Raw genomic sequence first — 72,089 nt, forward strand, 5'->3', positions numbered from 1 at the left:
GAAGCAACTATGCCCAATACTAGGCAAATAAAATCAATATCTATAAGGGTGAAATTCAGGTGTCAGTATTAAAAAATATACCTAAGTCATTCCAATGAACTGGTAGGTTTGATCATCATTGGTCTATCTAAAGAGTGGATTATAGCTCAAATGACATGGTTTTAAGCATTGGTTCTCAAATTTTAGTTGATATAGGTATTGCATGGACAGTTCTACTTCCCTGATATTTGGATTTAGTAACTGTAGGACTGGACTTCGCATTACAACAAATTTCTAGGTGATTCTGATGAAGGTGGTTCATAGGCCCTTCTTTAACAAAAACTGATTTAGGATTTTCCAGGAAGACTATCACAGTCTCTTCAGATATCTCTTTATCCTGATATTCAGATTCTTGAACTTTCATATTTAGAAATTTATTTTATGAATTTGATTCTGTTGGACTATAGATATTTTCCCAAGAGTAGATGCTTATTCTACTCATACTCATCCATCATCCCTAAAGAGAAGCTTGTTCCCCATGATTAGGTTATATAGTTTCCTACATGCTCTCTCTTACGTTTTTGTTTTGTTTTATTTCTAAAAGTGTAGCATTTTTACTCTCCGAGAACACTGTGAACTTACTAAGTGTAGGAACTGTAACTTCTTTATAAGCCATTATGCTACCTGATACATAGTAGGTGCTTAGTGAATATTTGTTTATATCTGTCATTCACTGTTTAGTAAGAACTTGGATTTATCAGTGCCCTTCTAAAAGTAAAATTTGCTAAAACGAAACTTAGGGAGTAAAATGGCAATGCCGTGTAACTTGAGGAGGGAGACAGGAGGGCTCACTAGAAAGAAAGACACAGAAAAGGGATGCTAGAGAGAGTGGGTGAGCCTTTCTACTTTATAATTTTTCCTCCAATCTGACCATGTAAGAAAGTCAGGGTTGTCTTACTCTGAGGAGAGGAAGAAGCAGCATGCTAGTAGTCAGCTAAAGCATAATTAGTCTTAGCTCAAAATGTATCAGCCTCTCTTGGTAACTCACTTGGATGGATTCCAAGTAGCATCTCCCTGCAAATACCATAGCCCACTATCCACCTTCAGGCAAGGATAAGGCAAAGCAGCCATATCTTTGTTTCACAAAGGTGATTGCTGCCCAGTGGCATTGAGATCACAGCTGGTTTGTTGTGTGGTAGGTATAGTGGACTAGACCCCAAGACTCCTTATCGGAGCAGTCCTTTACTAACAACTTGTTTCTTCTGCAGTTCTGTTGAATATTGATTAATCAGGCCACATACACAAGTTTTAAATCAATCACTCATGGGGTTAGACTTTACTACATGTAAAGCTTATCCAGATCTTAGATCTTTTTTTCTCAGAGAAGTCCCTCCCAAGGAACAGAAGCTTGAGGCAATGTGAGAGAGCAATGCATTTGAAGATTACAGATAACATCATTTTGTCTTCACAAATCTCTACATGTTAGTTATGAGATAACAGGAGTGTTCTTTCAGTTTACTTCTATTTGATTAATCTCTCCGTCCTCAGGACCAGGGACATAAAAGACACTCAATCAATGTTTAGTGAATTAATGTGTACTTTTTAAACATAAGATATGTTCTGGAAAGGTAAATAAATCAAACTTTGTAAATGGAATATCATTTAATAAGAAGCTCATGTTGCAATTTCATTCTGATTTTCTCTTTATCTCTGATTGCTGATTGGAGACAGTTAATGCTTCCCACATATTCCTTGTATATTAGTCTGTTCTCACACTGCTAAGAAAGACATACCCAGACTGGGTAATTTATAAAGGAAAGAGGTTTAATTGACTCACAGTTCCACATGGCTGAGGAAGCCTCACAATCATGGCAGAAGGTGAATGAGGAGCAACATCCTGTCTTACTTGTCAGCAGCCAAGACAGCTAATGCAGGGGAACTCCCATTTATAAAACCATCAGATCTTGTGAGAATTATTCACTACTACAAGAATAGTATGGGGGAACCACTCCCATGATTCACTTATCTCCATCTAGCTCCGCTCTTGACATGTGGGGATTATTACAACTCAAGGTGAGATTTGGGTGGGGACACAGCCAAACCATATCACCTTGTATTCTCCTATATGTCTCAGCCCCCCTAGCTTTAATATGAGGCCAGATAAACAGTCCTAGCCAGTGGGATGTCAGCAGAAGTGATAGATGCCACTTCTTGTCTGAGACAATTATGAGCTGGTGTTAATTCTCCATGTTCTCTCCCAATTTGGGTAGAGGGTTGAGAAACATCAGCTGAGAAGAACCCTGAGATGGTAGAGTTTCACAGTGAAATATAATGAAAATAGCTTGGTTCTCTGAGTCACTGTTGGAAGAGAAGTAGCAAGGAGAGCTGCCTCACTTGCCTCAAATTGTGATATGAGCAAGAAATAAATCAGCAGTGTGTTAAACAATGGAGATTTTAGGAACTATTTGTTATTATAGCAGAACCTAGCTTATACTGACTAATAAATACTTCGTTTATGGTGGGTTTATTCTTATGAACATGTCTAAAAGAGAATATAACTAACACCTGTGTTTCTCAAACTTGAGAAAGTATGAAACCCTTTCAAGAGAAATAAAATGTCTCTTGGGACACTTAATTTAGTATATTTTTAAGGTAAGTATATATTTGAAACTTGGTAAAAACTGTATGTTTATAGGTTTTATGTAACTATGATTTCTATATGATTTTTAAAAAATCATATAGAAAAACAAAATTAATGCAATTTGTGATTGATAATATTTTGTTGAAATAAAATCATGTGCATTTTGTTTAGTAGTTGAAAAATACAATGTCAAATTCAATTCTATGTTCAGTTTATTTCTCTATTTTGACTTCAGTGACTGTAAGCAGAAAAAGCCTGGTTGCATAAGGATGCTGTAGATAGAAAATGGCTTAGAAAACTTCAGGCCCTTGTTTGTTAGTTCAAGATAATAGGACCTTTCTTTTAGCCCAAACCCTGCCTTAGAGCAGTCCTCAAGTGTGCATTTCAATGAGGTGTCTCCTAATCACGCTGTCAGCTATCTCATTCATTGGAGAGAAAAGTTAGCACTGAATTATTAGTTAAACCTGCATGAAGTGTGTCTCTAATCCAATTATTGCTTGAATTAGGGGAGAAAAAGTGTTTCTTGTTCATTTGTTACCATGCCTAGTACTGATGAGCATTTCTCAGTGATTCACAGGAAGGTCAAGATCCACCTAGTGAATCTGCTTGCAATGGATTCCAGAATAAGGCTTTTCCAAATTGGGCATGCTCAACAACCCATCACCTTCCTGGTAAAACAGAACAAAATGTCAAAATTCTCATAAATAACTCTTTTGGACCCTTGAGAACATGGTCACAGAACTAAGAGTTTATGGACTTCTCATTGACATAACTTGAGTTTGGGCTTTTGGAGTTCAAAAAGTTTGGGCTTTCGAAGTCAGACAAACCTGAATTCAAATTTAAGTGAGCCATGTAACCTTGGGCAAGTTACTTCTCCTGACTGAGTCCCTCTTTATTTGCTATAATGTAGACATACTAATACATATTATGCAGTATCATGATGATTAAATGAGATACACACGTTCAGCACATGGCATATGGAGTCATTCAATAAATGGAAGCTGTAATGACTACCCTTGCTAGTTAATTAGTTTGGTTAATTTTCTCCTGAGTATATCTGGGTGGATCAATCTGCTCTTCTTCATTTTGTTTTCATCCTCTTACATCCCGAGGTGGTTCTTGAGGCTTGAAGGAAAAATGATATCCATCTGCATGCACAGTGTTGCCCTTAAAGATGATCCTGCTTATGTCTCAGTGGTATAATCTCCTGACCAGATGCTTTACCAAATAGTGGACTGGTGAAATGGAAATTACATGGAAGGATAAGATTGAAAAATATAGATGGTTGTTAAGAAAAATGAATTATTTAACATTTGAAGGTATTGTTAGAAACTGTTTCAGGAGTCTATTTTCTTGTTATTGAAGAACCGAAGTGTATATACAGTATTTTTTTCTCTCTCCATTTTTTGAGGAGTACTTAGCTATCACTGTGGTAATCAACACTCGATATTTTCCTATTTTGTCATAGCTACCTTCATCCCAGGGAGTTCTAAAGAGTAGTCTTTGGTTTACAAACTCTGATTTTAGAGTCAGTATGAACAAGGAAGCTTTGTGGTTCTATCCCCCACTAGTGCTATGATTCTACTTCTATGAGAGTTTCAATTTGGAGTTTTTAATACACCTAAATCTGCAAACGGGTAAGAGAAAGGAAGAAATCATGAGAAGCTCATATATTCTACCATCAGTTCCTTGTTTAGACTCCCAGAAAGGTTACTCTGCATACTGGTAGCTACTCTCCCTAAGAATACAAGCTTATGACCTGAATTTCTTTATTTTACTTCAAGGAATTTCATTTAGTTGAACAAATAGAGATTTGTGAGGGCTATTCAATTTTATCTTCTAAACAATGCCGCAAGGCTTTTGAGAATGTTGGAAGCATTAACATTTTACCATGAACTAATTCTTTTTGGTTACTTTACTCTGAACACCTAGCTTGGTTCCCTTGTCTCCGAAGGGCTTATTATTTGGAGTGATGGCAAGATATCTAAAGGGGTTTGGATCATGAAGCACAATGAGAGTTGAACAGACCTGGGCAGATTCCTATATGGGAAGCTTAGGGCAGCTTGAGGGTCAGGGGCCCCAGAGGAGAGGGACACCAGTAAGGAATGGCATACAGGTAAGTGAAAGATGTCAGAGATACACCTTTGATCAATAACAAACTGTCTCTTCTAACATTTGCTTAAAGTTATCCCTCATACCAAGACAGGGAGGATGGGAAAAGGTAGGAAAGATAAAACTCTTTAGCTTTTATTCTTCAGGAATTTTTTATACCTTGTCACACTCTTCTCTGAGAGGTGACCTTCAGCCAATCAACATCTTGACTTTTCATTCTCTCACCTGTAAAATGGGTTGAAAGTTTCTGCTGTGCAATGAATAGGAAGGCTGCAAAGATGAAATGTGAAACAGATCCAAGGAGCTGTCACCATCAACAACACCAAGGAGTTGTCTGGTGGTAGACAATGGACCACATAGAAAACTAGCTTTTTCTTGCCGCTAGCAAGGAATGCTGAGAAATGCATATTTAATTGGCATGGCTGTAGGAGAAAACAGCGTCCTTCCTGTTCAGTCCAATCCTCATTTGTAAGGTAAAACCCTTTTATGGACAAGCATTTTTATGGTTTCCCTTCGAGGAACAGAGAGAGAGCTGAGTCTTTACTAACATTTTTGCTTTGTTTTCTTTTCTTTGGAAAACGGGTAAATTCCCCCAGTCGCTTTCAAGTTTTTTTTAGTTCCTGCTGAGCACCTGGGTGTAGCTGTTGAGCAAATCAAGCTTGATGTGTTGAGACTTGAAAGCCTGCTTACACTGAGCTGAGGATTATCTTGGGCATAGCAGCATGCCTCACCTGCAGGTGTTTACGGAGACAGGGTTGTGTACTGCTTTAGATTGAGTATGGGTCTTGAGAGGGTCTGAATTCTATTCCTGCCTCTACTCTTGCTTCCTATGTGATCTTAGGCAGGCATCTTATCCTCTATTTGCCTCTATTTTTTCATCTGCAAAATGGGAATATTTTTACTTTCTTCATGAGACAGTTATGGTAATTAAATGAGATGACTGATGAAAGAATGTAACAAAACGACTCAAACACGATGAGTACTCAATAATGTTAGCTGTTTTGAGTGTCTAAGCATTTTCTAACTTCTTAGTTGAAAGAGGCTGTGGCAGAGGAACTTGAAGCTAAAGATTTAGGATCCTTCGTCCACTGCAAAAATGGTGACAGATCTACATTAAGATGCTAAGCCCTTGCTTCTCTTGGCAACTATGTACCTGCTTGACTTTCTAGGAGAATTTGGGATGGATTTTCTGCTACTATGTTGAAATATAAGAGAAAGAGAGCAAATCCTATTAAATATAGATACTCCCCATTTTATGGGTTAAAGACAAAAGAGTGGATGGAATGTCAATATCAGAATATCCCAAGGGAGTTGGCTGAGGCTGTAAAGAATTTAGGACTTTCAAAAGGTCTTTATGTCCAGTGATACCTGAAATGTTTTTAACACAGTCCCATGCTATCTCTGCAGAAAGAAGCCACTTCTAAATGGGGATTTTGAAAATGTATTTGTAAAAATCCAAGTAACTAGAGCAACCACCTTTCTGTACTTGACATTGGTTTGACTAATTTTCATGAATCTGTACAGATGATAAAGTCAGTTTTAATCTAATGTACTATACAAACTCAAAAGAATACATATTAACCACTTATCCCACAGCTCATTATCTGATTTCAGTGTAAAAGGATGGAGTTTATTCCATTTGGTTGGGAGCTATCTTTATCATCTGAACCCCCTTAAATGAGGTTGGATGTAGGTTTTCACCATATTTCTCAGATATGGTCACCACTTTATTAATGGAAAGAAAGGGTTCCAACGATCCTCTCCTTTGCCTGGTGCTTTCTTCCTAGTATCGAAAGGAAGCTTGGAGATCCATTTCAGGATGTGGCTTCCTCTTCCTCTTTCTTTCCTAGGTAAGGTGGATTATAGCTCCAGAACTTTTTTAGACTCTACAGAAATCACTTCCTTCTCTCTTGAGATTGTTCCCCAGTCTAATGTCACACAAAGGTTTAGATATAGCCTTTCCCCTTATAAAAAATCCTCATATAACTCTAGGAACTTGGAGTCCTGACTTTGTGTAGTCACATGGTAGTAGGAGCTCTTATCTTCCTCCTCATATTTCCCATAGAGAAAAGTACTTCTCCATTCCCTAGCATTGGGAAAATGGGAATGAACACTTGGATATTTTTCACTCACTTGCTCCTTTGCAAGTGTTTAGTTATTTATCTGGGTTGTTGGGAGGCTGACATCCACAGAACCATATCCAAGGTAGCAGCTCAGCATGGCAGAGTGCCTCTTTCTACCTGCCCGGCTGGGGACATGTACTTCCTGTCTCCATGTAGTCATCAGATCAAATAAGTTCACTCTCTCCCTTGATTTTCTAGGAGAATTTGGGATGGATTTGTTTTCATTTCACTGAGGTATATAGGAGAGAGCAAAATCTTCTTAAATGTGGATAATTCCCATTTTATGAATTAAGTATGCATCTCCACCTACTATTGGGCCATTTGTTAGGATGGACTCTCTGACTTGATTCTCCTTATAGGCAAGTTCTAGGGGCTAGATTGGAGTCTCTGACATGGTTCTCCTTACAGACAAGTTCTAAGGGCTAGACTGGCAGGTGGAGAAGGAAGCTGCCACTTTGCTCCCTGGTTCAACCTGTGCTCTCCTATCCAGCTTCATCAGAGAGCATGGTCTTTGGGGATGATTGAGTATTTGCTTAGATATTAATAAATCAAATGCCTTGACACTGCTTTCACTCATGATCCTTGGGTAGATTGGCTCAATTGTTTGGACCCTGGAGGGAAGAGGGTGAGACTTATGTCACTACCCAACTTATCCGACAAAATCTGAATCCAGGGTAGTGTCATTCCTATCTCCTCAGCTTTACTAGCCTCCAACCAGGTGTGGACATCACCCCTCCTTCTCTCTCTTCAGGTAGGCTTTGTATACAAGAAGCTTTGCTGTTGTCCCAAGAGAATGGGTGGCCTTGGTGATTCCCACCCCACCCTCCCAAACTTGAGTTGAATCTATGGCTTAGATGGACTGGAAAGTGAGGGATAAAACTGCTTTTTGGAAAAGTGGCTTCTCCAGAGGCCTGTTGGGAAAAGGGAAGGGTATTGCACTCACTCTGGGAAGTGGAGCATTTCATCAGGAAATCCTGGGGCTGCCATGAGTAGCATGGGACTGGCCCTGAGGTTACCCAGTGACATGAATTCCAAGTAAGAAAGAAGGGGAAAGGTGATAGCATGTTGAAGGAGAGGGGTATGCATCCTCCCTGGGGGTTTTTCTCAGGGCTTTCACTTGAGGGACAATAGGTAATGAAGGAAAATGGCAATGGGGCTTTCCAACAAGAGCAGAGGCACAATGGTGGTAAGTATGGACACACTGGGAACATTTGGGGACCACCTCATTGGCCTGGATATAAAAGGAAATGGCAGCTTATGAGACACTCTGCTAAGCCCAACCTTTCCTAGGGAGAGACAACTGAGCACTAGAAACCACAAGAAGAAGGAGCAGCTGGTGGTGCCAAGCTCTGGAATATGGGGCTCACTGTCCCTGTGCATGATGTGTCTCCATTTAGATTAGTGTGGCCTACGGTCAGTCCCATGACAGCTGCCTTCACTGAGCAGAAACTAGAGGGAATCATGGGACGACTGGAAGGTGTGTGGTCCTGTGAGAATGAAAGCAAAGCTTCCTCCAATGCTAAGGAGGAGGGTGGCTCAGGGGAGAAACCTATGTATTTACGTTTCGTAAGGTTATAAGATCCGAAGTGAATGTCCTGGGAGCACAGGGTGAAATGGCCATTGAGTCCATACCCGGGCTATTTTTTATTAAATATTAATGTTACACATTTCTGCAGGGTTCATAGAGCAGATGTTAGGCCTGACATCATGGTGATTTAATTGACTAAGAATATTTCCTGTCATTTTTATCAATGTCTGGCTTTCCAATGTCTGTTAAATCAGAAAATATAAAACACAGGAAGGGATAATTAATACTCAGTTTCCATCCATGGTTACCTACAGATATTACCCCCTAGAGAAGTTGTAGCTTTCTCCAGAGTATTTTTTTTTTAGCAGCAGAGACAGGCTGAGCTGACCTAGTCCCCCTGCAAATTGTCCCACTGGACCTCTCGCTGGAGAACAGCCCACTCTGCAAGCGCAATTCTTTCTTTCCTGTTGGTTTTAAGAAAACAAGCATATTCTAAATAAGCTTTGCTTTCATGGTGAAAACACCCAGGGATTCTAATTTTTCTCTTTCTTTCTAAATCCTACCATACCTCCCTAAGTCATTTCCCTCAACATCCCCCTAGATTTAAAAAAAAGGAAAGAAAGAAAAAAAAAAGAAGAAAAAAGAGCTCTTCAACAGCCAAATCTTTGCTGAGGGACCTTTCTGAGTAGAATCTAAGGAAGTGGATAGAACTTATTTTGAGCAAATTCACAGTGACATAAAATGTGGCTTATGGTGATTTAGTATCAGGAAATATTTGCTAAGTAGAAAGCTCAGGAAAGAACAATTCGAAAATGATTGTTGGTCAGGTGCAACTTATAATGGGCCTATTCATTGTGAAAAAAAAAGTCCATGGTCCCTTCCACACAAAAATTACATTATTTATGTAGAAAAAATGTTGGCTTTACGTTTATTAAATGGTTCTGACCTGCCATGCTGAGGTCTCAGTTACATCCTCAAGGGAGGGTGGCTCGTGGAGAGAGAGAGAGAGAAGGGAGAAGATATGTTGTTCCCAGCCCTGAACATTAAATCATTGCAGTAACGATTTTAGAGGAAATGAGGCAAAATTGGGCCAAATGAAAACCTGCTGGTGTGGCTTGGGAATTACCCCTGCCCACTTTGGAAAGGGCTGAACACTGTACCACAGGTGCCTGTGGGGCTGAGTTTTTTCCCTCTGCCAGAGGAATTTGCTTTCTGTTCAAAGGAGCAAGTGGGGCTCCCTTGTCTTCTCTTCATCAAGGCAAGTTGGCGCCCATCACAGGTGAAGGGTAATTAAGTCCCAGGCTGTAGAAGAGTGAGGCACTTTTTGAAAGTGATTTTTATGATGCAGACAGAAATGACACTGGTGTGGCAGAGGAGCGAGAGCCCACTGTGTTGGCTGATGTGACAGGGGAGGATATGGTGTTGGGGTCCTTGGTTGAGACTCACTGCAGCATTGTATAGGGTCTGCTTCGTGGAAGCAGGCTCAGGCCCCCTGATATGGTACAGTTAAAGGGGCGCAAAGGCTCTACCATGTGGCTGAAAGTCACACCAGTCTTTGAAGGTAGGCATGGCCTCTAAAGGGCCCTTGATAAAATACATATGTGCTTCCTTGGGTGTCACACCAATGCGCTGATGAACACTAGGATGGACTAGTTGGGAACTGTCAGTTTGGGATGTCAAGGGCAGGCCCCTGCAGTGACAGGACACAAAATTGGTAAGTTTTGATGGGTGTGAGAGGATGGAAAAAGGCCTAGACATAGATCTTTTTATGGGGTGTCCCAGAGTCAAGTCCAGGTTGAAGGTGCAGTAGAAGGGCACTGGTCACCTAGAATCTCAATGAAGAAAGCTATACAAGGGCTGCCTGGATGGGGGTGTGTTGTTTCTCACCCAGACCATAACAGCATGCACAGTCCTTTATTAAGTTATCCCAAGCTCCAACTTTCTTACACCTGTTCTATAGTTAACAGAAATGGGGGACCCAAATCCAGGCCTCAAAGTTGTCCTAAGAGACATTTGTGACACAAGAAGACTCAGCTCTTTTCAACTCCCCGCCCAACATGCTAAGCACGAGGCTGTCTTTGCATTGCTGCTGAGTTTCCAGCAACAGACTGAAGAGACATAAACACAAGGCCTGGGTGGAAAGTTAGGGGATGTTTATAGCCATGGAACCAAAATACAGGAGGAGGCAGGTGGGTGAAATTTGCCTAGGTTGCCTCCATGCAAATAAATCATGAGCTTTAGTTCGTTTAAGCTTTCCTGAAACAGACCCATTTCCCCCCAGCTTTTTAAATGTGCCTTTTCATGGATTTTGCTTTCAAATCTGCATGAATTATTTTTCTTCTATTAAATATTAATGTGCCTTTCTAAGTAGAAAAAGGGGGCAAATTAGGTCTGGTACACATCTTCCCTGTCACTGTTTACTGCTGCTGCGGGACTGCAGCAAATGCCAGCTCCCAACATATTATTAAATCAGGCCTGCACTGAGCCCAGATGTTACACTGAAGCTGGGCGCACTGAATACAGGCTAAAAAGCAAACAGCAGTGGGCACGTGGTTCTCTCTGGTAGGGACTCGTCCTCCCATATCTTCTCCCCTCCTTTTCCGTCCTCCATGTCCACCTTGCCCTTTGACAAATTTGCCATCAGCTGGGCACAGCTTGCTTTCCTGGAGAAGTAATCGTGTGAGAGGGATTTATTTTTTTAAGCCCGTTATTTTTTCCCCAATGACTCTTTCTACTTGATTAGTTCAGGATCAATATGTCTGGTGGGCAGAATGTGATGGGGAGAGTGATTTATCAGTGTCAGGTAGCTCTGGGCTTTGTTCATGTGGTTCTCCTCCCTCAGCAACTTCCCCCTCATTGCCCCAACACACACGCACATACACATGTGTGCACATGCGCACACAGACTTCTCCCCGCTCTGCAGTCCTCTCTCTGCTCTTTTCCTTACCTGAATTCTACTCACTTTCACAGCCAAGATGAATTTGGTCTCCTCTCTGAAGCCTATCCTGTGATCCCTAAATTGTGACCTCTAATGAAACCATGATGTTTCAGATAATTGTTACATGGTTGGGGGTTCTGGTTCCCCAATAGGCTGTAAGGAATTATGTCTCACAAACATGGAGAGGTGGAGGGGGCACTGGATTTGTAGTCAGAATCCCCGCATCCTGACTGTGTGGCTGTAAGTAAATTATTTAACCTCTAGGAGACCGTTGGATCCTCCTCCTCCTCCTCATCCCTTCATCCTCATCATTCCTGGCACTCAGATCAGTGCCTCTCAAATTTTAATGTGCATATGGCTTACCTGGGACCTGGGGTGGCCTAGGATTCTGTATTTCTAATAGGCTTCCAGGTAATGTTGGTGATGCTTGTCTGCTTGTCACACTTTGAGATGCAAGGTTCTGCCGGTTGTGGTGGCTCATGTCTGTAATCCCACAACTTTGGGAAGCTGAGATGGGTGGATCACTTGAGGCCAGGAGTTTGAGACCAGCCTGGACAACATGGTGAAACCCTGTCTCTACTGAAAATACAAAAATTAGCTGGGCATGGTGGCTTGTGCCTGTAATCCCAGCTACTGAGGAGGCTGAGGCAGGAGAATGGCTTGAACCCGGGAGGCAGAGGTTGCAGTGAACCGAGATCATGCCTCTGAACTCTAGCCTGGGTGACAGTGAGACTCTGTTTCAAAAAGAAAGAAAGAAAAAAAGAAGCAAGGTCTTATGAATCTTAAATTAGATAATATATGTGAAAATGTCTTGCAAACTAAAAAACTGTATCATGGCTAAACCTTGGATCATTCTTGTTTCTTCTCTTTATCCTCATTTCTCATCCATCAACAAATCCAATTGGTGCTACCATGGGAAGGTATAGTAAATCCAGCCATTTATGACTCCCTCTATCACAACAAACCTAGGCTAAGACACTGTCTTTGTTTGTTCTGGCTGCTATAACAAAATACCTTAGACTGGGTGCCTTACAAACAACAGAAACTTATTTCTCACAGTTCTGGAGGCTGGAAAGTCAAAGATCAAAGTACTACTGACAGGTTTGGTGTCTGGTGAGGGTCCACTTCCTAGATGGCCAACTTTTTGCTGTAACCTCACATAGTGGAAGGGGTGACTGAGCTCCCTAGTGCCTTATTTGTTTATTTATTTATTTATTTAGAGACGGAGTCTTACACTGTTGCCCAGGCTGGAGTGCAGTGGCACAATCTCGGCTCACTGCAACCTCCGCCTCCCAGGTTCAAGCAGTTCTCTGCCTCAGCCTCCTGAGTAGCTGGGATTACAGGTGCCCGCTACCAGGCCCAGGTAATCTTTGTATTTTTAGTAGAGACGGGGTTTCACCATCTTGGCCAGGCTGATCTAGAACTCATGACCTCATGATCCATCTGCCTTGGCCTCCCACAGTGCTGGTATTACAGGTGTGAGCCACCATGCCCAGCCCTAGTGCCTCTTTTATAAGGTTGCTAATACCATTCATAAGGGTTCCACCTTCATGACCTAATCACTTTGCAAAGGCACCACCTCCTAATACCATCTCCTTGGGGATTTCAACATATGACTTTTGGAGGCACACAAACATTCAGATCATAGCAGCTACCATTACATCTCTTGCCTAGAGATGATTGTACTGGTTTCCTAATTGGTCTTCCTACTTCTATTCTTGTCCCCACTCCCCCTTTACAGTGTAAATCAGATTGTAAAACTCTCCCCACTGTCTCAAACTCTTTGGTGGCCTACAGTGGCCTACCCAATATACCCCCTACCATCATTTGCTGACAACTTTCCCCAACTCCCTTGCCTCTTGCACCTTTTACCTCTGCAAGAACATGGCTTACTCTGTAATTGTATCCAGACTGCTCTTCAACTTCCCCATCTAAAGTAGCAATCCCATCCCTCTCTCCCTTCTTACTCAGCCTTATTATGTTTTCCAGGGCACCTGTTATTGCTCAACCTACTAAGTATTTATGTGTTTGTCTTTGGTCTGTCTCATTGACTTGAAATAAACTTTGGGGGAGCAAAGCACTGTCTGTCTTGCTCTACTCTGTATTTTCCAGCCTCTGGAACAGTGCCTGACATGTAGTAAGTCTTTAGGTATTTGCTGAATGAAAAGAATGAATGGATTATTCTCACTTAATGAACTTGCTTTGTATTCTGTACCTGAAAAAGTAAGTACTTCATAAGCATTTGCCGAGGCAACCATAGATTGAAGTTTTAAATATGCAGTCCCTGGATATCTGTTAGTGGAGCTGTTATTCGTTTTTGCTGTGGATCAAGCAAAGTAGTACAGGATTGATCTTCATGATTGAAAGATGGAGACCTTTGAGCAAGAAGTAGAGGCCAGTGTCTGAGCTCTGGGAAGCAATAGCTGTGGGAGCTGAGATGAGTTGGAAGTGTCTTGGCCCCCTGGGTCCACTCATCTTCACTTAATTGCTTCTTTGCCAAAATGATGCCAAACACGTGGGCACGTGCGCGCGTGTACACACACACACACACACACACACACCCCAACCAAACCAAACAAAACTCAAATGACAACAAAAACTAAGCCCTAAAAGGAAGGGACAAATTGAGTATCTGAGTTTCTAGTAGAATAAAAGTGCTATATAAATGGGTGCACACAGGGAAGGGCTTTTCAAGTTGGATAATGGAATTTCTTTCTACTTCAGCTCATCTAAAATAGCACATTAATAAACTGAACCAAATGTGGTGCTACAGCTGGTTTTATTGGTCATTAACATTTACAGAACCACGTGAAGTCGTGTTTTCCAATTTTGAGATTAAAAGATTTAGTTAGCCTAATTATCAGCCTCCGAATGGGGACTGCGTGGGAGCCCAGTCAGCAGAACAGAGGCTTCTCTGCCTTCTGTGCTGCCTTTGCCCTCACAGAGCAGGTGAATTGAAAGCAAATGCATTTATTGACCTTTGTCTGGATTTGACCCTAAAGTAGAGTAGGTAGTGACAGCTGCCCTAGCTTTCACTCTGTGCCTGCCTTACTGGTGCATTGCCTAGAAGTTCAGGATATTTTTTAGATTCAGAAGACCTCTAGGTACACACAAGCAAATGACACCCGTCCTTGAAACCTGGCTTTATTTTCTATCCTCTGTTTGCAGAGGTCAAGCCATTCAGTGCGTTATTAAATGTGATTAAAATCTCTACTTCAGTGAAGATTTTGGTGGGAATGAATCAACTGATCAGAAATAGTGCTTGCCAGATCTTGTGTCCTGATTTTTGATTCAGGAAATAGGGCAGGCCTGAGGCAAAAGCAGAAGAAAGTAAGTATGAGAGAGGAGGTGAAGGGCACAGGAAAGGAAGACCACCAGCCAGCATCTTATCATGACCTGTCCCCTTTTATGTGTGTGTGTGGTGCTGAGATGAGTGGCCTGGGGAAGCCACAGCAGAAACTTGTATTGGGGTCAGCCCTGGGGTTGGTTCTTGGTGGACCCTCCTTGCCCGAACACACACACACACACACACACACACACACACACACATGCATGTACATGCACACACAGACTTCTCCCTGCTCTGCAGTTCTGGTGAAGGGTGTGTGCCATCTGCCACTGTCTCACCCAAGGATCGTGATTCTCTTGATGAGGATTTGCACTTAGGGCCGAATGGGGATGTGTTGTTGATGGGGTGCATGACTTGTGGCTCTGTGGTTGACTCCATCAGTATCGTCCTTTCTCCTGCTCACCCATCCTTGCACCACCTGTGCATGTCCAGCCTAGGGAGCCCCATGGTTGCAGGTGGCCCAGAGAGAAATGTAACTACCATGGTACCATCCTGTCTATGGCCAGAAAGAGAGTTTCTAGCACCTGCAGCTTTATTTATTTCGTACTGCCTAGGCCTGTTCTAGGGAATACTTCTGCCCTAAAACAGGAGACAGTCTGCCCTGTAATTACTTAATTTTGTTGAATGAGTCTGACAAATCCAGGTTAGAGTTTCCTTTTAATTAGGGCTCAAGGAACAAGGCAGACTAAGGGAATGGGCTGAGATCTGAGTGAGACCTGGGTTGGCGAATGAGATCTTGGCCACACCTTTTGTTCTCTCTTGAGAACAAAATGCTTGAACTTCCTAATGTGCAAAATGAGGACATCTGGCCTACTAAATAGCCTTCCATTCTATACTTTAACAGTAATGGCAGGTGGGCAGGGGTGGTTCTGAGTGTAGGAGTGGACATGATTATCTCTGTGCAGTAATAAACCTCACAACATTATTAAAGGTAGATGAAAGGAGGGAGAGGCCGAAGACAGAACATTTAAGGAATGCTTGCATGATTCCAGACCATGTTTTCAATTACTGTTGCCTCTGATTTTTTTTTTCCACCAGAGCCCCCTGCCCCTGAACCAATATCTTTCTGACCGCAAATCTTTGCTTTTTATTTTTATTTTTTGATTTTTATATTTTAGAGACAGGTTCTTGCTCTGTCACCCAGGTTGGAGTGCAGTGGCACAATCATAGGTCACTGTAACCTCAAACTTCTTGGCTCAAGAAATGCCCCTGCCTCAGCTGGGAGTACAGGTGCACACCATCATGCCTGGCTCATCCTTGCTTTTAAATTCCTGTCAGTTATGGGTTGAACTCTGTACTTTCCGCTCCCATCATCAAAGATATGTTGCATTTCTAACCCCCAGTATCTCAGATGTGACTTTTTTTTTTTTGGAGATAGAGTCTTTACAGTGGTAACCAAATTAAAATGAGATCAAGAGGGTGTGCCCTAATTCAGTATGACTGGTATACCTGCAAAAGGAAGAAATCTGGACACAGAGACAGACAAGCATGTAGGAAGAACACCATTTGATGATGAAGGTAGAGATGACGATTCTTCTATAAACCAAGGAATGCCAAAGCTTGCCGGCAAACCACCAGAAGCTAGAAGGGAGACATGAAACAGATCCTGTCTCAGCCCTAGGTAAAAAAAAAACAAGCCATTGGACTCCTTGATCTCAGAGTTGGAGCCTCCAGAACTGTGTGACAATACATCTCTGTTTTTCAAGGACTCAGTTTTACTGCTTTGCTATAGCAGCCATTACAGACAGATATACTGCCTTTCTGATCTTCTGGCTTCAGACCTCTGGCTTGCTGTGACCAGCAGCATTTATTAATTTTCTGATCCCAACTTGATTTCTTTTTAATCTCCCCGAAAGGCATTAGTTTTTGTATTGTGAAACTTAGACTCTGCTTTCTACCTGGCTCTTTCCTGAGACTATCCCTGTATTTTGTGTGTAGCTCTCCACTTAGTCTCTGCTGAGTGTGATGTGGGGAGAAGAAGGTGGGACTCCTACAGGTGGGGTAGCTGGACCAGCCTCTGTGATTTTGTGTTCACTCTATGCTGCTGCCTATGGTCTCTCAGAAGCTAGACCCCCTACCATGGTTTTAACAACTGAGTAACATTTAAAGATGAACTAGATAAAAAAGCTAGAGATTTGAAGCCTCTTTGATTATTTTTTATATTCATTGGTCTATCCCAAATGCATCTACTCCAAAGTTTGGTTCCTCTTCGGGCACTCATGGACATAAGGATGGCAATAATAGACACTGGGGCCACTAAAGTGGGGAGGGAGGGAGGTGGGCAAGGGTTGAAAAACTAACTATTGGGTACTATGCTCACTACCTGGGTGACAGGATCAATCATACCCCAAACCTCAGCATCATGCAATATACCCAGGTAATAAATCTACATATGTACCCCCTGAATCTAAAATAAAAGTTGAAATTATTTAAAAAAAAACCACACAAAGTATGGTTCTAAAGTTGGGGGTTGAGTTATAAGCAAGTGAAACACAATTTAAATAATGTGACAAGTTTGAACAATATTAAATTCTCAAATGGTCTAAAGTACACACAAAAATATAAGAGCCCAAAGGGACTATATCATGTGTTCACAAAGGTAGTTTCTTATGATTAAATTCCCTTGTGGTATTCCAATATACACTCTCTGATTAAACTTCTTATTTAATATGACACTGGAATTTTATCATGAGTATGAAATATATTGCTTTGATCCTTTCTGGCCAACCTTGTTTTACTAAATGAAGTCAAAGGTGGCACCCTTTGCTATCAATCAACAGCCAGCCTTGACCTTGTGCTGGTCCCATAAGCTCTATGCTGGAAATATAAACACGGCCTCTGTCATGTGTGAGGCTTCCACACAGTTAAAAAGACAAGGCACTCAGGTCTAAGCACTTAGAGAAAAATTAAATGCTAAATGGTGTTGAACTGGCTTTGACGCAGTCAGTTGGATTTCACAGTTATTAGGAAACATTTCCTCCATAACATGGAACTTTAGTTTGTTGCTGATAAGGTCAAGAAATCCTCCTACTCCACATTTTGTCTTCTATCTGCCTGTATTATTCGTTGCTTGATTACAAATCGGACTCCAAATAGGACACGCAACACGGCCCAAGGCAGGAGCGGGTGGAAGAGGCTGTCACCTTTAATGCTCTGATGGAAATTTTGTTCATCTCAAATCCAGCCAGATACAGCGAAGAAATCATTACAATAAGTTTCCTTTTAGTCCAGCCTGTCCCTTCAGATTCCATTTCCTATATGTTATTTACCAAAAGATCCACAATTTTCTAAGATACATATGATACAAATGCAATTTAAAGGAGGCCACTGGGAGTTTCTTTTCCATTTTCCCGGTAGAGGAGATGAGAGACAAGTTCCCAGCTTGGAATTTGTACAGATGTGTTTCCAATAAAGCGCAAGTGGACCTTGTGTCTCCATTGTTCCCTTCCCATTAGCTACGAGGCAGTGCAGATGAAGTGTGAGCTCACAAGCAGGGTAATAAAGCCATCATTTGCTTCTCTTCTCCTCACATGGAAAGGGCCTTCGTGTTGTTTTCTTCACAAAAGTGCAGATTTAATTTGAAGTTGGGGAAAAGAGGAAGGAAAAACAACGTTCCAAAACATGAGACAACAGTTCTCCTTAATAGAAACCACACTTTCCCTCTAAATTATGGTGCCAAAGGGTCCTTGTGCACAGGTTGGGAGGTAATAAAGGTGGACTTTAGGAGGGCTTGAGGGACTGTGGTTGATATTTTGGCCCATCTGGGCTCATATCTCTTGGGCTTCCTGAGATTAATGAAACATTTTGGGGCCACAGTGAAACGTGAGAAACCCTTCAGAAGAGTGACAGTAGAAATAAAGAGCAATGGATATTTATGTGTTTAGACCAGAGGTCAGAACATTTTTTAGTTCTGAAGGCCATTAGTGAGTTAAATAAGGTCTATGGGGACTGTAGGTTCCAATGGTGGGACTAAAGTATAGGCATGGGGGAAAGAGTAAAGTAGGTAGATTGAAGATAGGAGAAGGGAAGAGAAAAAAGGGGAATATAGGGAAAGAAAAGCATACATGAGGGATTAAACTAGTAGTTGCAACCAGCAGTAACTTCTGGCTCTGCTTTTGGTTGAATTTTTTTTCTTGTTTTAAGCAGGATTCTCATAATTTTCCATAGGAAATGTATTTGGGATTTTAAAATGTGCCTGGATTTTTCTGCAGTTTACTCTCATGGGGTAAAGTGTGGATGATATAAGTTACTGGGGGTGGGGAGTGGTCAGAGTGAATAGAGCTTGGGGGACTTTCCTTTCAAGTGAAAACTCCCTTGAATCATGGGGGGCAAGGGTAATACAATGGCAACTGGCATAGAGACTAACAAATCAAACCTCCAAAATTGTTCCCCTCTGCCTCCATCGACTCCATTCCCTCTGCTGGCCCCCTATTCCTGTTATGGGGTCATATTTGCTAGGTTCTATTGGCCATCCCTCCACTGGAGGGGGAAATGGTTTCTGCCTTTCCAGCAATACCTGATTACTCAGAATGTTGTTTGGAAATATTTGGAACATGTTGAATATTCAATTAAATTTCCTCCAAAGAGAAAACAGAAAGATTTGGAATGAGATTGTTTGAATAGTATTGGGAAAAAAACTATGGCTTTAAACAAAGATTTCATTCTTTCTATAGTGTATGGATTTCCTCCAACAAGCAACCATTTGGAGATAGGTTTTATTTTTGTTGTGGCTGTTGTTCTTGTATGGCTGTTGTTCTTGTTTTTGTAACTGCGGGATTGCATCCTTAAATAATCCATCATTCCTTTCTTCCATCCATCCATCCCTCCATCCATCCACCCACCATCAAACATTAGTAGGGAGTCTTCTTTGTGCCAGGATCACAGCTAGGCACTGTGGATTGAGAGAGTGAATAGAGAGATGAATGAGAAATGATTCCTGCCCTTGGGGAGCTCACAGTCCAGTGGGAAAGAGAGAGAGAGATGTGAACATTAATTACAACAATGTGATGAATGCTCTAATAAAGTTCAGAGCAGGGTGCTCAGCTGCCCACAGAGCTGTGCAGCAGCATTCATCTATTTTGCCTTGGCCTTCTAAAGGTCTTTGCTTCCTTCAAGTGTAAACTATGATTACCAAATCTCAAGGGTGCTGGATTATATGTAGCTTTAAAATAAGTCTTGCAGGTTGCAGCTACTACTGATTCAAAGACAGTGAAGGGGGAGATGACTGTGGGATTTATTTCCAGAGCCCATGGATTTCTGAATTTATGTGTTCTCAGCTCTTTTTCCTCCCTGGGGCATCAATATTTTCTGTAATATGGCAATACTCCATTCCTGCTCCGGCCTATCTCAAACATGCTGTTTAACTTGATTCTTTGGGAGACCTGTCCTTATCCAAAGAGTTTCGCTAGAAACAGAAATGGGGTAGGATATGACTGAGTCTCATATCCTTCATTCCAATGAAGACCAATCAAATAACAGCTGTCGAAGGCTTAGATCAGGTTGAACGATCTTTGCAATTCTCCAACTCCTTCTTAATTATGATCCATCCAAAAACTATGGGTTCTCCAAAGCCAGGCTGCAGCCAGGAGAAAGGACAGTGACAATGTGAACACATAAGTCCCTGGAGAAAAGCTTTCGGGAAGAAAACAAATATAGTCAAATATCCAAGTGGTTTTTATTACTACCAGGAACAATAATAGAGAAATATGAACTTGGGAAACCTTTTGTTCTTGCTGAGGTTTGAATATTCCCATGTTGGTGGCAGAGATCCTGTGTCATGGTAAAAAAAGATGTTCTTATTGATTACATTGAGAAACTTTTTTTTTTTTGGTGTTTGCTTCTGAGATCTCCAACCAAAAGAGAGGGAACATTCTAGATTCAAGCATCACCTTGAATGCATGGCCTTAGAAGACAATGGAAAACTTCAGTGTAGAGAGAACATTTTCTCCAGTCATTTATGCTCCCCTGAAATTAAATTTGAGTGAGTCTGGGTTATTGAAAAGTTGAGCTGCTTGGCAGACATTTCTGTGAATGATGTAGCCAAAACATATTACTGGGCCCTTCATTGACCCTGAAAATGTGATTTTTAACAGTTAAGGCAGGAAAAAATTATCTGAGCTAGTTTCAAAGGAGGAAGATGGAAGAGATACTTTTGAAGTCTCAGAACCTAAATGTAAAGGCAAAGCAGACAGAATAGAAAAAAAGCATGGCAATTGTTTCATAAAGTGTCCTATTTGGGGCATTAAGGGCCTGGCTTTTGGGTAATCAGGGTTAAAATGTTCAAGTTTTGGCAGGGAAGGGAGTAGACACATTAGACATGTAAATCACACCCAGCCACCTAGATGATTGGAGTGGCTAGGACCCAGTGGCACTTACCATGATGCTCCTCACTATATCATCTAATACCTGGACCAGAGTCCACAGGCTGTACCAACAGCCTGATTCAGAGTAGGGGCATAGGAATTCGGATATCATACAGTCAACAGTGTCTGTGTAAAGCTTTGAGATCTTCTGCAGGAAGGCACCATGGCTGTATAAAATCTCTCACCCCACACTTAGGTGGCCCATTTACTTCCTCACTAGAACACTGGTCGCTACTGAGTCTGCCAACCTTCCTCATCTGCTCTCCCTACCCTCAGTCTCAGCCTGTGATGGGTCCCTCTCTCTCTCTTTTTTATTTTTCAAAAAAGAGATGGGTTCTTGCTATGTTGTCCAGGCTGGCCTTGAACTTTTAGGCTCAAGAAATCCTCCCACCTTGGGTTCTGTTCCAAGATGGCTGAATAGGAACAGCTCCGGTCTGCAGCTCCCAGCATGGTCGACGCAGAAGATGGGTGATTTCTGCATTTCCAACTGAGGTACCTGGTTCATCTAACTGGGACTGGTTGGACAGTGGGTGCAGCTCACGGAGGGCGAGCTGAAGCAGGGAGGGGCATCACCTCACCCGAGAAGTGCAAGGGGTTGGGGGATTTCCCTTTCCTAGCCAAGGGAAGCCGTGACAGACTGTACCTGGAAAAATCGGGCAGTCCTGCCCAAATACTGCGCTTTTCCAATGGCCTTAGCAAATGGCACACCAGGAGATTATATCCTGTGCCTGGCTCGGTGGGTCTCACGCCCACTGAGCCTTGCTCACTGCTAGTGCAGCAGTCTGAGATCTACCTACGAGACAGCAGCCTGGCAGGGGGAGGGGCGTCCACCATTGCTGAGGCTTGAGTAGGTAAACAAAGTGACTGGGGAAGCTCAAACTGGGCGGAGCCTACTGCAGCTCAGCAAGGCCTACTGCCTCTGTAGACTCCACCTCTAGGGACAGGGCATAGCTGAACAAAAGGCAGCAGAAAGTTCTGCAGACTTGTGTGTCCCGGTCTGACAGCTCTGAAGAGAGCAGTAGTTCTTCCAGCATGGTGTTTGAGCTCTGAGAATGGACGTACTGCCTCCTGAAGTGGGTGCCTGACCCCCGTGTAGCTTAACCGGGAGACACCTCCTAGTAGGGGCCAACTGCCACCTCATACAGCATGGTATTTGAGCTCTGAGAATGGATGTACTGCCTCCTCAAGTGGGTGCCTGACCCCTGTGTAGCTTAACTGGGAGACACCTCCTAGTAGAGGCCAACTGCCACCTCATACAGGCTGGTGCCCCTCTGGGATGAAGCTTCCAGTGGAAGGATCAGGCAGCAATATTTGCTGTTCTGCAGCCTCCGCTGGTGATACCCAGGAAACAAGGTCTGGAGTGGACCTCCAGCAAACTCCAACAGACCTGCAGCTGAGGGACCTGACTGTTAGGAGGAAAACTAACAAAGAAAAAGGAACAGCATCAACATCAACAAAAAGGACATCCACACCAAAACCCCAATGTAGGTCACCAACGTCAAAGACCAAAGGTAGATAGAACCACAAAGATGGGGAGAAACCAGAGCAGGAAAGCTGAAAATTCTAAAATCCAGAGTGCCTCTTCTCCTCCAAAGGATCACAGCTCCTCACCAGCAATGGAACAAAGCTGGATGGAGAATGACTTTGAAGAGTTGACAGAAGTAGGTTTCAGAAGGTTGGTAATAACTTCTCTGAGCTAAAGGAGGATATTTGAACCCATTGCAAGGAAGCTAAAAACCTTGAAAACAGATTCGACGAATGGCTAACTAGAATAAACAGTGTAGAGAAGACCTTAAGTGACCTGACAGAGCTGAAAACCATGGCACGAGAACTACATGACGCATACACAAGCTTCAATAGCCAATTCGATCAAGTGGAAGAAAGGGTATCAGTGATTGAAGAACAAATTAATGAAATAAAGCAAGAAGTTTAGAGAAAAAAGAGTAAAGAGAAATGAACAAAGCCTCCAAGCAATACGGGACTATGTGAAAAGACCAAATCTACGTTTGATTGGTGTACTTGAAATTAATGGGGAGAATGGAACCAAGTTGGAAAACACTCTTCAGGATATTATCCAGGAGAACTTCCCCAACCTAGCAAGGCAGGCCAACATTCAAATTCAGGAAATACAAAGAACACCACAAAGATACTCATCAAGAAAAGCAACCCCAAGACACATAACTGTCAGATTCACCAAGGTTGAAATGAAGGAAAAAGTGTTAAGGGCAGCCAGAGAGAAAGGTGGGGTTACCCACAAAGGGAAGCCCATCAGACTAACAGCTGATCTCTCAGCAGAAACTCTACAAGCCAGAAGACAGTGGGGGCCAATATTCAACATTCTTAAATAAAATAATTTTCAACCCAGAATTTCATATCCAGCCAAACTAAGCTTCGTAAGTGAAGGAGAAATAAAATCCTTTACAGACAAGCAAATGCTGAGAGATTTTGTCACCACCAGGCCAGCCTTACAGGAGATCCTGAAGGAAGCACTAAACATGGAAAAGAACAACTGTTACCAGCCACTGCAAAAACATGCCAAATTGTAAAGACGATTGATGCTAGGAAGAATCTGCATCAACTAATCGGCAAAATAACCAGCTAATATCATAATGACAGGATCAAATTCACACATAACAATATTAACCTTAAATGTAAATGGGCTAAATGCTCCAATTAAAAGACACAGACTGGCAAATTGGATAAAGAGTCAAGACCCATCAGTGTGCTATATTCAGGAGACCCATCTCACATGCAGAGACACAGATAGGCTCAAAATAAAGTGATGGGGGAAGATCTATCAAGCAAATGGAAAGCAAAAAAAAAAAAAAAAAAAAAAAAAAAAAAAGCAGGGGTTGCAATCCTAGTCTTTGATAAAACAGACTTTAAACCAACAAAGATCAAAAGAGACAAAGAAGGCCATTACGTAATGGTAAATGGATCAATTCAACAAGGAGAGCTAACTATCCTAAATATATATACACCCAATACAGGAGCACCCAGATTCATAAAGCAAGTCCTTAGAGACCTACAAAGAGACTTAGACTCCCACACAATAACAATGGGAGACTTTAACACCCCCCTGTCAATATTAGACAGATCAACAAGACAGAAGGTTAACAAGGATATCCAGGACATGAACTCAGCTCTGCACCAAGCGGACCTAATAGACATCTATAGAACTCTCCACCCCAAATCAACAGAATATACATTCTTCTCAGCACCACATCACACTTATTCCAAAATCGACCATGTAGTTGGAAGTAAAGCACTCCTCAGCAAATGTGAAAGAACCAAAATTATAACAGTCTCTCAGACCACTGTGCAATCAAATTAGAACTCAGGATTAAGAAATTCACTCAAAACTGCTCAACTACATGGAAACTGAACAACCTGCTCCTGAATGACTACTGGGTAGATAACAAAATGAAGGCAGAAATAAAGATGTTCTTTGAAACCAATGAGAACAAAGAAACAATGTACCAGAATCTCTGGGACACATTTAAAACAGTGTGTAGAGGGAAATTTATAGCATTACATGCCCACAAGAGAAAGCAGGAAAGGTCTAAAATCAATAGCCTAACATCACAATTAAAAGAACTAAAGAAGCAAGAGCAAACAAATTCAAAAGCTAGCAGAAGGCAAGAAATAGCTAAGATCAGAGCAGAACTGAAGGAAATAGAGGCACAAAAAAACCCTTCAAAAAATCATTGAATCCAGGAGTTGTTTTTTGGAAAATATCAACAAAATTGATAGACTGTTAGCAAGACTAATAAAGAAAAAAAGAGAAGAATCAAATAGACGCAATAAAAAATGATAAAGGTGATATTACCACCTATCCCACAGAAATACAAACTACCATCAGAGAATACTATCAACACCTCTACGCAAATAAACTAGAAAATCTAGAGGAAATGGATAAATTCCTGGACACATACACTCTCCCAAGACTAAACCAGGAAGAAGCTGAATCTCTGAATAGACCAATAACAGGCTCTGAAATTGAGCTAATAATTAATAACCTACCAACCAAAAAAAATCCAGGACCAGATGGATTCACAGCCAAATTCTACCAGAGGGACAAAGAGGAGCTGGTACCATTCCTTCTGAAACTATTCCAATCAATAGAAAAAGAGGGAATCCTCCCTAACTCATTTTATGAGGGCAGCATCATCCTGATACCAAAGCCTCTCAGAGACACAACAAAAAAAGGGAATTTTAGACCAATATCCCTGATGAACATTGATGCGAAAATCCTCAATAATAAACTGGCAAACCGAATCCAGCAGCACATCAAAAAGCTTATCCACCACGATCAAGTCAGCTTCATCCCTGGGATGCAAGGCTGGTTCAACATACACAAATCAATAAACATAATCCATCACATAAATAGAACTAGGGAAAAAAAACCACATGATTATCTCAATAGATGTAGAAGAGCCCTTTGACAAAATTCAACAACGCTTCATGCTAAGAACTATCAATAAACTAGGAATTGATGGAACGTATCTAAAAATAGTAAGAGCTATTTATGACAAACCCGCAGCCAATATCATACTGAATGGGGAAAAACTAGAAGCATTCCCTTTGAAAACTGGCACAAGACAGGGATGCCCTCTCTCACCACTCCTAGTCAAAATAGTGTTGGAAGTTCTGGCCAGGGCAATCAGGCAAGAGAAAGAAATAAAGGGTATTCAATTAGGAAAAGAGGGAGTCAAATTGTCCCTGTTGGCAGATGACGTGATTGTATATTTAGAAAACCCCATTGTCTCAGCCCCAAATCTCCTTAAACTGATAAGCAACTTCAGCAAAGTCTCAGGATATAAAAATCAATGTGCAAAAATCAGAAGCATTCCTACACACCAATAACAGACAAACAGCCAAATCATGAGTGAACTCCTATTCACAATTGCTACAAAGAGAATAAAATACCTAGGAATCTAACTTACAAGGGATGTGAAGGACCTCTTCAAGGAGAACTACAAACCACTGCTCAACAAAATAAAAGAGGACACAAACAAATGGAAGAACATTCCATGCTCATGGATAGGAGAATAAATATTGTGAAAATGTCCATACTGCCCAAGGTAATTTATAGATTCAATGCCATCCCCATCAAGCTACCAATGACTTTCTTCACAGAATTAGAAAAAACTACTTTAAAGTTCATATGGAACCAAAAAAGAGCCTGCATTGCCAAGACAATCCTTAGCAAAAAGAACAAAGCTGGAGGCATCACGCTACCTGACTTCAAACTATACTAGTAGGCTACAGTAACCAAAACAGCATGGTACTGGTATCAAAACAGAGATATAGACCAATGGAATAGAACAGAGCCCTCAGAAATAACACCACACATCTACAGCCATCTGATTTTTGACAAACCTGACAAAAACAAGCAATGGGGAAAGGATTCCCTATTTAATAAATGGTGCTGGGAAAACTGGCTAGCCATATGTAGAAAGCTGAAACTGGATCCCTTCCTTACACCTTATTTGAAATCAAATGAAGATGGATTAAAGACTTAAATGTTAGACCTAAAACCATAAAAACCCTAGAACAAAACCTAGGCAATACCATTCAGGACATAGGCATAGACAAAGACTTCATGACTAAAACACCAAAAGCAATGGCAACAGAAGCCTAAATAGACAAATGGGATCTAATTAAACTAAAGAGCTTCTGCACAGTAAAAGAAACTACCATCAGAGTGAACAGGCAACCTACAGAATGGGAGAAAATTTTTGCAATCTACCCATCTGACAAAGGTCTAATATCCAGAATCTACAAAGAACTTAAACAAATTTACAAGAAAAAACAAACCCTATCAAAAAGTGGGCAAAGAATATGAACAGACACTACTCAAAAGAAGACATTTATGCAGCCAACAGACACATGAATAAATGCTCATCATCACTGGTCATCAGAGAAATGCAGATCAAAACCACAGTGAGATACCCTCTCACACCAGTTAGAATGGCAATCATTAAAAAGTCAGGAAACAACAGGTGCTGGAGAGGATGTGGAGAAACAGGAATGCTTTTACACTGTTGGTGGGAGTGTAAAGTAGTTCAACCAATGTGGAAGACAGTGTGGCCGATTCCTCAAGGATCTAGAACTGGAAATACCATTTGACCCAGTGATCCCATTACTGGGTATATACCCAAAGGATTATAAATCATGCTACTATAAAGACACATGCACACATATGTTTATTGCGGCACTATTCACAATAGCAAAGACTTGGAACCAACCCAAATGTCCATCAGTGATAGACTGGATTAAGAAAATGTGGCACATATACACCATGGAATACCATGCAGCCATAAAAAAGGATGAGTTCATGTCCTTTGCAGGGACATAGATGAAGCTGTAAACCATCATTCTGAGCCAACTATCACAAGGACAGAAAACCAAACACCACATGTTCTCACTCATAGGTGGGAACTGAACAATGAGAACACTTGGACACAGGGCAGGGAACATCACACACTGGGGCCTGTCGTGGGATTGGGGGGCTGGGGGAGGGATAGCATTAGGAGAAATACCTAATGTAAATGATGAGTTAATGGGTGCAGCAAACCAACATAGCACATGTATGCCTATGTAACAAACCTGTATGTTGTGCACATGTACCCTAGAACTTAAAGTAAAATTAAAAAAAAAAAAGAAAGAAATCCTCCCACCTCAACTTCCCAAGTAGCTGGGACTACAGGCATGTCCCACCATACCCGGCTCATATTTTCCTTCGATGGCAGATGCCACATGCCACATGACCGTTACAGCAACTTGAGGAACTCATACTGACTGCATGTGAAAATGTTCATCCCCTCCTGATCCACTCCATCCTGAATCTACATCGGTTGTTTCTTCCTGCATAAGCTATGCACATGGCTCCGTGCCATCGCTTGTGCTTTTCCTTCGCCTGTAGTGCCTTTCTTCCATTTCTCCATCTAGCAAGCATCACATCATGTCCCTCTCTGAATCACAAGTGTGTATCAGAATGTTTGTTTCATCACTGGTGTTCAAGTGTGAGACCAATTCAATGAATATTTGTTTGTATTATTTCCCATGGGGAAATTATGGACCAGGAAAATACTAAATGATACTCAGTATAAATAGAAGAATTCACTTTTAGACTTTGGAAGAGAATCAGCATTTGGGAAGGTAGACAGGAGGAAGTTGTAGGTGGGGGAAACTATAGAATCAAAGGCGTAGAGTTGGAGATGAGCATGGGTTTTGGGTAAAGGAGAAATGTGACTAGTTAGACTGTAAGCTTCATTGAAAGAAGTGATAGAAAATAGAGTTTGGAGGGCCCATATTACTGAGTCCTTTGAGAAGTTTGAAAGAGATGAAGTAGGTAATGGGTAGACACTGAAGATTCTTAAACAATAAATAATCCATTACAAATGATGAATTAGGGAGGCACCACCTAAGGTAGAGAGGGAGCTATCGGCAGCTATACCAGTGGAGTCTATAGCAGGGTATAAAGTGATGAGGTTGGGCTGTTGTGGGTCAGTGGGAATGGGGAGGTGGCATGGCAGAGACTTCATCCTGAAGGCATCTGAAAGGAAGAAATGCCAGGTGTGGTTATATATGACTACACGAGAACAACGTTTCTTTTTGTTGACTGACTTGGCATTAAGAACAACTGAAAGTTTTGAGGTAGTATGTTATAAATAAATATACTTCAACCTCAAAGGCTTTCTTAAATTGTCCACTACTAAGCCCTAATTTGTGAGGAGAGACAGCTTTTCGAGGAGAGACAGCTTTTCAATGATAGATGATTCTGGAGAAACTCATCTCAGCAGTTTGGGCACAAACCTTTTCTCTAGCACAGAAAATGTTAGAAGCTTCACTGCTGATTCTAGATTACAAATGCTGCAAAATTTCTCCACTGAATTATATATCTATCAATCAACAATGTGATTTCTCATACCTTCTCTAACACTGCATGTTGTTAAATAAATACTTAAATCTTTTTCTTAATGATGGGTAGAAAATGGTATCTCGTTTTAATCTCTAATGAGTGAATTTGCATTTCTCTAATGAGTGATATTGAGCATCATTTATATATAGATCAGCCATTTGTAGCCTGTTGTTGCTCTCTGCGTATTTTTATAATAGGATCTTTTGCCCTTTGTATTCACTTTAAAGGCTTTTTATTAATAAAATTAGGGTTTGTTTATAAAAGCTGATTTAAAAAACTTTTTACTCCAGTAGTTTTCAGTATACAGGTGGTTTTTGGTTACATGGACAAGTTCTTTAGTGGTGGTTTCTGAGATTTTAGTGCACCCGTCACCCAAGCAGTGTACACTTTACCCAATATGTAGTCTTTCATCCCTCACCCTCCCCCACCTTCCCTGTGCCCTGAGTCCCCAAAGTCCATTATATCATTCTTATGCCTTTGTATTCTCATATGAGCTTAGCTGCCACTTATAATAAGTGAGAATATACAATCTTTGGTTATTCATTCCTGAGTTACTTCACTGAGAATAATGGCCTCCAGCTCCATCCAAGTTGTTGCAAGAGACATTATTTTGTTCTTTTTTATGGCTGAGTAGTATTCCATGGTGTATCCAGACAACATTTTCTTTATCCACTTGTTGACTGATGGGCACTTAGGTTGGTCCCATATCTTTGCAATTAGGAATTGTGAATAAAAGCTGATTTTAAAAGCCTAAATTTTCATAGATTTAAAAATGTATATGGATTATCAAACTCTCCAACCTGTTAGCATTCTGAGTATTTGGAGACCTTCAAAATATACCCTTCTTAATCTTAAACCAGTATTTTTTTTTTAAGTTATTTAAGCCTACAGTGCTAAATTAGAAAAAGTAAAAGTACCAAAATCTATCCTGATGTTTTCAATTTTATCTGCCTTTCTGCTAACCCCACATATCTAATCTGCACAGAAACATGAAGTTAGGGGGTGTTTGAACATAGTTTTCAGCCTTTCCCTTAGGATCTCTAAGACCACGCCCAGAAGGGGACAGAGGAGGAGAATGGAGTGATCAGATCACTGACAGATGCTCCCATCTTGGTCCTTACACTCCATTGCTTTATGGTTGGCAGCCCCAATCAACCATTATCCTTGTTACAGGCTGAATTGTGTCCTCCTTACCCCCACCTCCCCCATCTATATGTTAAAGTCTTAACCCCCAGTCACCCAGAATGTGACTGTATTTGGAGATAAGACCTTTAAAGAGGTAATAGGTAAAATGAGGTCATTAGGGTGGGCCCTAATCCCCTGTATTTGGTGTCCTTATAAGAAGAGAGCTTAGGACACAGGCACATGAAGAGGGAAGACAATGTGAAGGCACTGGGAGAAGATGGCCACCTACAAGCCATGGAGAGAGGCCTTAGAATGAAACCAACCTGGCCCACACCTTGATCTTGGACTTCTAGCCTCCTGGATTGTGAGAAAATAAACTTCTGTTATTTAGGCCATCCCATTTTTAGTGCTTTGTTATGGGAATGCTACCAAACTAATGCAATGTCCTGTGGAAATTACTATAACCCTCACCAATTGGCTTGGAGATCAAGTTCTAACCTAGAAAACCATGGATTAAAAAACACTGGCCTTGAGCTACAAGGGGGTCACACCCTACTCATCACATCTCTAGCAACTTATAAATGAAGAGGTATAAATTAAGACAGAGCCTAATTTCAAGGCATAAATTTGGGGTTTATACTTTTCCTAATTTTTGGGTTTGTGAAAGGTTTAGCATTCATAATCATAGCCCATTTAGATGGACACGTTCCTAGGCATGTGTCCATCTAAATGGGTTTCTCCTTTGGGACCTTAGGACTCAGATGCCACATCTGGAACTTTCCCTTGGATGAGAGATGTGATAGCACGTCCCTTTATGACAAACAGGTCAGTCTGGTGGAAAAGAGCCTAGAATGGGAGTCAGAAGACCCAGGCCCTAGTCTTGATTCTGTCACAAACTTCCAGAGTGGCCTTAGGCAACTAGATATGCCTGTTTGGACTAGGAATCCTTATATGGTCTTTATGATTGATTTTCAGACTCAGTTCCATGGAATCTTAGGGGGCTCTATGGAGGAGTTTTAGGAGTTCTGGACACTTTTCATTTGATTTTTCTCTTGCAAAATATATCTTAACTATTGAAACACTGTAAAAAATAACATACATTCAGATGTATTTTGTTTCATATTTTAACATATCTAAGAACATCAGTGTGTTAAAATGTGCTGCTAGGTTCATTTGGAATGAACGTCAGAATAAAACTTTGCCATGTGTGTACTCACATTTGATGAGGAATACTGATATTCTGCACTAGTCTGTCTATCTCTCAAATTCTAACATGACTGATACGTGTCTCCACTGACATAAAGTAGCACAAGTGAGTTTGTGACTATGGTATATTTGCATGGGCTCAGTTAAGTGTCAGATCAAGCTTTTTTTTTTTTTTTTTTTTTTTGCGTATGCTCTTCTCATTTCATAAGACTTGCTTGTGTCACCACAACTGATTCTCTTGCATCTTGAAAACATCACACAAGAGCTGGAATGAATGATCCATTCTGACTTTATGATTAGAATTGCAAGAATTTATTAGGTGTTACCAACAATTCAACTTTGAAACAGATATTTCCTACTACTTTTCTTGCAAGCTTCTGGGTAAATTTAGTTGAACAGAAATCCAAGTTGTAAGGCAAGTTGTTTTAAAACAAAACTATTGCCATTTGCAACTACTTAGCTAGATGAATGAATATTTTCTAAATATTGTGCTACTGAGTGAAAATAACAATACATTGGATGCTGAGGATAATATGTTTGTAATTATTCAAAGTTTTTACATTAATCAAATCAGTCTTAGAGCCATCAGTGATATATTTTATATTATATGTAGCATATTTGAACTCATGAAGTAAATATATACTAGTGAAGTTCTGCTTTTATTTGTTTTAGGATTCCACACAAGATTTCATTTTCATCAAGGGTGACTTTGTTTAAAAAGCAAGAAAAAATACCAGGTTTGATGACTTTAAGATTCCTTGTAGCTAGAACACCCTGGAATCTTCCAAGGTGGGTGTGAGCAAGGTTCAGGGAAGAGTGAGTTGGGAAAGTGAAGGGTAGCTGATTTGAGCACCAGCATCTGCATTCAGCTCAGGACCTTTCCTTTCTCCTTTTAACTGAGAGGACTAAGTGTCTAGGGACACACATACCCTGTGTAGAACATCACATGTAGTCAAGATTTCAGCTATACAAATGAATGGTCCTAGGAAAATGCCATGGTTATCAAACAATGCTGCAAAGGTTTTTAAAAATATTTTTATGTTGGGTGTGATGGCTCAAGCTTGTAATCTCAGCTCTTTGGGAGGCCAAGGCAGGAGAATTGTTTGAGGCCAGGAGTTCAAGACCAGCCTGGGAAACATAGTGAGATCTCATCTGCAAAAAAAATTAAGAAAATAAAAAAATTAGCCAGGTATGGTGGTGAGTGCCTCTAGTCCCAGGTACTTGCGAGGCTGAGGTGGGAGGATTACTTAAGGCCATGAGTTTGAGATTGCAGTGAGCTATGATCATACCACTGCACTCCAACCTGAGTGACAGAGTGAAACCCTGTCTCTTATGAATGAATGAATGAATAAATAAATAAATACATAAATAATACTTTTATAGAGCATAGTATAATTATCTTGAAATTTGCTAAAATTCAATTAAAATGTATTACATTTCCCTGGACACCTTTTCTCTGGAACAAATCTCTTCTGGAGCCAGTATCTGATAGAACGTATGGGAGGATGCGGCCTGGGACTGCATTGGGGTGGGTGGGTATACCAGGCATGGGGAGTGGTGCTGCCATCTTCTGGCTGGCGTTGGGGCTGTGCACAGTTGGAAACAGGGGCCCTGATTTGTTTCAGCTGCCACCTTTAGAAGCCACCCTCATCAGAGCTTATCATATTCCCAAGGCCCTCCTTGGATATGGGGCACTGTGGGTTGGCCATGAACACTGGTTCTGGAGGTGGACAGCACCAATCAGGCTTGTAGAGCATGAAAAGATAGAACAGAGAGGAGCTGCCTGGCTCTCGGCCCTGACTTATCCCAATGGCTCCTCCCCTTAGGATAAGAAGGAAGGGTTGGATCTGGAATGCTGGAGGGAGGTAGCTCCCAGTGTTTTCCCTGGGACTGTATTCACCCATTGATTTCAGGCTTGAGTGTTTCGACTGGAGGACTAGTGGGGAAGAGGTGATGCTCTTTTGATTCTGACCTTACTTATCATATCAGTTAGGATAAATGTTCACCTACATATGTAACAGAGGCCCCAGACAAAAGTGATTTAAGTAAGATAGACTTTATTTTTCCTTCCTATAATAGCCAGGAAGTAGGAGGCCCAGGGCTGGCATGGAGCTCTGTTCAACAAGGTTGTCTAAAGACCCAGCTACTTCTGCTTTGTTTTGCTTTATCTTTAGTGTGTTTCCCTTATAAGAATGAATGGCCCAAAGTAGCTCCTCCATATCCATGACCCAGATAAAAGGATGGAGAAAAGAGGAGAGAGGGCCATTACCATCTAAGAACACAGCCTGGAATTTGATTACATGACTTCTGCTCATATTCCCCTGTCCAGAACTTGGTCAGATGGAAATGCATAGCTGCAGAGGAGACTGGGAATATACTAAGATAGAAATAGTGGATTCTATTATTTTGAAAGAGAATGGAAGAATGGAATAGGGATACAATTAGCTGACTTTTCAAGGGTGTTCAATGAAGCATAGAAGACTATGCCATTATTTGGAGGTCTGCAAACCTAGAATCTACCACAAAGGTAGGTGGCCAAGATTGGCAGGCATAAGGTTCAGGAGGGAAGCCTGAGAGCCCCTGATCTCATGGCTGGCACTTTACTGCCGTCCTTATCAGTATTTATTTTTCTCAGATATGGACAATTCCAATTTCCACTAGCCTCTGCAACTCCTTGAGGATATCAAGTTGAGAAGGGCTGGTCTAGATGCTCAAAGAATCCCAACATGTAAGCCAGGGTATTTCAAACATGCCCTAAGTGCCGTAGACTTCTGGGTGTAGGCAGAATAAATGGAAAACAAGGGCTTTTTAACCTAAATTCCATTCTTCACTTGGCTACTTAATAAAGTATTAAGTAGTCTTATATATTTTTATTTCTTTGTCTGTGTAAGATTTGTGGCTAAGAATATAGTTTTTACAATTCTGGGCCATGAGAATTGAAACACCCATAACTCAGAAAATAGAGACTAAGTGACATATTAAACACTAGACTAGAGACTAAATGACATATTAAACACTAATGCCATAATATCATATGCCTAAATGACTTATTAAACACTAATGCCATAATATCATATGTCATATGCCTATGTGATGGGTAATGGTCTTGACCATGTTATTGCTAGGAAACAATTTAAATTGAAAATAAGAAGAAAATGTCAGAGTTGAATAATAAAAAGTATCAATGGAATCTTGTAGTTCTGAAGAAGTAATTACATAATACTTTAAAATTTACAAAACATTTCTACGTCTATTCCCTTCTCAATTCTTATTTACAAATAAAGAAATAGAAGCACAGAGAGGTAAAGTAACTTGCCCAAAGTGGCACAGTTAGGAGTGCCAGAAACAGGATTAAAGTCAGGACTTTGGAATTTTCACTGTTTACATCCTTTCTCCCCTATTTGCTTATACTCTAGCTTCTGGATAAAGACCTATTCCTAAGGTACCAAGACCTGAGCCATTTCATCTCGTGAGCCTGATTTCTGCTGGAGCAGCAAGCAAATAGTCTCACCAGCAAGGCCTCTCTGCTTGAGTCCTCTATTCTTTTTTCCCTCCCTGTCATCACCCATTGAAAGCCTATCATAAATCAGACACTGTCCCAAATACTAGAGATACTGTAGTAAACGAGATCTGTGAAATCTTTATTAGTAGATTCTAGTGGAGCTATACAAAAATGAAAGCATAACTAAATAGATGCAGTATTTTCACTTAGTGGTAACTGCTATGAAGAAAACTTAGGGTAAACAGGATGGAGAACAGCAGGGTAGGAGCAGAGTCTATTTTCATTGGATGGTGAGGGAAGAATGAATGAGATATGAGCAGAGACCTGAATAAAGTGAAGTGGTAAGCCATGAAGTGTCTTAAGAGCATTTCAAGATGCAGTTAGAACAAATAAGTAATTAATATGCTCAGCACAGTCATGGAACTGCAAATCAGTGGGGCTGAGAGTATAAGCAGGCTTTTGAAACTTGTTTTAAGATGCGGGAGAGAGAAAAGGTAGCTAATTTTAGAAGCCAGTTTTCTGAGTAGTGAGAGGGATGGAATTATGTGCATAAGTGGAGAGATCGGCCTTGGATAAAAGGAGGGACAGGTCATCTTTGGGTCAGGAAGGTTGGTGAAGAAGAGAGGAACAGATGTGGGAGGGTTGATAGATTTGGTGGGCAAATGAGTTAGTTCTTTTATGGTTGATTCTATTTTGTTAGTAAAATATCAGGCAAAGTCAGTGAGGTGGGGCAGGGAGCTGATGGTCTTCTAAGATGGTGAGAAAGTGAGTTTATCAGTAAATATGGAAGGGCTGCTGGGTAATGTTATAAGCCCCCATGAAGTCTACAGTATTAGTCTTATGAGAGATCTAACAGCATGGCTCTGCAATTTTCCCAGCTATGCTTGGATGCCACAGAGATATAAGCAGAAAGATGAATTTAACCATGTGTTGGGTATTCTTCATGTACTCATTCTGACCCATTCTTTATCCTTCTTCATTGGATTTGGTACCCTGGGAGGCTGATACTTATGGAATGATTCAGTGCCTTCCTTGTCCTCTGGGTTGGGTTTGGTTGATGGCAGGCAGGAGATTGAAGGACAGGAGGCAGTGAGATGCTTATATTTACTTTCCCACTCCTTCTGCAGTGGCCCCTGGTTGTCAATGACTATACCCCTCCAAGGAAGCCCCAGCTCCTATTAAGCAGCCCTCTTCTGTAGATGTGGCTTTCTGTAGGTCCCAGGAACCATCCCTGTTCTTATTCTTCCAGGCATAGGGGTGGTAACTGCTTCCTGCTGCTGTTAGCCTTGGGGTGCTTCCCTATTCCTTATTGCTTTCCCTTTATCTCCCTACCCTTTTAGAAGAATCCCTTCTAGAAAGTCTCCCCCTTTGCTCTCTCTTGGTTTTATCAGTTTCTTGGTAAGTCCTTGATTAATGCAAACCTGGCTTGGCGTGTAGCCAGGCAGCCCTAACAGAGGGAGAAAGGAACATGGCATTTGTGGGTATACAAGGGAGAGATGATGATGGAAACAGACTCTAAGCTGAATGAAGAGGTAAATGAGGATGTGAGGAGAGTGGATAGACTGAAAACGTGGCAGAGTATGTACGTGGGAAGTCCCAGTGGAGTCAAGGGACGTTGGGGGTTGGGGCACTACAGTGAATAAGCTGAAAATTGGGAGACCATCTTTGGAGAGTAGAGGTGCTTAAAACAGAAAATGTATGATGGGTGCAGTTATTGATAATAATAACAATATTGAGGTCAGTGATTCTCAACCCTGGCTATATATTAAAGTTGCCAGGGGAGCTGGCAAAAAATATTGATGACAGTCTTCACTTTCAGAGATTCTGACTACAATTGTTCTGGTATGGGCCCTGCATGTTGTGGTTAAAACAACAATAACAACAACAACAACAGACTAAAATAGATAATTCAGATGTGTGGCTGGAGTTGAGGATCATTAGTCTAGTGTATGAGCATGGGAGTGTTGGACTGTAACAGATAGAGGAAAATTATCCTTAGCAACCAGAGGTCAAGGAAGTAAAAGGCCAGTGGCTTGGAAGGGCCACCTATGTGGAGGCCACCAAGAATGGTGGAGAGAAATCAGTGAGTCAGATGCTGTAACTGGCAGGTTGATAGAACTGAGAAAAACTTGGATATTTCAGTTACTCTGAGCCGAATCTCTAGCCCTGCCCTCTCCTCTTAGCTCAGGGCAAGGCCCAAGGATGGGGTGGCCTCTTGGTAAACTTGTCTTTGATCTCCCCCTCCCCAACATATCTCCACCTTTGGTTTCCTTTATTTGCTTTTAGGATTACCTTCTCCCACTGCTGGTGTTTGGAAAACCACATTTGACTCAGGGTGTTTGCAGTATCTTTCCCAAACCTGATTTTCTTGATTCCTTGATCTTTTTCAACCTTGAGACTTCTTACTCTGCTTATCAAGAAAATCCCTTTTTCTCTCTCTCATTCCCTCGGGGCTCTGTTAGGGGGATGATAACTTCCAAAGGCTCATTCATAGATTGAACCACCTGGTAACAAGCTTATATAACTACAGGGAGCTTCCCATATTTTAACTAACAAGGTAGAGCCAGCAGGCACAAAAAATCACTCAGATCCTCTCTACATGCAGGTCAGTGCATGTAACATCGCCCAGTCTGCAGAGATAACAGGAGTTTCGTCCTCTTTTTTATTTTCTACGTGCGTGCCATTGTGAGGCCATTTAAATCAAATTCTTCTCTATAGCTGAGCACAAAACCTGCACATTTCTGGTTTTGCTCTTTCCATAGATAATTTCTGCTATTTAATGAGATCTGAGAATGAAGTCAGGCATGAGCTGGAGAAAGGTCACAGTGTGTGCTCAAAGGTATATTAACTACTGTTGGAGCTGACATCGGTCTCTTTCCAAGAGGACAAAATTAAGGAGCAAATAGTAAATACGTTCAATGGCAGTTTATTACAAGTAAGACCATTTACAATGAAATAAGAATATGAGAATGGTTTCAAAGAGAAAATAGGAGTGCTTACAAATAGAACACATCTTACCAGTTAGAATAGGAATGTGATTCCAGTCAAGGTTAATGGGGAAACGGTTAATGAAGGGTACAGATTCCAAAGCTGCATGATGCCATATTGTACCTCACAGAGGTAATTAATACTAGAGACTCTGGCTAAATGGACACATTATACACAGCAGACAACTTGAAATTCTGCACACCATATAGAGAAGCTCCTCTGGATGCATTGTGACTCACCGTTGGCACTGACAGGGAGGTATTAGAGCCCATGTTTTCATGATGGAGTCCATGTGGCACCTTGGGATAAACACCAGCCAGGAAGCAAGGAGAGGGGGTTCCAGCCCAGACTCTGTCACTCAGAGGTGGCGTGTGACCTTGAAATAAGAAATACTTCTTATTTCTCTTAGGCTCAATTTCCTTCTCTGTAAATTGAAGGGGTTGCATTAGATAATCTAGAAAGTCTTTTCTAATTTGAATTCTGAGATTCTCTGTTCTTTAATGCTATACCACCATTATCACTTACCTACTGCATAATTGTGTAAATATGGGTATATCTGGGTAAAAGATTACATCTATAAATATAGGTGTTGATGGATATTTACCTATATTTACCTGTGTGTGGCACATAGGTATACCTAGGAGTCCATCTTTACTGTGTTTCTGAAAGGGCACAGCTTTAAAGAATTACTTCAAAAAGGTTTCTGTCTCTCTATTCTATCACCAATACTCATGTCTTTAAGTTTTTCTCCCACATTTTCCGCAAAGGGTAAGCTAGCATGAGTTGCTTATAGTATTTAAATGCCTGGGATTAAGTTGAATTTGGGGAAAAGAGCTCCTTTAGCCTGTTGACTGCAGACTTATCTGCCCCTGAGAAGCACCCTCTTTGTCTCATGTCTTAGTCTGTTGCTCTGAACACCCCAGGTGGGAGTATAAGGCTAAGGCTCTTTTAGTGGTGGCAGGTGAGGGACGGAGCCAGGACCATGCTACATCCTTTACATTTAGCTTTCTTTATGTTTGGCTGTCTGGAATCTCCCCCTGTTCACCTACTTGAGTAGAGGGGCTTAAAAGTAGGGCATTTGCATGCACTGTTTTCAGCCCAGTGATCATTGTATTGACAAGCATTGCTTCAGCTGAACAGTTTTCTCTCTATGTCCAGGCCTGTTCGTAGGTGGCATCCCGAGGGCAGATTCCAGCCTTATCCTGGCCTCAGAACTCACTCGTTGCTGCTTTTTAAAATTCCCAGGTGCACCTTGTTTATTTCCCTCTCCTCTCCTTCCTTGAACTCCCCTGCCTTGTCCTTACGCTTTCCCTGCCCCTAGAAAAGAAAAGAAAACAATGACAAAAAAATCAACCCCTTCTGGGCATCTGGGTATAGAAGATATTTAGGCTTCTTATATAGAATGGGAGAACTATCTTCCTGTTGTTCTGAATGAAGTAGCTTAAAAAGGCCTGCCAAATCTTAGATTTGGGGTAAAGGGGGCCTAAGTAGTGACAGCTTTGAAAGCGAAATCTCCAACTCCCACCTCCCCCCACAGACAATGGGAAGAAAATCTTGGAGGGTCAGCAGCCTCAGAGCCAAGTTACCATGCAACATTGACAGCTGCAGAATTGCACCTATTGATTGCAGTGTAGGGGCGAATGTTTCATAAACCTTTAATTGAGCTGATTCCTAAATAAAACAGGGTCAGCTTTTGCTGTGCTGCTGGGTCTAAACAGCTGCAACTGAGCTCTAGTTGATACCTCTTCAACAGACCCTCATTTGGATGCTTTTTCACATTCCATGGGTTCTAGAACATTGGTCCTCCGCTGAGACTATTCATCTGCATCACCTGGGAGAGTGGTTAAACCTGCTGAGGCTGGTGCTTCATCCTGGCTGACTCTGAAACAGTACGTCTGGGAAGGAGGCTGGGTAATTGTACTTTTATGAGCCCAAATGAATACTCAGAAACTTCTGGAAGATACCATTGAAAACTAAGTAACCAAATTACCATGTGAAGTAGACAAAAAATATCCTGGAGTTGTGAAGCAATCATATCACAGCTTTTTCCATGGGAGGGGATATGGTCGCCTGGATGTGAAGAGGAATACATTAGCACTCTCTTTGTGTACTTTTCAAGTGTTAGGACATTGCTCTTTTTTTTTTTTTTATTGCTTTGTTGTTTGCTTCATTTCAAGGAAGAATTGGGCTTTCTTGGATGAGCCCATAATCTAGTTTCAGCTTTCCCTCTGACTCCATTAGGAGGAACACTCCCCGACCATCACAGCAGGCGTGTTGGTGAATCCAGCGTTCACTGAAAGATTAAATCGGATTTCATTACACATACCATATAATGTGGGGTGACCTCCTCCCATTGTTATGTGGGTGGATGCTCAGAGAGTTCTGATTTTTATTTCCTGGTAATTACTTCCTTGTGGATTCAGCCTTTTTTTTTTTTTGTGGTCCCAAACACATGCCTTGTCAGGTCCCTTGTCATTCTTCAGTCTCCCTCAAAACCTGACATGTTCCTTAATGAATCCACTGCATACTGAGCTGTGGCCAAGGAAAATCAAGAAGCCATTCCATCAAAATACCTATGATGGAAAAGCCTGTTCTCATTCTGAACTTGTGTTTCACTTCTGTCCCACCTGACCTGGAGGGTCTGCATGCAGGTGACTGACAGGAGAAACATTTGGACCCTGGCTACTGTGAAAACATCTTAATTCCAGTAACTTTGTTTACATTCCTGTGCTTCCTTGCCTTTGAAGCTGCTGCTTATTGGTGGATAGTGGGGGCCCTATGGCTCCTATACATTTTAAAGCTGCATTCCCCAGAGTTTGCCCTGGCTATGGAGACCTGCACTTTGTCTTTTAAGCAGATGAAAAGAGAGGTCAGTCAGAAGTAATTCCCCTACTCCTCGTATAAACAATTTAACTGCTGCAGCAACATACTTGCTTGGAATTACTCCCTCAGATTCAATTCCCTTTTCCTGTTCCACTTGTAAAAATGGTTACTGTCCTTTATAAACTGCAGCTCACCAAGGTGCAGGGCTTGCTGTGCAGTTGTAGAATAAATGTTAATCTAATACAGGTTACTAGGTCAAATGCAATCACAGACATGTGGGAAAAGCTTAATACTGTTCTGCTTCTTCTAACACAGTAAACCTGGATATTATATGATAGGTTAAACACCAGTGAACCATAGCAGGAATTTTCTTGAAAGTAGGATTTAGTACAAAGGAAACTACATTGAAATAGTGACCTAGGATTGACTTTGCTCCTCGAGAGAGCATTCTGAGATGCCGAAGCACACTGTGAAAATGGACTCCCTAAAAATGTGACACCCCAGAATCCCCTGCTCAGGAGATGGATGCCAGTGAGAGCAACCATGACACATGTAAAGGTTTCCTATGTTGTCAACCATGACTTCAATTTCTCTTCCTTCCTCCCAAATTCATGAGTGCACACATATGGGCTTTCCTTATGAAAAGTTAATGGGGCATCGGATGGCCTGTTAGAATCTGGATCTCAACCTGAACATAAAGTAAACACAGCATCAAGCGTGTTGAGCAGATGTAGGCCAACTGTGTTGGGAAGACTGTGTAGATCTTGGTGGTGGACTCCTTACTATTTTATGTGGATGTCAGTGCAGTTAAGTGTTCCCAGCATGTATTCCTGATGAAATGCCAAACCTGAGACATACATATGCTAGCAGATGTATAATAAATTCTTAAGTAAATGAGTGTCAGATTTCAGGGGAGTTGCAAAGTCTGGTTTGTGGGACCACTTGGGTTCTGTCCTTCAGAGAGACAGGAGATAGGGCTGGGGCTAACTTTTCAAAGTCTCATGGGGTCTTGCATGTGGGTGCTGTTGACTCTCATAATGACATGGCAGTGGTAGTGTACTGTTCTTGCTTTCTACTGAGACCATATTCAACAGGCAGTCATGGCAAGGAAAGGAGTGCTGAGACCCAGACTAGAATCCACCACTCTTCCTGAAAGCAGTTGAGAATGTGGCTTTATGTCTTCTTTTGGCTCTTAACATAGCTGTCACCAGGCTCCAGGGGTTTGTATGACTTGTGAAAAATGTATCTATGTATTTACAGGTGGGATGTAGCTTTCAAGTGATTAAGCTATATTGCTCACATGTTAGGTGAGTTTGAGTGTGTAGATATTTGATAAAAATCCTCTCTCTGCTTGGGTTTGCAGTTAAATGCTGGAATTAATCAGGTGATGTGCTCCCAGATGGTTATGAAACTATAATGAATGTCATCCCAGGTATGTGAGTGACCCATAGGAAGACTGCATAAAAGAATAAGTATGGGCTAGATGTAGTTTTTGGTAAAATGCATTTTTTAAATTCTTCAAAACAAGTTTGGATTTTTAGGAAACAAACCCAGCAAACTGAACTTCATTCCTAAAATCAGTTGCCAGCAGGAATCAAACAGACCTTATATGATTAATTTTTGTGCTATGGCTCTGCATGGCTGTCATCTCTGGGCCAGCCCATCCTAATCACCTTCCCTGCAGTGCTCTGCCTTCTGCACTTTGGGCAGGTGGCTGGCCACTCAGACTATGAGAACCTGGCTGGAGGGAGGCAGCTGAAATGGACTCATTCAGACAATTCCCCTCCAGCTAGTATTAGAGCCAGTTCCTTCAACAGAAATGGGGATCCTGAGGGCTTCCATTGATTGGGAAATGTCAAACACATAATACATAGATGACTTAAAATGCTGTAGGCCCCGTTTTTCTCTCTTTGCAGACTGAATGGTCAGGTTTCTCTGTCTCTTTAGGACTCCATTTTCTCCAAGTTTTTCTTTGAAAAGATGTAAAGAGGGAAACATACCTCTTTCCATACTCTGTGTATTCATTCAGCATAGAATGTTGGCAAGGACTCTGCTATTGCATGTTTTCTTTATGAGTTTGGGGATACGCATGAGACTGTGTGTTAATGGAGACCAATCTGGCAAGATCTCAGGCAATGCCTTGCTCCCAATGGTCATGCCCAAGTTTGCGATATCTTTTTAGGAGGCCACTGAAAAAACTCAGAATGGAGATGTGGCCTCTACGTAGATGTCTGTTCTGTGAGTGAACATGGCATTAGGAGTTATATGCAGTTTCTCCACTTCCTACCTGTGTGACCTGAGACTACCTTAGCACTATGAGCCTCAGCTTCTTCAGCTATAAAATGAAGATGACATTTTCGAGCTATCCATTCTGATTTTTCTCTTTATATCTTTATGACAGCCAGGAAAGTGGGTCCCTGGGCATGCTGGCCTGTTTGCAGCAGCAGGTCATCATCTTTCTCCTTTTCCCCAAGCTCCTAGTTCACTCCATTTTCTATCTGGCTTGAGGCCCTTGACTTTGCCTCTTGTTTGGAGCTTTGTTCCTGCACTTTGGACTTAGTAGTATTATCAGATTTTCCAAAATTTTCTTACTCCCACCTATGCCCTACCCTGGCCAAGCTATTAGCTGATTGGCTTGGATAGAAAATTCAGACATTACCTTGCAGGGTTGTTGGAAATTAAATGGTGGTTTCTGTGTGTGAAATGCCTAAAATAGGCAAATATTGGTTCTCATCCCCTTCCCTTTCCCAAGAAATGCTGTCAATTCCCAGCTGAGACAATTCAAGGAAATCTCTTAAAATCTCTGAGCCTGTGGAAAGTAGAAAAAGATGACACTTCACTGCATTGGGGGAAGGCCAATGAAATAATATAGATTAAGAAATCTAAGTCTTGTCATTTCACACAGAAAGAAACTAAGGCTCCACTCAGCTAATGCCAGGGATGAGATTTGAGAACTGGAACCATCCAAATGAAAAAGTATTGGCCATCAGGGTCAACTTACCCAGTAGACACAGTATAGTGCCTAGGGCTCACAATGCTTTTAAAGTTCTGTGAAAATATCTCAGATTATTTTAAAATCAGAAGAAAAAAGTGAGCTTTTAGGTTGAAGAGAATATTTTGATATATAATTGTATTAGTCCATTTTCATGCTGCTATGAAGAAATACCTGAGCCTGGATAATTTATAAAGGAAGGAAGTTTAATTGACTCACAGTTCTGCATGGCTAGGGAGGCCTCCAGAAACTTACAATCATGATGGAAGGGAAAGCAAACATGTCCTTCTTTACATGGTGGCAGGAGAAAGAAGTGCTGAGAAAAGAGGGGGAAAAGACCCTTATAAAACCCTCAGATCTCATGAGAACTCATTCACTATCATGAGAACAGCATGGGGGAACCTCCCATGAGATCCCTCCCCCAACGTGTGAGGATTACACTTTGGATTACAATTCAAGATGAGATTTATGTGGGGGACATATCTTTCTGCTCCTGGCTCTTCCCAAATCTCATCTTTCTCGCATTTAAAAACATAACTATGCTTTCTCAACAGTTTCCCAAAGTCTTAACTCATTTCAGCATTAACTCAAAAGTCTAAGTTCAAAGTTTCATCTGAGACAAGGCAAGTCCCTTCAGACTACGAACCTGTAAAATGGAAAGCAAGTTAGTTTCTTCCTAGATACAATGGGAGTACAGGCGTTGGGTAATTATACTCATTCCAAATGAAACAAATTTGCCAAAACAAAGGGGCTATAGGCCCCATGCAAGTCCAAATTCCCGTAGGGCAGTCATTAAACCTTAAAGTTCAAAATGATCTCTTTTGACTCCAAGTATCACATCCAGGTTGTGCTGATGTAATAGGTGGGTTCCCATGGTCTTGGGCAGCTCTACCTCCGTGGCTTTGCAGGGTACCTCCCCCCTCCTGCCTGCTTTAACAGGCTAGCTGGTGTTGAGTGTCTGTGTCTTCTCCAGGTGCATGGTGCAAGCTGCTTATCAATCTACCATTCTGGGGTCTGGAGGACAGTGGCCCACTTCTCACAGCTCCACTAGGTAGTGCCCCAGTAGGGACTCTGTAATGTGGAGGCTCCAACTCCACATTTCCCTTTCACACTACTCTAGCAAAGGTTCTTTATGAAGGCTCCGCCTCTGCAGCAAACATCTTCCTGGACATCCAGGCATTTTGATACATTCTGTAAAATCTAGGCAGAGGTTCTCAAACCTCAACTCTTGACTTCTGTGTACCTGCAGGATCAACACCATGTGGAAGGTGCTAAGGCTTGGGGCTTGCATCCTCTGAAGTCATGGTGTGAGCTGTACCTTGGTCCCTTTTAGCCATGGCTGGAGTGGCTGGGACACAAGGCACCAAGTCCTGAGGCACCTTGGACCCAACACACAAAACCATTTTTTTCCTCCTTGGCCTCCAGGCCTGTGAGGGGAGGGGCTGCTACCAAGGTCTCTGATATGCCCTGGAGACATTTTCCCTATTGTCTTGGCCATTAACATTTGGATCCTTGTTACTTATGCAAATTTCTGCAGCTGGCTTGAATTTCTCCCCAGAAAATGGGTTTTCTTTTCTACTGCATGGTCAGGCTACAAATTTTCCAAACTTTTATGCTCTGTCATTTCTTGAATGCTTTGGTACTTAGAAATTTCTTCTGCCAGATACCCTAAATCATCTCTCTCAAGTTCAAAATTCCACAGATCTCTAGGGTGGGACAAAATGCCACCAGTCTCTTTGCTAAAGCATAGCAAGAATGACCTTTATTCCAGTTACCAACAAGTTCCTCATCTATATCTTACACCACCTCAGCCTAGACTTCATTGTCTTTAGCAGGCACTATCAGCATTTTGGTCAAAGCCATTCAACAAGTCTCTAGGAAGTGCCAAACTTTCCCACATTTTCCTGTCTTCTTCTGAGCCCTCCAAACTGTTCCAACCTCTCCCTGTTACCCAATTCGAGTGTCACTTCCACATTTTCAGGTATCTTTACAGCAGTGCTCCACTTCTGGTACCAATTTACTGTATTAGTCTATTCTTACACTGCTATTAAGGACCGCCCAAGACTGGGTAATTTATAAAGGAAAGAGGCTTAATTGACTCACAGTTCCACATGGCTGGGGAAGCCTCAGGAAACTTATAATCACGGTGGAAGGGGAAAGCGAACATGCCCTTCTTCACTTGATGGCAGGAAGGAGAAGTGCCAAGCAAAGAGGGAAAAGCCTGTTATAAAACCATGAGATCTTGTGAGAACTCACTCACTATTCCAAGAGCAGCAGCATGGGAGTAACCGCCCCCATGATTCAATTACCTCCAACCAGGTCCCTGCCATGACACATGGGGATTATGGGAACTATAATTCAAGATGAGATTTGGGTAGGGATACACAGCCAGACCATATTAACAATATTAACATATTCATGTGTATACCAATGCAGTTATAAAATATAATTACATATGTGTATATGTTTATACGGGTTGAGTATTCCTTATCTGAAATGCTTGGGGCCAAAAGTTTTGGGTTTCAATTTTTTTTATTTTGGAATATTTGCATTATATAATTACCAGTTGAGCATTCCAAATCCAAAAATCTGAAATCTGAAATGCTCCAATGAACCTTTCTTTTGAATATCTTGTTGATGTGCCAAAAGTTTCAGATTTTGAAGCTTTTTGGATTTTGGATTTTCAGATTTGGGATGCTCAAATTGTATGCATATATATACATGTATGCATGTACATATATGTGTATTTGTGCATATATACATACATATATGGAAGGGGTCACAAAAGCAAAAGTGTCCAACGACCCATGAAAGTCATATGTGACCCTGTTTGCCCATAATTTCATGACCACTGCCTTGGAAATCCTAATTGCTAACGGATATATCATCATTCTAACAGAAATTCCTCTCTTCTTTCACTCAGTAGGAGGGAAATTCCCTACAGGTGAGCAGAATTGCTTAAAGCTGGTGACTTCCAAGCAAGGAGAACTTCTTATAGTCACCAAAACTAAAATGTGCTTCTTCTCTACAGCAGGGAGGCCATCGTGGGTGAGATGACTCAGTCTCCAAATGGAGAAATGTCTCTTAGATACTTTCATTTATACTTATTCATGACCAGAGAACTGATGTGGGATTTATTTGCCACCAAGTCAAAAAACGTTCTAGGATTGGATAAGTACCAGAAGTTTTGTTAAATGTAAAGTTACACTGATATTCCAAGACACATCATGCACGGGATTCTTGGCCCCACAGGTTCCTGGGTTTAATGAATGCAAATGTATTTAGCCCCCATTAAATATGGAGAGAAAAAACCAGATGTGCTTTCACCAAAACTGCTTCCCTGAATGTCAGAATAGAACAGGACTCACAATCAGGGATTCAGAATATTTCCTCAGACCTTCAAATTACTGTAAATCAGGTTCAAATGTCTGTCCTTACTATATGACCTTTCTGCCTCATTTTAAGTCCTCTGGAGAGGTGATTTTCCCCCAGACAATTACAGTCAATCTATAAATGAAGAATAGCTACTGTGTATAGTCATTCCAGTTAAGCAATATGGGCTCTAATTTCATCACAACATTATGAAACTGATCAGTTTCTTTGTATAAAATCTTAAAAGGGCTCCATGGACTATTTAAGCCAAAAAAGGGCTTTAGAAAGCAGTTCAGGAAATTGCCATGATGGAAGCGATTTCCACATGTGTCTCTCAATATTACAAACTCTGCCTTTAGATCCTGATCTTTTCTGGACTGTAATAAGAAATGAAAGAACAGCTTATTTTCCTTTTAAAAGGAGGCACAATTTTTTTTAAAAAAGTCCCCAAGAATCCTGTATTTCGAGATGATATGCAGACCATTAGCTTGCTTTCTTTGGCCTTCAGTCCTGATCTGTATTCTCAATTTGCTATGAGTATTCTGTTCCATCTAGGTCAGAAAGAATTACGTGTGTGCAACCGAAGCAGAGTGTGGATTTTAAGCAGAGCATGTAATCCTAAGAATGCAGAAAAATGGTATAAATTTGCATCTTCTTAAGAGGAACGCTTTCTAAAAGCACTGAAGCCATTTTAATTCAATAAAATAGAGAAGGGGATGGAAATGCCACACACTTTACAAAATCTTTTATTTTCATGGGAGAAAAGAATTACAAAATCATCTATTCACTTGTCAAATGTCTTTTGGGCAGCTTTTTACATTGTGGTGCACATTAAACAGAGGTCAGGGTAACAGCTTTTGTTCTTGTGGAATTAGCATGGCCTTCCTCTTGAAGACCTTTTAGGAGTGGGATTTGAAGCTACCTGTGGGGCAGGGAGACCAGTGTTCCAGGAAGATCCATGTAATTAACAAGGACACCAAGCACATATTCCTCAGGGCGTCTAAGCCCCTTTTGTGCCATGGAGCAGAATCTTGGGCTCCTCTCAGCAGGGTCACCACTTATTTACTGGAAATCAACATGTGGTTCATTTTGTGGTATTTCTTAAGCTTCTGCTTTTATATGAATGTCACACTTGGTCCTTTTCCTTCTTTTCTCACTTTGTCACAGGGCCATGCAACCCACAGTGAGGTCAGATTTTTTAGTGTGAGTGTCCTATGGATTCATACTCAAGTTTTTGTCCCCAGCCTAGTGTTCATAGGTAGAGGCCATAGAGTGACATATAGGAATAGGCAAACTCTCCTTAGTACTCTTTGGGGAAGTTATCTGAGAAAACCAGGGTAATTGTTTAAAGAAGGCATTTACTCCTGAAGTTGGTCCTAAGGATTCAAGTGACACAGTTCAATTTCCAAAATCATTTTTGAGTGCCTCTTGTGTGTCAGACTCTATGATGGGCGCTGTGAGGGATAGAAGGATGAGGAAGATAGGCTTCTGTTCCTCAGGGAGTTCACAATCAGACAAAGAAGGCAGAGGGGTATGGAATGAACCCTAATGCCATGAGATAATCACTGTCATATGGCAAATGGAACCCTGCAGGAGTGTGAGTCTGAGCAGGGAACTGGAATTAGCCAATGAAGGATAAGAAAGGTGTCACCAGGTAGAAAAAGTGGGGGGTGAGGGCATTTGGGACAAAAGGAACAGCAATAAAAAAGCACAGAAGAGTGAACCAGTGTCATGCTTGTGTGTGTGTGTGTGTGTGTGTGTGTGCGCGCCTGTGTGCACATGCTAAATGCTGCTAGGAATACAAAGACAAGTCAGGTTACAGGGCCTCAGTCTAAAAGATCAGTATGGAAGACAGGCATATGCATAAATAACTTTAATATGAAACAGACTGCAAGAGATGCTGTGAGAGAGTCATATGATATACTCCAAGTGCATCCCAGAGACAGATTTAGGAAGAAAGAGTTAATAGGACTTGGCATGGTAAGAGCCAGAGAGTAAGATGGTTAGAAAAGTTAAAGATGACTTCTGCATTTCAGAGACAGCACCTTTGAATGATAGAATCATAGCCACAACACATTTTGCTCCTTATTCAGATAAAATTTTGTATTTTTTTCCTCTGCTTTAAGACAATCATATACTGCAGGTTTATTTCCACTGTAGTGTACTGCTTTATCCAATATCCCCATAAATGCATGTAAAACCAAAATTTGACCAAAATGGAAACCAATCCACTATTGTACTGGCCTCAAACAATATCTAAAAATGGGCGCCTTCTAAAATAAGTGCTTTGCAATGTATATGAAGGGTAAATGTATTTGCAAGCAAGTGAAGGAGTAGAAGTTGTGAAGTTAAAATTCAGAGTAGTTATCTGTCTGAGTCCTCTCATCTTGAGAAGTCTCATAAAAGTTTTTATTTTTTTTCTTCCAGTTGCTTTTGGAGTGGCTGAAGAGAAATAGTTTGGTGGGCTTGAAATGTGAAAGGAATGTTCTGTGTGTCAGGTTAGGATAAGTCACAGCTATAAAGGACAGGGTACTGGAAAATGTATATAGTAAGCATATTAGCTTGAGAAAAACGGGAGAGTTGAGTTAGAGACAGATGGCTAAGGGCTATCATTTACTGATTACTTACTAGGTTGTCAGCATAGCTCTATGTACATTGTAGCTACTGACTCATTTATAGTTCATACCAATCTTATGAAGTAGGTATTATTATTATAATAATAAACTGAGACACTAAGCTTAATAACTTGCCCAGTGCACAGTTTATAAATGAGAAGTACCCAGAGTCTGTGTACATAATTCCTGTATCAAAATAAGTCTCACTCAGAGCAGGTGAAAGAAGAGTGGTATTTGACTTTAGGTTGTTTCCTGTATAAAATAATATTTTGCTTTGATTTGAGGAAATTTGTTAAACTTTTCTATTCTATAAGAGAAAGACTGGACCACAGGATGATGTAATTTTAGAATTTTAAAGCACAATGATCTATTTCTCATTCATACAGATTTTTCATTTTACAGATGGGGGAACTGAACCAGTGTCCATTAAAATCAATGGGCATTTACAGCTGGTTAACAATGTACACAGCACTGTGTGCTGTGCCAGGACAGCCAAATTGACTTGCTTGTCAAGTTGTTGACATAACCAAATTGTGGGGAAATATCATGAATCAAAGATGGGACAGGGCACCAACCCTCTGGTAATCTGGTAGCCCAGGTAGAAGGCCTACTTTACTGTCTGTGGAAGCAAAGTGGAATTTCATGGGCTTCTGACCCAACTTTCAGATGAAGTTCACACTTCCCCTAAGGTGCCCTGGCTGCCTGTTCAGTCTCAGTACTAGCAGACCAGAAATAAAATCCCTTTCTTTCTCCGTAAACTTCTAATAAATTCTCTCTGTCACAGTATAGTATCTGTGTTCACTGGAAACCTGCTTTTCTGATCAAATCCAATACACTTTTGTATTCATTTGATGGTCTGTTGTAGTTCTTATATGGTCTGCCTGAAAGTGTGAGAGGCAGGCTTGCATAGTGGTGAGTGGTCAGGCAGATAATCTGGAGCTGGCGTCAAGTTTAAACTCCAGGATGACTTGCAAATTGTGTAACCTTGCGCAAAATTCTTTACCTCCATAAGTCTCAGCTTTCCCATGTGTAAAATGAGTCAAATCATAATCCCTGTACGGTAGGATTTTTGGGAGGATTAAATGAGCCAATGCAGATAAAGGGCTTAGCCTAACTCATAACAAGAGTTCAATATATCTTAGCGAATTATAACAAACTAAGTAAATTCATTATAAAACTTGTGCAAATTTGTTGTTGAAAATATAAATTACAATGAGATATATGATCGCTCAAGATTTGCCAAGATTTTGTATCAAATAGCAAACCTCCTTTTCCAAACTGGCTTTCCAAACTCAAGAGTCCCTCTTAGCAGGGTTAGAACAGAATGGGTTGATAATCAATAAAAAGTGATCATGCTTAGGAAACCTTTGATGGCGATTACTAGGTTCAAAAATCAGTCATGTGAAGACTCCTGTGAAAAAGCCTTTTCCAGAATTTGGTGTTGGGAAATAATTTTTCTCCCTTCTAAGGCTTTCTTACATTGGAAAAAGCCATTTACCACCTTTCCTCTTTTGCTTTGAGTCAATAACCTTAGTGCTTAGTTTTATATTAAGCTGTAGAAATTTCTATTAGTGTAGATCTGCTTTTTATTTTTCTTTTGCCTTTTTACTCACTTTAATGATTTTTCAGTTTTATCATATTTGTGCCTTATATTTTAAGCTTTCTCAAAACCTTTTCATAAGTGAGAAGAGAGAAAAAGATAAGAGCATAAAATAATGTCATGTCTGTGGTTTTTCTTACAAATATACCTTATATCCAGTTCTATATACTTGGCTTGAAATAGCTTTTATTTTTCCAAAAATCCAATAAAAATGGCAGAGTTGATTTTTATATAAACAGTCACTTTATGTTTTAAAAGAATGGAATATGGAAGTCTCCCCCTCATAGGCTGTTTAGTTGAAATGGGGAAGGGAGATGTACAGGGACTATTGGCCTAGGCTGTTCGGTGGGCTGACCAGGTGGGAGCACAACTTGCTAATGAACAAAAGTAGTTAATAGTCATAAAACCAAACCAACCAAACCAAATCAGCAGCTAACATGTATAGAATATTTTATAAACTATCCTTGTATACCCTGACAAATTATTTCTTACATCAGCCCTGCAAGGTAGGAAGCATTATTTTCAGCTTCATTTTATATGAGAAAACAGAGGCTCAGTTATGGTAGGATCCACGTCCCAGGTCTCACGGCAAGTAACTTCCCTAGCCAGAATTTCAAATCAGATCTTAATTTAAAATCTTAGGTCCCTAGCAAAAACATGGAATCGACCTAAAGGCTCATCAATGGTAGTCTGGATAAAGAAAATGTGGCACATATACACCAAGGAATACTACGCAGGCATAAAAAGGACGAGGTCTGTCCTTTGTACAGCATGAATGGAGCTGGAGGCCATTATCCTAAGAGAACCAACACAGGAACAGAAAACCACCCCGTCTCTACTAAAAATACAAAAAAATTAGCCAGACGAGGTGGCAGGTGCCTGTAGTCCCAGCTGCTCGGGAGGCTGAGGCAGGAGAATGGCGTGAACCCGGGGGTGGAGCCTGCAGTGAGCAGAGATTGCGCCACTGCACTCCAGCCTGGGCGACAGCGAGACTCCGTCTCAAAAAAAAAAAAAAAAAGAAAATCAAATACCACATGTTCTTAGTTATAAGTGGGAGCTAAACATCAAATACATATGGATCCAAAGAAGGGAACCAAAGTAGGCAATGGGGCCTACTTGAGAGTGGAGGGTGGGAGGAGGGTGAGGATGGAAAAGCTGCCTATCAGTTACTGTGCATATTACCTGAGCGACGAAATAATCTGTACACCAAACCCCTGTGACATGCAGTTTACCTATGTAACAAACCTGCACATGTACCCCCAACCTAAAATAAAAGTTAAAAAAAAAAAAGAAAACTCAAAAAACAAAAATAATAAAAATCCCAGGTCCTGTCGACGATTCTAGGTGGCTTCTCCAAAACCTAACCTCAGTAGTGCATTAAGCAAGAGTCTTCCTTAACCTCCGGCTCTGCATCCAGAAGTTTGCTTGTTAGAGGAAGACAGGCAGTAGCAAAGGGCTTCTGAGTAAGAAGAATTATCTTTCAGGTACATTCTACCTGGAGGTTTTTCTTTTTCTTGACTAAAACTAAGGTAATCCCTGAAATCAATTTCCTCATAGTTGGAGAAAGTGTTGCGCAGAAGACATTTTTGCAAAAGCATTTAGGAGAGCCCATCCAGGTTGGAAGAGAGCCGCAGCTTCTGAAATTGCTGCACCTGCAAAGATCTATGCAATGAGAAAATCGGTGAATTCACCATAAGGTACACTGCGAATTTTGATGAATTTTAGATGTCTGGACTGAGGGTTTTTGCTGTTAGGTAAAAAAGAAAGTGACCGGCCTGAGACTGGTTCGGTTCTTCCCAACTCTTCCTGCTGTGATCATTGTAAAACACTGTGTTATAAGAAGCCTATGGATATTGCTATGGAAGTCTCTCACTTGGTGGGCCCAGCCATCATTTGCCTTCACTACCCTCCTTCCTGGAGTGGGCAGACTTAGGCTGACAGAACTCCTGACGCGTCTGGACCTGCTGCTTCTTGACTGTGCCACTCCTTACCAACAAGAAGGCAATATTTTCCTGGAGATCTCCTCATTTCAAGACTGTTCAATACGTTTCCTCCTCATTTCAAGACTGTTCAATATGTTTTCTCCTTATTTCAAGACTGTTCAATAACGTTTTCATCCAGAGAATGTGTTCCTTTTAAGTAGCGTTCCCTGACTCAAAACTAATGTCTGAGCTTTCCCTTTTCACAACTCCTCAATTTTCAGAATTGAAATTTCTAAGCTCCCATTTGAAAGTCAGTCTCAGTTCTCAAATAGGCTAGCAGGAGTCTCAATGGGCAATGTAAGTTTGAAGGATGTTGCCTTTTTAGAAAACGTAACGTTTTGTTTGGTTTGCTCTTGGCACCCCCCTCACAAAACCACATTCTTTCTTTGTAGCTTCTGAGAGAACAAAAGTCCTATCAGGAGTCACAAAAACACCTGAACCCTTCTTTTTCTATTTCCAGAAATAGTTTATGGGGCCACTGAAAGATGTTGATGTTATCTTTTTAATATTCTGAGGAATAATCCTATTAAACAAAAAACAAGGGAAACTGTTATGCCCACAAGGAGGAATTACCCAAAGCCGACTGGCAGGGGTCGAGTTACTTTACAAAACCCTAGTTGTGTGCTGTTTCTATCTCTCCATCAAGGGCTTGGTGAATAAGCAATAATTTGTGGATTCTGCTCATCTCTCTTTGCGAACTTTGTTCTGTGGAATTAGATACAACTTTGACAAATTAGAAAAGTCTCCCCCGTGCCCTGCAGTCCCCAGAGTAGCACAGTCTACTGATTGTGCGCTGGCCTTCTGAAGTCCGGCTGTGTCAGGCCATCAGTGGCAGCCCGTCCACTGGAGCAGGCTTTTTAATAAGCAAATCTGTCAGCAGCAGGTTCTTCGGATCTTCCGACCTCTCCTTAATCCTCGGGACACGCTGACTTTCTTCTCTGTTTCGCTTATGGCAAAAGGCCCCGAGCTAGGAAAGAAATATCTTCTTTGTTTATAGAGTATGAGCAACAAAATTAACCTTTGAGATTAACTGTAAATGAGTGGGGATAGTGTTTTATCTTCCCCTAAGGCAAGGGGTTGGGGTTAACACTTGCATAAGGGAGTGAACGTGTGCACGCGTGTGCATGCATGTGCACGGACACAAACAACGCACCCCACCCTCCACATCGTTCATAACCCAATATAACTGTCTGCTCTTGTTCTGTCTTCTTTATTCATGCACAGTTTTATTTCCGGGTTGCATAGAACTAATGAAAGATATTCCATTTTTTTTCTATTCTTCAATTCCCTTTGAACTCTTAGAGAAGGGAGAAGGATATAAAACATCAACATATTATGAATGATGCCCCATAAGCCTAAAGATAAAAACTTGTTTTTGGCTAAAAAGGATCATCCTTTCCCAGTGGAATTCTCTGGGCCAGCAGAAGTAAACAGTGTCTTGGTATAGAGCAAGGACCATGAATGAGATCAGAAAAAACTGTATTTAGGCGGAAGTGCTTCTTTAGTTTACATGGCAATGTATTCATGTATTGGTAGTGTCAGATGGAACAGTCGTAGTTCTACAAGATACAAAGAATTCTATGCCGGTAAATAACTCTCTCCTGTGTGTGTGTGTATTTGTGTTTGTGTTTGTAAATACAAACTGTTTAATGAGACAAATAAACGAGAGATTTTTTGTTTTGTTTTGTTTAAGAGATACGAGTCTTACTGTGTTGCCCAAGCTGGTCTAACTCCTGGGCTCACGTGAACCTCCCACCTTGGCCTCCCAAAGTGCTGAGATTGCAGGCATGAGCCACTGCACCCGGCCCACATATTTGATTCTAGCTGGTTATGTTTAAACTGTAATTTGACTCAATTAGATATGCTTAAAAAAATTTTTTTATTTTTGAGATAGAGTCTCGCTCTGTCGCCCAGGCTGGAGTGCAGTGGTGCGAACTCAGCTCACGGCAAGCTCCGCCTCCCAGGTTCACGCCATTCTCCTGCCTCAGCCTCCCGAGCAGCTGGGACTACAGGCGCCCACCACCATGCCCGGCTAATTTTTTTTGTAGTTTTTTAGTAGAGACAGGGTTTCACCGTGTTAGCCAGGATGGTCTCCATCTCCTAACCACATGATCTGCCCGCCTCGGCCTCCCAAAGTGCTGGGATTACAGGCGTGAGCCACCGTGCCTGGCCTAAAATTTTTTTTAAAAAGTAAAGTTGACGTAAACAACAAGTTTGTTTATGGACAAAACTCGTACTGGAGAGAGAACAGAAGCCTCCTCGTAGAAGTTATTCTTGGTCTCTGGAAACTCCTGAAGGGTGGGGCAAGATGAGGGTGAGATTGGATTACCTTTGACCCATGTAAAGCCCAGAAATGGACTTCAGACACCCACTATTTGCTGTTGAGAACACTGGGACCACCCATTCTGCTGTGTGTTCTCCATTTCTGGTGGGGTCTTCACCTCCTAAATCCAGCTCAATAATGACAAGGTATCATCACCACTGTGGTGACCAAATCCAGGTGCCCTACTTAGGTGCTCCTGTCCTCATTTCTCAAAGCTGCTGAAATGTGTCTGGGACTTGGGGCACTGACTCATCCCGCTGCAGTCCCTTCTTGAGGCCAATGGTTCTATTAGAAGCATATTCTGATTGTAGTTTCTTCATATTTGGTGGGATTCTGTGGAATCTGACCACTTTTATAATTTTGTTACGTTTCATCAAACAGATCATTTTCTGCTGGTTTCAGTTCTTGCCCTCTCTCTCTCTTTCTCAATAAAGCAGAACAAAATAAAGCAATATGCCAGCACAGAGATATTTTATTTTTCACTCAACAGTAGCAATGGCCGTAACAATTAAATAGAAGAGAAAAGGGAGTTTGTTGTAGGTATAAGATTGGGCTTATGCAAAATGGAGAAATAACCAGCTTAGTGCCCACGAGTCCATAATAGAATGATCAGAGTTTCAGGGGAATGAAAAGAGAAAATGTGTTGGAATCCCCCACTTCCCCATTATCATCATCTTGGGCCAGGTATTTAATGTGTGCTGCATTGGTTTTGGCTGAGGAAAGTGCTAGAAGGAAGCAGTTTTTTAAGTTCACTTAATATCTCTGGGAGATAATAAAGATCTTTATTTACAAATAATGTGTTTTCAGTGAAGTGTCTTTGTGTGGGAATTGCACACCCTAGCAAAATGGTAAGTTCTTTGTTTTGTCTTGGTGGGAAGAGCAAAGGATACTCTTCAGGATACCTGATTTGAATATAGACATTTTACTCTCTGGGTGTGTGAAAATGTTCAAGTCACAACTTCTCTGTTTCCCAGTATTCTTGATTCCATAGTGGAGTTCGTAATGTCTGTTCTAGCACACGAGGAATAGCTGTAAAGACCAATGAGGACTTAGGAGATTAAAGGGCTCCATTTGACTACATAGCTACCTTGTATCTGTCCTTCAAAATGCAGCCATGTGTCACCTCCTCAGGAAGCCTTCCTGGACCACTGGGCAAGAGCACTTGCTACACCACATGTAATCCTGGTTTATGTGCCTCTTCCACCATTGGCCTGGAATCTCCTTAAGGGTAGGAACAGCAATTCTTGTTCTGTATTTAATGAAACTTCAAGCCCTGCCCAGTGGCTGGCTCACAGTAGGCACTCAGTAAAGGCAGTCAGATGACAGACAAATGTAACTCTGTCATTGACAGGGGTGCTCAAAAGGATACTAGATTTGCTAATGTCTATATATCAATTCCTCATGGCAAAGTATACTGAAATAAATTTTAAAAATCTTAAATCAATTTTCACACATTCCTGAAACAAAGTCGCTGAAAAGTCCATGAAGTCTAAGGAAACTGAAAATGAAAGGCCATTATTGGAAAAAAAAATTGGACTGCCATTTTCCCTTTACATATTTCTCATACAAATTAGGGAGAGGGTATAAGAATAAGGACTGAGTGCTGGGGTGAAATTGAAGCACTGGATTATATAATCATACCAGTTGTGTCCAGTACTCTTGTGTGGCTGGCAAAACAATGCACTTTTTAAATGTGTATAAGGTGCAGTCAGAAATATAGGAGATGGCTTTTGTTGGTGTGTCAGCCTGGCAGGCAAAAGAACAATAGGAGATATATTTTGGATTTTCCAGAAGTGAGGACAAACCTGTAAAGCCAAATTGATTTCTCTCAATACACATGACCACTTTGATAACGCTCATCTGAGGAAAAATGGCATGGCTTTTCTCTCTCAGCTGCTTCTGTCCTCATTCCCTTTGCATCTGGCATTTTACAATAACATTTCCAACAGATACGGGTTGTTCAACAGTCACTGGCAATACATTGATTAATTATGTGTGCCAGGCTTTCAGTATACAATTAAGCTAAACAAAATTGCATGAAAGTAATATGAATAATTTGACTCCTAGTTACAAAAACAAGAAAACTGAGTGAAAGTGGAATCTCTGACCTCACTCATTTTAGCATATTGTGGGAGACGAAAATGTAATCAGAGTTATAAATCATACAGCTGCATACTGTGGTGATGCAGAAAGGAAGTCATTCTGGCCTTTGATTCGGAAGAGTTTCAAAGGTAGAAATTAAAGTGAACAGTTTGTTCTTCTAGTAGAAACAAGATTCTTCAAGTAGGAAATATAATGGACAAAAATGCCCTTTTCTTCATAAGTGGGCAATATCTTTCTTTGGTTGTTATTCTTAAAAGTTGTTCTATTGCATTTTCTTCAATATGCTTTAGATATGGCACATTTACACTGTCTGAAAATAATTTTATATCAACCTGCTTATACTACCTCTAAAACCAAAATTTAGAGGATAAAATATATTCCACATCTACAAAAATAAAATGAGTTCTTAATGACCTTTTTTCCCTCCTAATTAAAAAAGTGATATTTACTCACTGTGGACAAATTTGGAAAATGCAAAATAGTATATAAAAAAAGGAAAAAAAATCCATTCATAATCCTATGGTCTTGAGAATCTCCAGGTAATCACACTTAATACTTGTTTCCTTCCAGTTTTTATTGCGTGTGTGAAGTTTATGATTGTATCTTATATATACTTTGGTACCTAATTCCTTCACTTTACAGTACTTCACAAGCATTTTTCAATTTCCTATAATAGTCTGTGAAAACAAGATTTTTAGTTGTTTAATATAACTGTATCATATGGATAAATCATACATTATTTAACAAGGTTAATATTTTTGTCATTCAATTGTTTGCAATTTTTAATTATTATTTTAAAAAGCAAAACACTTGAATGAACAACAAACACTATGCTTAACTCGGTATGCACGTCCCTGATGTTTTCTTTGTGTTAAATTCCAAGTGAAGTTCCCTCAATGTAGGGTCTGAGCAGCTTTAAGCTTCCTATTACGTCATAACCAAAATCCTTTCAGAAATGCCAGAAAACCTGAGCTACTTGTACCCTCAGTCCCAGTGGGTGAGCCACATGACTGTGCCTGAAAGGGGATGCTCTGAAAATCAGTATACCATAGAAACCTGGGGTGGAATCATGAAATGCAAGGATCTGAAAATATTTCTTTGTTTTTTATATGCACAAACACCAACAGCAGAGGGAAAGGGGGAAAGGAAAAGAATTATGAAAATGTAAAAAGCCATCTAAATGTAAAGCATTTTTTAAATTAGAACCTATCTGCAAAATATAAAACCCTATTTAGAGTGAGTAACAAATTAATCCTCAATCAGAGTACCACGAAAGAGTTTAGGTACAGAAATGTGACCAACCAACTTAAACATGAAAAGAACCAAAGCACACAGGGCTATTTATCCAGACTCATCCAGCAAATGGGTATCTTAACTGATGATAGACTTTATTCAAAATACCCACCCTCTTTTCTGAGAATGGCTCACCTACTCAGTCTATGGGGCTTGTCACCTGAGAGCTATGTTTGTACCCTTGCCATGACTGATTAGACTGGCTGGCTCAAGCTAGTTGGCTAGAGATTTTCCTATCATCTGTAGGATAGTGAGTCGACCTCTTATATAAGTTGGTATTCCTTTGGTTGTAAGAAATAGAAAACTTGATTTATACTGGCTTAAGCATAAAGGGATTTTGTTGACTCATGAAACCAAACTGTTCTAGGAGAGATTTAGGCTACAGCTGTGATTTGATTGAGAACTTAAATGACATCACAGGAATGCAAGTCTCAGTTTCCCTTCTGAGTTGGTACAACCATCAAGCTGGCTCCTGTCATGGTATTAAAAATGGCTGCAGCAGCCCCAAGCTAGCATTCTTACTCAGATAGGCCCAGGGAAGAACAGTGTGTTTGTGTCCCAGGATTCCAGACAAATCTTCCCCAGATTCTCTCTAATTGGATCCATTTAGGCTCAGTGCACTTCCCTGGACCAATCGCTGGCCAGGGTAATGGAATCCACTGACTGACTGAAGCCAATTTGAGTATTCCTATGGAGCTAGAGGTGAGGTCTATCCCTTTTATGCTGCATGGTTGAGGAATTGGATTTCTGTTAGGAAGGACAGACATCCCGTAGAGGAAATCAACAAATATCCAATAAGATCTCCATGTCATTGGGACTATATCTTGTTGATTGTCATGGGGGTGAATTCTGCTGAAAGTAAGGAGTAGCAACAGAGAGGGAAGAAGAAAGCAGGTGGGACAGAGCACCTGAGGTAGAAATGAGGAGACGATGCTGATCGATTTTTAATGATTGCATCTGGTCTTTTCCTAAGGTCTAGTTCTCTCTCTGCCCTCGGTTCTTTGGAAAATCCCCAATGTCCTATAATAAATCTCCCATTTGTTGAAGCTGCTTTGAGCTGTTACTTGCTACAGTTTGTACCAATTAATGGCTTCTAGAACATTCCTGAGTTATCTCCGAGTCCTGCCAGCCTTTACTTCTTCCTTTGGCTCAGATGAAGGTCTTCCATTTGATAGCTCTGTTTCCCCATTTAAAGGTGATCTTATAAGGTGTCTCGGATTGAACGTGGCAAGCATGAACAGGGAGCAATAGGAGTTGACTGTGAACCTGAGACAGGCTGGCAATAGTTTATTGGGTCCATTTGATATAAGTATAGGGAACCCATTTGACTCCATTTACTTAGCAGATGTTTATCAGTTCCCCCAAAAGGAATGTTGCAAAAATCTTCAAGAGAGCCTTTCTTTCCTCCTCCCTGTACCTTGGATGTGATGTTATGTGAAATATGTTGATTTTTTTTTATCTGCAGAAGCCATAAAAATGTCCTGGTTGACATGTACTGTTGTGACAAGCCCTAGTAGATGGTGTCAATAATATTGCTTTATGTTACATTAAGTGACATATTGTAATGCGATTGATACAACGTGGGATGACACACCATAATGCGAAATATCATCTGGAAAATGTAGGAAAAAAAACAGAGGACTCAATGACACTTTTACTTTGTTTTTTCCTCTTCTTTTTTAATAGTTTGGATAAAAAGATCTCCTTAGGATAGTTACTTGGAAAAGGGTTCAGGTCTTTGGGTTTCTACATGCTGCTCTTTTCATTTGTAATGAATAGGTGATGTAGAAAACATTTGCCTTCTTCAGGGTTTGATAAAGTCTACATTTGAACTGAATGTCTGCAAACACTTTTGTGGTTCTTTAGTGACAATATATTTTCCACATATCAAAATTGCCTTTATAACCTTTCTATCAAAAGAATTCCACTGACCCCACTTTAGCTCATAGTCTTCTCTTTAAATTTCCTGCTCTTTCTTTCTTTTGTTCTATAAAGACTGAAGGGGGAAAAAAAACCCTTTCAGATTTCACTGTAAAGTCGATGACAGTCTTACAGTGTAACACCTTTTAAAATTTTGGCTGTATGTCCACAGTCTTATACAGTTCCTGGCACATAGTAGCACTTATGTGTTAAATGAATTTCTAAAGAGTCTTCATCTTTATACCTTATTTGTGTTTATTGAGTGGCATTTAATCAAATATAGTAAAACCCTATGTATTAGTTTTCTAGTGCTGTGATAGTAATTAAGTACCTAAGTAATAGTAAATAAGCACAAACATGATGGCTTAGAACAACAGAAATTTATTCTCTGACAGGTTTAGAGGTGAGAAATCCAAAATCAGGGTGTTGGCAGGGCCATATTCCCTCTGAAGGTCTCAGGAGAATCCTTCCTCGCCTCTTCCAGCTTTTTGTGGCTCCAGGCATTCCTGAGCTTGTGGCTGTATATCTCTAGTCCCTACTTTCCTCTTCACTGGCCTTATCTTCTGTCTCTGTGTCTACTCTTCTTCTTATCAAGGTCACTTGTCGCTAAATTTAAGGTCCATCTGGATAATCTAGGGTGATCTCATCTCAAGATCTTTAACTTAATTACTTATTCAAAGATCCTTTTTTCCAACTAAAGTCACATTCACAGTTTCTGGTGTACATATGTTTTGGGAGGGGGTCCCAAAGCTGGTACACCCAATTAACAAAATTAATAAGGAGCTGGGGCTGTGCTGAGTAATTAACCTTTTTGGTTCATGGTTACATAAAATCCTCTTGTTTTACTCTATGTTTAAAACCTTTTCTGTTTACTTTCATGTCTCAGTAATTATGGTATTATGAAGATAATTATACATTTCTTTAATAATAGGTATTGTTATAATATCATGGGGTTTTCAATCTGACTATGAAGTTGCACTATATGGATACAAAGAATAGAAAAACTTGAGATGAATTTATTGACCTCAGTACAGACTCTAAAAGTCCTTTAAGAACAAGAAAACTGACCTCCATGGATGAGCTGTGAGGTGTATGTGATCTATCTTTTGTTAAAGCAGAAGAACATAGAGATTCTGGCCAGTTGAGGATTTTGAGTAGATAGACCACATTGTTTCCTTAAATGTGGATTTCGTCCCTGTTACCTCCCCTTATGCCCATATCTACCTACAGACATAGGAGTTCAGAGATGAGAAAAATGAATGTTAGGGTGACCAGAGAAGGTCTTCTGAAAGGAACAGGTGATATGATAAGGGGATGCCGTTCAAGGGAAAGGTTTAGCCTAAGGGTTCTGGCTCTGGGCCACCGAAGGCTCAAATGAGCACTTGTTATCAAAACAATATGGGGCTAGACCCTTAGAACCAGGCATCCCTTAGTCAGGCTGAAAAATTTGCTTCTGGTCCTTCTAACAGTAAGACAGCAGCATGACCATAGACTTGCATTAACTTTTTATCTCTTTGTTCAAGATCTTGTGGCTGCATAGAATAATTTAATAAATCAAAATCATTGTTCTCAATTTTCCTTGTGGCTACATTGGTGTTCTTTTGAATGGAGTTCAATTATTGGAATGGCATATATTACATTGAATCATTTTATAGCTCAATCAATAGGCACATCTTCTAATAAATATTGATGCTCCTTGGATGCCTACACCAGTGTCCCGCACATTCAACACAGCTGTTATGATTCAGGCAGCTCTGGGTAATTAATGTTTTTATTTTGTTCTTGTGCTGAACTCTGCCACTCACATATGAACATGTCCTTTCTAGAAGGGAAGAGATTCTGACGCAAACGAAATCACCCAGGAATCTATTACACTAAACACACTTCACAAAATTTTGAGAACTGAAATTTATTACAGAGCTCCATTTATATAGAAATAACCAGACTCAATGCATTAGAAAAAAACTAATAGCCTAACTGCCTTTAGTCTTTGAAAATGACCAGCTGAGAAGAAGTGGAATGTTTTCCTAGTAGGTTTGTAAAGCAGAAACTCTTAACTAAATCCTGCAGGGAATACCACTAGCTTCTAATAAGGAAAAGGAAAAAGATGCCTGGGGAGTGTCTTGTGAAGGTATGATAGAAACTAAATATCCAATGCCCCAAGGATCATAATTAGTACATTTACTAAATAAGATTCTTATACAATCTTACACTTAATTATATTCTTATAGTCAAATAAAATCAGTAATTTTCTTTAAAGTTCAGTACACAGTGACTTATTGTTGAGCAAATAATAACATGTCTAAATTTCTAAAATATTTTGGTTCCCAGTAAGAATTCAACATTAGTCATTTTTTCCTGCATCTACATGAAGGTACTGGGTCTCACTTATATCTTTCTTCACAAATGAAGAGTGGCTAGACCACCAATTCACACGTTCTCTCTCAAAGGGATCATGTAATCTGGTATATGTATTTTAATAATAATGTACGTATTATACCTGCCCATCTGAAAGCAAACATCTAGATGCCCTTTTATTTTTGTTGTTAACTCTTTGGAACACAGAACATGGACAGTCATCTTAGGAGGGGGAAACCTAGAGAAAAAATATAGTTTTGAATTAGGGCCTGAGGCTGAATTGTGGAACAAGTAGGATTTTTGTTTGTTTGTTTCACAAGTATGGAATTGTGCCATTTTGTTATGTTCATGAGTACCAAGTGTGTGTACTCAGAGGGTAGCTTTAATATGTTTGCAAAGTGTCCTCTCCAGTCAGTTTGTGTAAGGTGTTGTCCCAATAATTTTATTTTGCTTTTGTAATTTGAGCTAGATTTCAGTGTTGATTTATCACCAGCATGAGAATATCCTTGCTAGGGATTATAAAAGGAAAAGGCAAGCCCTTTATACATTTAGCTGTATCAAAACACTGTTATTTCTCAACTTTGAAGTCCTTAAAACTGTCTAAGCTTAGAGCTGAAGCTCACCTATTTCTGTACAATTTATTTCGAACATTTCCCAGACTTATAATTTTGAATGTTGTGTATTGTAGTTTTCTTACTTATTTTCATTTCTTTTCCCAAGATTCTGGAGTAATGCTGCTCAGAGTCAAGAAATTTTAAGTAAATGAGAGTATAAATGTAAGCATTCTATGTTGCTTTACTTCTGTGAATACATTTGTACTGGTAATTTGATAGCAGAGCATTGAATAAAGAAAGTGAAGAATGATAAAAATATGAGGGAGTGTGCAACGCACATTCAGACCTTATCAGCTCCAGGATCAGTTATCTGTTTGAAGAAAATTACATTGCATCTGTCAATAGACTTAATAACTCAGTGCCTGTGATTTGATAATGGATAATCACACAAATTCAGGAAGCTAGACCATATGCCATTCCAGTCTTCTCTTCTCTTATTCACCTTAATTTTCTAGATGAGTGAAATTATCTAGTTCTGGACTCAAGATGGTACACATGGAAATAGAGCCTGCAGGAATCCAGCCGCCTCTGATGTTAGTCAGGCGCAGGTGGAGACTGCCGGTTTATGTCTGGGACCCTGGAATCTAATTGAAATGGGCAGAGTTTGGAAAATTGCAAACCTGGACAATGCAAGTGATTAATGGATGGAAAGTAATAAAGGGTGGATGTGGAACAGTTGAGGGAATTGGCTAGTGGGAAACAGTGAGGCTTCAGAGCCAAGGATTCAGAATCTAAGAAAACAATTTGGTATGCTATATATAAACCACGAGGGATAGGGATTAAATGGTAGAGATTAGAGATTATTTAGGGATAATAATCTGGAAGCAGGGAGTCCCTTAAGGGCGCTTAATTCCTGTTGATCCAGGATGCCATTTCTGTTTATAAAACCACTTCTCTACTCTTACATAATATGGTCATTGTATCAGTTAGCAATGATTTGGGCTACAAGTATTTGATGACTTAATTTCAGTGATTTAAACAAAAAAAAAATGTGCTTCTTGTCCTCAGATATCAAGAAAACCAGAAGTAGGCAGTTTCTGGTGTGGATTTGGCTGCTCACTGATGTCATCAGGGACCGAAACTCTTTTCATCTTTCTGCTTTGCCCTTCACACCATGACACTTGTCCTCATGCTTGGTTGTTGGTGGTTACCAGGTGGCCCCTCCATCTACAGAGTGTCTCCTCCACAGCACATGATGGGAATGGAGGGACTGTGCCATCAGAACCTGCCCCTTCACATCAGGAGAAGCAAACTTGCCCCCAGATACTACCAGTAAACACTTACTTTCATCTCTTTAGCTGGAATCACATAGCCATGCTGAATTTCTAAGAAAGCTGGATAAGTGAGTATCTCAGTTGGGGCTGGGCATATTGCTGCCCAAAAACATTTGGAGTTTTGTGAACAAGGAAGGTGGGAAGAATGCGTGGCAATTAGGCAACAAGCACAGAATGTCACAACCATCCACGCAAGCTTTCTTGTGGAGGGAGAACAAGTGCTAGGCAATTGTGCTAGTATCACGGGGGCTACAAGTGTTTGGTGGTCCAAGTAATGCCAATAGTAGGGGTTGTTTGTGCCTTACTGCAGTCTGTCATTACATGCTCTTTTTAATATGAATGGATTAGATATTTTAGAAATGTGTATTAAATGACGTAAAACCACAAGAATACACCATGAAGAGCTGACTCAGCAGGAACAAGAAACTGAATCCATACTTTCAATCTGGCTCTTGGCTGGGAACTACCCCTACATTTCTATGAGGCCATAGTCTAAACTGAGATTTTTTTTTTTCTTTCTCTCTCTCTCTCTCCCATTTTATTGGCTTTTTGGAGCTCTGGTTTTTGTGGATTGGGAATAACAATCAAGTTATGTTCTTAGAGAAGGCTACCATGCTGAAATTAAAGTATATCACCTTTTAGCTTAATTAAATAGATAAGAACTTGACAACAAGATGGCTCACTTATCAGGCTTATTTTATATCTATGCTACTTTTTTTTTCTTCCAGGAAAAGCTCAAAGGGTTTGATTTACATCTAACATATTCCCAGAGAAGCTAGAGGGAAGTTGACAATAGATCTTGTCACCTTATTTTGCAGATATGGATCTTGAGACTCAAAGACTTTGTCTTCAGTCAAACAGCAATAGTCATCACTGCAAATATTGCTACAAAACATTCCACTTGGCCACATTGCCCTGCTGCAAATAGATGTCTCTCAGAAAGTGAAATCAATGAAAATGAGACCATTTGTCAAGTATTTTCTGTTGAAGAAATGAGTTCCTTGAGTGGTCAGTTACAGAGAGCAAAAGGCCACAGCCAGATTTGCAGGAAGCTGGGCTCTTATTTGTAGATTCACAATGGTTTGATAATGCCACCATTTTTGTTACTGCGTATTTTAAGCAAGAGGGAACTTTCTTCTAATTTAGAGTTTCTACCTCTCATAATTGGTCTTAATCGTAGAACCGATGTGTATTGGTATTTAAAATTGTAATGTGTGAGTGTCCTGTGATTTTTCTTTAATTTACTCTTTCAACAGCTATTTACGGGAGTACCCACTAAGTCTTTGGCATGGTTCTAGGTGGTGAGAATATAAGACAGATGAGGTTATTGTTCCCTAGGTTTCCATTCTAGGAAAGGGGAAATACAAACAAGTGCAATTGTGAGCACTTTAAATGAGCTAAACTTGAAAGGCAGCAAGCAGAAAATGACCTTCCAGCTTTTTCTTCCACTGTTCCTTTGAAACTGCTTCTTGGACTATTTAATCCTTGCTCCATAGGTAGAAACCTTGGACTGGTCCATCACTTTTCCGGTCATTTTAGTCACAAGAAGAGTCTCTAAAATATTTGAAGGGCACTGCTCTAAGGTGAGAACAAGATAGGTCTGATGAAGGAACAGAAAAACAATAGAAGGCCTTTGTGGCCTTACTTAGTGGGAAAAGGGAGAGAACATGGGAAGAGGTAAGGTTGGAATGTAGGTGGAAACTAGCCAGTTCACGGGCCAGGAGTGAGAGTTTATTTTCAGCGTGAGCTGCAGCAGTGGAGGGTTTTGAGGAAGAGAGTGACATGATCCGATGCGTAATTTAAAAGATCACTCTGACTTTTGCATGGGAATAGACTCTAGGGAAAAGAGAAAGAAACAGAGAAACTATTTGGGGGAGGCTTTTGCCTTCGTCAGGGTGACAGATGAGGGTGACACAGAGTAGGGTGGTGATGGCTTTGGGCTATGTGAAGTCTTTCAGGCAGACCCTTCTCTCCTAATGCCTATATAACCACCACTGTGGCAGCCATGTGGTAGTATTTAGTAAGTCTGTGCTGAATATCACATGGATACCTTTGTGAGTCAAAGAAAAGAAATGCCATTTATAGGATTTAGAGAAAAATGTGTCTTTTGGTTTCTTTATCTTATTTTCTAATATCTCAAATTCCCATTCTAAGTGCAGGCCTTAGGATGTAAGCACGTATCGAAAGCACAAAATCAGCCTGAGGAAAATTTTCCCTGACTCATATTTTTTTCTAATTGTCACACCTTTGGCATAATTCAGCCTTCAATCCTCACACAAGAAAAAGAGCTGCATTAAATATTTTGAGAATTTAGTTTTCTGACTTTTTAAAAAGGTATTCTTGCCTCCCCTTCTCTCTTTTCTCCCTTCCTCCCCCTTCTTGTCCCTTCCCTCTCTCTTTCTCTATCTGTCTCTTTCATAAAGAAATAAGTGAATGGGAAAGCAGAAGGCTTGATTTAATTTATTTTGGGAGAAAATCCAAGGGGTGGTGCCATCACTACACACGTTTGTCAATAATTATTTTGAGAAGGGAAAACAGAAAAATTCAGTGATATCTTTAGGAAAAAACCCCAACAACCCCTGGCAAAGCCATAAACCACCCCAAATGCTGCCATAAAACTTCAGTGCCATGTATGGTTTCAAAGCAGGATTTGTGAAGCAAAACCCATGATTAAAGTAAGAATAGTATGAGCTTTGTGCAGCCCTGTTGGCCCCTGCTGTGTAACTTAAGTCTCCCCTCCTCCTCGGATTCTGCAGAGGAGGCTAAGCAAGGTGAAAATGCCTCAGAGAGGAGGGCTGTTCACATCCAGGTCAGGGAGGAAATTGGTCTTGGGAGCCAGGGACCTTTATCCCTCTTGTCTTGTGATAAAAAACTGGGGTTGGAGCTCAAGGCAATACATTTTCTCTCTCTCTCTCTCTCTCTCTCTTTCTCTTTCTCTTTCTCTCTCTCTCCTTCTCTTTCTCTTTCTCTCTTTCTCTTTCTCTCTCTCTCTTTCTCTCTCTCTCTCTCTTTCTCTCTCTCTCTCTCTCTCTCACACACACACACACACAATCTTGCTAGGCTTGATTCTGGCGTGACTTCTGTGATCCTTCATACTGATTCTAATTGAGAATTTAAATTCAGGTAAGTTCTCTTCTTGACTTTCCTTTTCTCATTAGCTCTTACTCCCCTCCCTCAGCCTCAGTCTTCTAACTTCTCTCTAGAACAAGTTTTCTGGGCTCTGCCTACTCTTCCCCCGCACCCCACCCCCACCCCCGCCTACCTGTTTCCTTCCCTTTTAGACCATGCTATCCTCATTTCTTCCTTTGTTCTTCTTTACCACACCCCACCCTATGGCCCCTTCCCCTTCCTCTCTGTTCTCTTCTCCATCCCCTGTGGTGTGGAGCCAGGTGTTATTAGTTGAAGATAATCACAGATGTTTGTTTCCTATACCCTTCAGACTCCATTTTGTGGGAACTGGACGTGGAAGTTACCTCAAGTGTACAGATAGATTCAAGTCAAGGAAGCCTTTCTTTCCTCTGTGAGCATCCTAGGGACAAATTGCATGTGTCCTGCAGGAAGGAAAAAGACACAGGTCACAGGTCAGCTGCTCTGAATTCATGTGGGGGGCCTGTCACAGCCTCTGTGGTCTCAGGGTGCCCATCTGCAGGTAAAGGGGTCAGATCAGATAAGGTTTAAGGTCCTTAAACATCATTTAATCATCCATGGTTCCAACTGTGAGGATGTTCGTTATTACCAATTCTGGCCAGAAAAGCAAGACTCTATAAATGAGACAATTCTCCTGCCTGCCTGTGAACATCTGGGCAAAATATTGGGCCCAGAAGGGTTCTAATGAGACTGGAAGAGCCCCAAGAAGTATGTGTGTAAGCATCCCTGTGCCTCTTGGGAGGGGATGCATCAGGTCTCACATGCGGCCCAGAAGAAGGACCCCTGAGGTGAGTTCAGTTTGCTGCTGGCCATGAAAGATGACTGCCCCACAGTGGACCCCTGTTCTGTGAGCTCCCAGACCGCCCCAACATCTGTCTCTGGCATCACTGCAGTGGGATCAGTTCCCTTGGTGACAGCAGCTACCTGTCCTGATATCCAGTTCATGGGTTGTTTCTTGCCTAGGGAGGTGATAAGTGGGCCAGCTTTCCTTTCGGCCTTTGAGCTGACTTCCTTCAGGGCAGATTCAAAACAACTCCAGGAAGCTCATTGAAAAGGGTGGAGGAACTTATGAGACTTATGAGATCTTTAGCTTTTCCTTTAAGGTTTTCTTTCTCTGCAGATGGTCAAACTGCTCCCCTGTCTTCTGAGGCCTCAGGACTCTTATCCCCATTGGCCTTCTCTCCTTCTTGCAGGCAGCAGGCGGGGCTGGCCACAGGCCTCCTTCTTGGCTGCACCTTGCCAGCACTCGACTTGCAATTTCCCCAAAGACGTTTCTGTTTTACTCAAGGCAAATGAAACTTCATGGACCATTTCTTCCTACTTTCCTAGGAGCAAAGGCTGGCACAAGGGAGGGGGTGGGAAACGCATGCAGAAAGTCACTTCTCAGCACCCGCAGAGGAAAGTGCTGACCCAGCGGCGGGGCACGGGGACTCTGGGTACTCCGAGGAGCAGATGCGCAGCTGCAAGTGCACATCAATCACGCAGCTTCCTGTGCGACAGGTAGAGCAGGACTTCTGATCAAGTGCTAGTGTGAGAAATGCAGCAACCTCCCTTCCCCTCTTTTTTCTTTTTCTTCCCCTCCCCTTCCCCAACTCGTCTCTCCTCCCCCACCCCCCCGCCCCCCACCCCCGCCCCCCGCTCTAGCTCTTACTCTTTTTTTAAAAATAGGAGCAGATATTTTTTACTTCTAGCCCAGATGCTACTATTTTTATATTATTTGCACTTACTGAGTTGAAACGCAACAGATGTTTCAAAAGGGTTTAAAACTAAATTCCTTATTAGGGACATGACAAATAAATCACATACCTAACTTTGGAGATTTCCTTTGCTCAGACTCTTGACAGATATTTTTTTTTTTTTTTTTTTTCCAGGGTGGAAAGGGGAAGGAAGATCTCTTGTAATAAAATGACAATGAGAAGAATAGAATAAAAATCACGATTATTTACTGACTGAGCTAGGATGTTTAGGTACTCTAAGTATTTTCCATCTGTTATTTTATTCGACACTCACAGCTACCCCAGGGAATTGACCAAAAATTAAGCTGATCTACAATTAAAGATAAGAGCTTGATTCGATCATTAAATCCTATAGTCTTTTGGACACACACACACAAAACTTGAAATGAATTTTTTCAATAAACCAAATTTCCCAGACTTTACTAACAAAGGAGGTCGCAGTATAAGCAGCACCCACATTCTACTGGACTTTTCCTTTCCCTGTATTGTTTCTAGAGAGTTTCCGGGGGGGATCTCAGATATATTCACCAATGGTTTTCTTATTCTCTGCTCCCCTTCAGATGCCTGAAGCCAAGTGTCTCACTCCTGCATCTGCTGAGGCCTTTTGTGTAAACCCCTTTCCTTGCTAAAATCTTCTAGAAGCACCAGTCTGAGGCCCCCAGTCACCTGGTACCCTTGAGACAGCACCATGCTGGAGCCAGGCTGTGATCCAGGCAGAATGGGATGGCCCTTCCCCCAGCAGCCCTTCTATTTCCCAGCTACCCCGGAAGTCCTTTATGCTAACAACCCTCTTGCATTTTTAAGATTTATGTATGTATTTATTTTTTAACTTTTAAGTTCAGATATACATGTTCAGGTTTGTTCTGTAGGTAAACTCATCTCATAGGGATTTGTTGTACAGATTATTTCATCACCCGGGTATTAAACCTAGTACCAAGTAGTTATTTTTCTTGATCCTCTCTCTCCTCCCACCCTCCACCCTCTGATAGGCCCCAGTGTCTGATGTTCCCGTTTATATGTCCGTGTGTTCTCATCATTTAGCTCCCACTTACAAGTGAGAACATGAGTATTTGATTTTCTGTTCCTGCATTAGTTTGCTAAGGATAACGGCCTCCAGCTCCATCCATGTTTCTGAAAAGGATATGATCTCCTTGTTTTATGGCTGTATTGTATTCCATGGTGTATATGTACCACATTTTCTTTATCCAGTCTACCATTGATGGCATTTAGGTTGACTCTATGTCTTTGCTATTTTAAATAGTGCTGCAATGAACATACATGTGTATGTGTCTTTATGATAGAATGATTTATATTCCTTTGGGTATATACCCAGTAATGGGATTGCAGGGTTGAACAGTAGTTCTGTTTGAGGGATCACCACACTGCTTTCTAAAATGGTTGAATTTAGAACCTTTCCTCTCCTCAGAGCCTGAGCTGGATACAGATCCCCTGCTCCCCGTCCTATTGTCCTACGCCTGTCTCTAGGCCATTAGTTAACTGAAGTCTGACTAGGCCGGCTGAAAGCACATCACTTTGCTTGTTCTTTGCTTCAGCTCTCCAAAATCTTGAAAAGGTATGAATAGCTGCCAGAGCAACATAAAACTTAGATGCTCTCAAATTAGTCCTTGCTTGCTTCCATTAGGTCTTTTCTGACAATTCTCTCAAAAGGACCAAAGGTTAGCTCAATTAGTGGCCCTGCCCTGCAGATATGAGCAGATAGTGGCTCTAACTTAGCTGTCTGGTAGACTGAGGAAGACAATACAAATATGTAAGTGCTGTGGACTGTTTGTCATTTCTGTTACCTCTGAGTCCATCCACTTACTGTCTCCTCTGCCAGAAGATTCTTCTGTCATGTGGCCCAGTCTCTCCCCTCCTTTAAGTCTTTGCACCAGAGTCATCTGATCAATGAGACCTTTCTTAACTACTCCATTTAAAATGCAACATCCCTCACCCTAACTAACTGACCCATTTCTAACTAACCTACTTCTCTGTTTAACTTTTCTCCATAGCATGTTTTAAAAATGTGGTGAAAGACATATAACACAAAATACACATAATATAAAATTTACCCTCTTCACTTCTAAGTGTACAGTTCAGTAGTGTTAAGTCTGTTCACATTGCTGTGCAATGGATCTCTAGAACTCCGTTCATCTTGCA

This window comes from Pongo pygmaeus, chromosome 12 (genome assembly GCF_028885625.2).
Source record: "Pongo pygmaeus isolate AG05252 chromosome 12, NHGRI_mPonPyg2-v2.0_pri, whole genome shotgun sequence".
Classification (NCBI taxonomy): domain Eukaryota; kingdom Metazoa; phylum Chordata; class Mammalia; order Primates; family Hominidae; genus Pongo; species Pongo pygmaeus.